Source organism: Coptis chinensis, chromosome 4, assembly GCF_015680905.1.
Source record: "Coptis chinensis isolate HL-2020 chromosome 4, ASM1568090v1, whole genome shotgun sequence".
NCBI classification, from domain to species: Eukaryota; Viridiplantae; Streptophyta; class Magnoliopsida; order Ranunculales; family Ranunculaceae; genus Coptis; species Coptis chinensis.
The window spans coordinates 7,875,047-7,947,135 of NC_141459.1; the positions used below are offsets into that span (position 1 = coordinate 7,875,047).

A 72,089-nucleotide genomic window follows, 5' to 3' on the forward strand; every position below is an offset into this window, starting at 1 on the left:
CTTGAATAATGGATAACGAACTATACACGAAATCAAACATTGGTGTATAGTATAAACTTTTTTTTGAGCAAATTTGGGTAACCAAGTGTACCACACTTTGCAACGTTGGCTTCTGTTTCACTTCTGGCCATTATTTTCATACGTGGCACGCTTTTTTTCTTTTTCTCTAATTATGTGTCCCTTATTTTTCCTATGTGGCTATCTAAACTTAACACGTGGTAATCCAACACAAAACTAACTCTTTGATTGTTATACGACTGATTATCCTGCTAGTTTATACCAAAATGTTGAATTTTTTACTATACACTTTGCACATCCTCTGGATTTTGTTTTGCAAAACATTGTAAACGAGGATGCAAATGGTACTATGTATGTAAGGAAAAGTTGATTTAATATAGGTGGAGGTCTGCCTAACCCTAACTTATTTGGGGAAAAAAAATCTTTTAAACCATTGTCGCTGCTCCCACCTCCATCATGGCCGCCACCATCAAAACTCTTTTAAACCTATTGCCTAATTAAACCACCACTTTAATCCATATATATTCTTGTAAAATGCAAAAATCAATTTCGCCTCAAAATCATTTTTTCGAACTCTAAATTTCTAGTTATGCTGAAGTCAAATTCATATAACCTTTTCCTATAATTCCATATTCCCATTGAGAGATGGTACAGTTTAACATTTATTCAAATAGGTTAGGTATGTTTAATTTTCTTTTGTTATTTGCAACAATTGACTCTTCAAGTGAGAGGGACCGTTCAAACTAGTCGACGATTTCCAAATTCATCAAATTTACATCGTGTTGTCGAAGAACAACTATATGCATACTCCATGTAATTTTCAATAAAAATTAGTGTCGGTTCCGATGATTGCCCATGATGAAGTCACCCTCAAATTTAAGTTGATAATGAGTTTGAATTGTGTTGGGTTTCCAACTATTATATTTCACCATGATCCACCATCTCACTGTTGTTGTGTGGTATATATTTTTTTATCTTTTTTTCGAATTTATTTATTATTTTTAACTCAAATTTGTTCAAAAAAAATTTATACACCAATGTTTGATTTCGTGTATAATTCGTTACTCATCCATGCATTTTTTTTTTCCCCTTTAAAAGTTCCTAAATTTGATCCTCTTGTTTGTTTGTTTTTTTTTTTTTTTTTTTTTAAGACCTGCTTCAGAAATCAACATGACCAAGCAAGGCAACAACTTATTCTATGTTGAAGTCAGTTCTGACATCTCCGCTTTATAAGATCTATCGTCCATGATGTTTCTTGAAGCAGATCAAAGTTACCATCTTTTTCTTTTGGGTTGACTTTGTTCAGACATTTCGGTATGGTGTCTAAACCTGTTGAAAAATTGCAAGAAGGGTGTGAATTGTGATAGCTCACTCAGGGATTCCTCCCATTACCTACATTGGGTCTGTGAGATGTTGGAAAACAATGAGCTTTCAGAAATTCCCATCACATACCATTGCAAAGTTAAATCGTTGCATTTAGGAATGAAGTCAAGACAAACAAGTTTCCTAGAGTTTGTAGAACTGCATAGTTCTTAAAGTAGATCTAGGATTTTAATCCATATATATGTGAATAGTGTTGGTGTTCATATTTAGCTATTAGGCTAAGTCTAATGGTGCGGCAAAACACCAAATGTCACGGAAATTGTGATCTAATGGTGCGTCAAAACGCTAACCCACCAACGCTATCGCTATTGATCTACCTATACATAGCGCGAGTTTAAGCGGAATGGCATATGGTCTACACGCCATTTGGAAAGACAAATAGAATATATTTCATTGCACGCCATTGCAAATGGCGGCTAGAATTTAAAGAGAGGTGGGAGAAAGGGTAAAATGGGGAGGTGAAGAAAAGGAAATTTGGCATGCATACGCCATTGGAAGTGGTGGCTAGCAATTTGTTTTTTGTTTTATTGCCTTTGTCAATTGTCAATGGCGGCAAACAAGAAGTTGTGAAATTTAGTTTTTTGTACGCCTATAGTATTGGCGGGTAGGAGACAAACCATTGGACCCTGAAACACGAACTCGCTAAGTCCATACACTATTCTATTGCGGTTTGGTCATAACAGTTAGCAGGTCATAACAGTTGTGATATAGATCAGTGTCTACTGAACGGTGCAAGTGTGACTCACTTGGAGCAATGTAGGAATGAAATGAATCAACGACTGTTATGTTCTCAAAGTGTCCTAGCCTCTTGTAATCTTCAAGAAGAAGATTGGCAATTCCAGTGCCCATTGGTGGACTTGGTGCTCCAGGGCGCGCTTTTGCTAATCCTCCCCAGGCAACATATGAAGCACCATTCTTCAACTCGTTAAAGAACACTGTCGGCCAATAACCAATTAAAACTTGATCGTTGATCGCTAGCCACCAATCAAAAGTAACATTGTCCTGCAGCCATCAAAAAATGTTCTGAAGCTTAATTAGAGCAGCAAATACAATATGGTTTAACTTAACAATATAGAAAAAATGCGTACCCTAAAAATAGTGAGTGTCAATGCAAATTGGTCTCCACCAATTACAGATATTGGCCCCAAAGCAGCAGCATCAACTGGATGTTGGTTGTCCTTTTGGACGAAATAATCTAGATCGCATATGGTGTTAAAGCAACTCGTTTTATAACCATCCGTCTTACAATAAATGCACAAAATAAATAAAATTGTTTAAAACACATTTAGATTCCTAAATTATCCTTTCTTTTATTAAGTATATCAAAGACAAAACAAAACAAAACAAATGTTTATCTTTCCAGCAAACACAAACCCTTCGCACTTATTTTCCTTTTTTTTCTGTCATTATTTTTTCGCCTTTACCGAAAGGAATTAAAAAAGTAAAATTGTAGAATTTGGAAAAACAAATAAGTCTTACTCCTCCTCTCCCTCATTAGTCATTAATATATTTTTTTCCTTATTGCAGCTCCTTGATGTCTTTCTCATTTTTAATTTTCAGTTGGATATATTTCTACTAAACTCCTTTAACCCTTCTACAATGATGAAGAAGAAGTAATTGCAATAAGAAAAAGAAAATCAAATTTAAATCAACTTTAAGAAGAGGAAAAAGACAATTTGTTTTTTTGGACATTCTTTTACTTTTATTAGAAGTTCTCTTATTGTACAGTGTGCTACATTAACACATAGATTCTTCAAAATCCAGTATTACTTTCAATTTTTTTTTTTGTTGTTTCCTTTTAGAATGAGTCTCTTGTTTTTTTGTTTTCTCTTTTTTTACCCCTATTGAAAATATCTCAAATTAATTTGGGAGATATTATTGGATTAAAACGATTATAGGGTACGGGAGCATTTTTATAGGTGTGTCCAAGATCACCCAAAAAAAAAATGTTTGTACTTACTGTTGATAATACAAATAATCGAGTTAAGTTATCACCATTCAGCTCTGGCGAAACCTATCAATTAAGATCAAATGTGAGTTAATAGAAATCAACCCATGTAAGATATACAAATTTCAAATTAAACATTTATGTGATCCAATACGGACGAAAAATACAACGTCATCCAAGTGAAACTATAACATACTTAAGGAACTTTATTGCAATAGAAGCAAGACTTATTGATCATATACTAAGCAAAGCAAGGAAATAAAAGTTGTTTATCTGTGAGAGCTATAAACGTGTAAAGGGAATGGAGAAGTTGCCCTGAGACTCTGCAAATTTACTTGCCTCTATTGTTACAGTTGCAAGATTTATTAAGAGGATCAGTTATTTTCATAGTTACAGGGAGAGTAATTAAATATACTAGCAAAATGCACGTGCTCTGCACATGGATGGCAAATAGATAATGTTGACATGTGTTTGTATTTGAATATAATATCGGTGTCTATATTTCATTTTTATGAAATTATGTTAGCATACTCAGTTCATTAGCTACCGAAACTGGCATGCTAAAAGAATATGGAACCACTAAATACCGTCATACCATATATATGCATGTACATACAAAACAAATTCAAATATGATCGTGTGTTCAGAGTGGCGACATATATAATCTTAGAAAAAATGTTACGTGGTTTTAGAGGTGGAACTTGGAAGCGTGGAACACAATTAGGTAATGCTGTGTAAGTTCATAAAAAGTAAAAAAGTGCAATTGTCCATCATAAGTTCTAAGTTGAATTGAGGTCCTGACGGCATGGTAAACATATGCACGAAGAATAATTGTTTCCTCTAAATTTGACGAAGAAAGATAATAAATGCCCCTTCCATTCCATAGGCATAAAATAATAATAATAATAATAATAATAATAAATAAATAAATAAAAGCTTCTACTAAATAAGCAATCTGTAAGGGGTGGACTTTCCTTAACTACAACAGACACCTTAAAGGGTCATTGACCATAATTATAATTAAAATACAAATGATGTAAATACTAATCATTAATGTTTTCCTAATGTCCACAATTTGACCAGTATTACAAAGATTTTTTTTTCCCACCTTCTAAATATACATGCTAAAATGGTAATATGCATATGCAAGGTACATCCTTGAATGACACACAAATCTTATAGAGCAACTTTAGATACGGGAAGAACACCCAAATTAGGTACATCGATTGAGCATACGAACCCGATAAGCCCCCCCATCATCACTCCCGGCATGCCCATCCAGTACGTCCTGTGAGACTTGAACACTACAATTACTATATTGGTAAAGACCGACTTACTGCATACTATCACTTGTAAAGGCTCCAGTCAACTGCTTTTCCTTGATGAAGTTTTAAGTAGCATTAATGCCTAAGAACCTCATGCAATTCATTATACGCCCTGAAAGCTATAAACAACAGTATAGCTCCTTGATGAGAAATAAAAGATATGTAATTATATAGTAAGAACTATTTTGACATATTTTAGCTCGAGAGGGTATAACTTATTCTCTATGTTACATGGACACTTATTCGATCTCTATGTTACATGGACATGCCATATTTTGAAGAAGAAAAAACCGTGTTGGATACGTATCCACGTGTCCGTGTCGGACACATATTGCATGTGATTTACCTTAGTTTTTTATATTTCGCCATGTTGATAAGCACCCAAAATTGTAATATTAAACCCCGAGAGACATAGCATTTTGGTCGATTATGTGTTTAATAATCATGTAATAATTATATTTTCGTACTTTTGCAGGTTTCCGCGATTAAAATGAATATAGTGATAAAACATGCATCAAAGTACAGGAATACGGGAATATTTGGAGTTTCCCACTCGACCCCGTGAAGCCGAAGTTTCCAAAAGAACAGAACCAGTGCGGGACGGGCCCACATATGAAGAAGCAGGAAACTTCCGAAGCTCAAATCGGATAAATCTAGGTGCCGACGTTGGCTAGTGAAGCTGCCAAGTACAAGAATCTGGGAATATTTGGAATTCCCGCTCAATCCCGTAAAGCCCAACAAAAGCGACTAGAGCCGAAGTTTCCAAAAAAGTAACGAGAACCGGTCGCGGGGCCGGGCCCACATATAAAGAGGCAGGAAACTTCCGAAGCTCAAATCGGATAAATCTAGGTGCCGACGTTGGCTAGTGAAGCTGCTATAGCGACCCGGGCGACGAACTCTGCGCAAAGACAAAAAGTCGTAAAAACGCCAAAATCAGCGCCGCCACTGGACACACTAAGTGGACACCCTCTGCGGGCCCAGAAGGCATGATGAGTCAGCATAGGTAGGTGGCAAAGGATGGTTTAAATTTGATACCACCTGGCAAGAGAGAAGACACGTACCAATTCAAACCAGGTGGTTTGAATTGAAATAAACTTCTCTGAAACAAAATCTTAAGCGGCTAAAGGACAAAACTTTAAATCTGGTGAAACAAAACTTTGATTCTCAAAGTTTTGAGCGTTCAAATAAGAAACAAACAAACCTGATTTAATGGTTAGGAATTCACGTGAAGGGACATCCGCTATATATATATATGAGGGGTTCGCCTTCATTATAAGGTCTTGACATATTAATGCTTTAGCTACGTTTAAATTTCTTTCTTGATACTTACCTTCCGCTATTTTTTTTTTTTGACTTAATCTGATAAGTTATTTTACCTTAATAGCAGTTATTTCTTTCCTTATTTAATTTACGTCCCGCAATTATTTACTTAATGTATACAAACAAGTTTTATTATTCCTCTATGATGATGAGCTAATCCCCCCGGGGAGGGTTATCTTTGCTTCGTGTAAAATCGGATTGACTTCGTTAATATTCTAGAATCACTACTTAGGAATTAGACATAGAATTAACATCCGTCCCCAAAATGGCCGAGACTGTACAAAGTTAGATCTTCGATGCTCGGGGCAGTCTCTGTAGCGACCAAAATGTCTGTAGCGACTCTGCCAGTGTCGAACGACTCTCCAATTCGTCCGGTGATGTGAACTGCGCGGGAGCGAGAAATAATATACCGAGATGAGGTATTATCGAAACTCCTTATGCTAGTGAAATCGACCTAGAGATGTGGGCATGCACTAGGGATCAATACTCGGCGTCGTCTCGAAGCAGAGGCGAACTAGAGATGTAGTGATTTAGTAATAAAAGCTGTTGAAAAATGATTCTTGCATGAGCATGATTAACTCTCTCCCTGTTTCTCTACTTTTATTTACCTACATATAATCATTTGTAGTAATTTATATTATTTGCATTACCGTTATTTTAATTAAAACCAACTAAAAGAAACCTAAAATCCTACTCACCTAAAGTTGTAACTCGGTTGTGAACCTATCCGTGCCCTAAGGTTTGGGCGATCCCTTACTTTCGACCTATCCTACCAATCCCACGTGAGTAAAGGTAACTTGACTAAAGCGTCGACAATACGGACGTTGGACTTTGGACTTTGGACTTGGGTGTGGACCTCGGACTTTGAATTTGTGGACCTCGGACTTAAGAAAATAAATGGCGAAAACCAAATAGCGTGTGTAAAAGCGTTTTATCAAATGGCCATTTGCCGCCGAAGGACTCACGGACATAACGTAATAAGCTGGAATACATCCATAAAACCCCCTCCCTTACCTCATCATCTTTTTAATTTTCATTTTACATTTACAATACTAACTCTTTTACCGTAATTTTTTTTTTCTACTAACAAATAGCGTGGAGCCAAGTTTTGTTTATCTTCATTAGCCGCGATCTAAGTACTCCGTAGGAATTTGAAGTACTAAGCGGACAAAAGAGTCTCGGGACGAGGACTGAATTAGTAAAACCTTGAAACTAACTTTTGGAGTATCAACACTCCGGTTTTCAGTCTGAGCCACTTTCCTTTTCGATTACTCTTTTGGGCTCTTTGGTCTGTTTTTTTCTAGTAAGCATAAGCTTGGGAGTAGTCGATCGCTATCGAGGAATCGCGGGGGCCTTGGGTTTCAAACTCTTAAACTCCTCAAACTTTGTCGAGGGATATTATTTGCTATAACCTGTTTTACCTCGTATATTTGTATGTTGGAATGAGAACTCTGTGCATGTAAAGATGGTTCGTCATCACATATTCACGTAACACAATTAATATGATTAAGTATATATTTTTGATATATCGTAGCACCAAACCACTTGCTTAGAATATTTTTGTATGTGTATGTTACATCAATTCACATGCGGTATTCAATTGCATGAGTTAGTTCTTGACATCCCCTAACTCACACATAGTTGCATTATAGGTAATATAGATTTGCATGGGTAGACTTTTGCGTAAACTAGTATATGTTAGTTAGTTCTATTTTGGCATCTATCGTTTTTAATTGCATATTTAAGTAATCAAGTCTCCATAATACACTAATCCGTAAATTAAAAAAAAAAAAAAAAAAATTAAAAATTAAAAAAATTAAAAATTAAAAAAAAAATCATAGTAATTAAAAATTTCATCTAAATCATCTTAATAACACCCCATAATACACCATCATAAATCATCATCCTATTCCATCGATTGCCTAGGAAACTTGAAAAAATTGAGGTTGCCTAATTAAGGAAGCGTGCTAGCACGAACAACCTCCCTCGATTCTCTCGGGGTAACGCCGGCTCTTTGGAATATTCACCGCGATTATCCTAGCTTCCCTGCTTTCGAGTTAGCAGCATTTCGAGGAAGGCGTGATTCAACTTCCTCCTTCCTAACTTCTAAAAACTCCCGTCATTATTTGGTTCCTTATGAGCACTAAATTAAAATTCATATTTGTATGAGACTACGGTCTGGTAAACATAAGGAATTAGCTAGAACTTACATATCATCGTCGAAAATACAAGAAACAACTGTTTATGTTATCTCCTAGGCATAGTTCCTCCTCGTAAATCAACCTCGTCAAACATCTCCGTTTCCATTATCCCCTTTAATTATGGTTGAAGAAAATCTCACAGTCGAGAAACCCCTTTCGGATTTCTATACTGCCTTACAGGAAGGACCTGCTTCCTGCATTAAACTCGATGCGATTGTAGGTGATTTTCGTATTCCGCCAAACATTTTCGGTTTGTTACCTGTTTACCATGGTTTAGACCATGAAAAACCATACAATCATCTTCGTCGGATGCAACAAGTAGTCACCACTTTTCGCCATCCGACCGTTACCAACGAACAAGTCTTGCTTAGGTTGTTTCCCTTCACCTTAGGCGATAAAGCTTCGGTTTGGCTCGCCGGACAAAGCGCCCGCAATCCATTGACACATGGGCCAAACTTGTTCAAGCATTCATGATAAAGTTTTATACTCGAAGAAAACTACGAAATGCTTCAAAAGATTCAATTCTTCGCCCGGCACCCCGGGAATCCTTTTGGGCGTGGAGGCGATTTCTTGATCTACTTCTCGAATGTCCCCATCATCAACTTCGACACGCTGTATTAGTCCGTTCATTCTTTAATGGTCTCTCGACCATCAAAAGGAAACATTAGATATCATGAGCGGCGGTTGTTTCATGGACAAAATCTTGAAGCATACACTTTTCTTGAGAAAGCGAGGCCTCACGAAGCACCCATTGGGGAAACAGCGATTCTTCTAGATCTTCTAAAGACACTCCTACCAAAGTTACGTCTATGTTCGAGGTCAAACCCGATCCGAATTAAAAACTCTAATCGAGTCCTTAAACAAAAGGTCGATGCTCTTTTCGGTACAAGTAAATGAACAAAACCCAAGCAGGTCATGGCATGGCGCTTCCCCATGCCCTCTTTGCTTAAGTCCCGAAGCACGCCGATTCTTATTGTCCTTTGGTATCGAGTGTCCTCCCCAACCTGCTGAAGAGGTTTGTGCTTTCAACATCCCTAACGCACCTTGGCGACAACATCCGAATTTAGCTTGGGCACCTTTGTCAACAACAAGCTACTTCGGTGGCAACAAGCGTTCTGTCGACCACCCGCGAACTACAATTCCTATCGTCAAGGAAATCCTCCACAATTTCAGCAAGGGCAAAGTAATTTTCCCAACAACGCAAATATGGGATACCAAAACAACCGCAACCTTGTTCCGCTAACCAAGGATATGGCTACCAAAATCAACCCGTGAATAATAACCGTGAACTAGTTCTGCTACTCCTTTGGTACAATCCCACCGGCCGATAAAGCGGTGAAACTTTCTGACATATATGAATCATGAGAATCAAATCCACAAGCTTCTATCCAGCGGTCTCTCTTGGTTTGTTAGCTTTCGGGATAAAAGTCAAAAGGCGTGTTCCCTGGCCAAGCGGTTCAAAACCTAAGCCTCCCAACACTGCCTTTGAACTCAACAATGCACGGGACCTAGTAATCCAAGCCGGGGTGAGGTAAATGCCATTACCACTCTTCGTTACGGCGAACCATCGACAATAATATCATTATGCGGACGAGGAATCGGCGGAAGTCCACGGACCGGCGTCCTTCCAACTCTACCTCGCAACCTATAATGGGCCGAAGTTGTACCTTCAAAATCTACACCTACGTCCCTAGGGAAAGACACCATTGAGCCTTATATAGCGATTCCGTCAAAAGCTCCGTTCCTGCCGGTTGTTAAAGAGCAAACATGATGAACATTTTGATGAGATCCGTGAAACCTTCAAAAATTTGACCATAAACTTACCTTTCCTAGATGCGCTAAAGCATTTACCCAAGCATGCCAAGTTTTTGAAGGACATGTGCACCACCAAACGGCGTACAAATGTACCTCAACAAAGCGTTCCTCAGCGGCGGTTTCCTCCATTACCACTACCAATGGTGTGGTGAAAGTACAAGGACCAGTCGACCAAGCGGTACCATGCGTTAGGCGACAAAGTATACCGCCTTCTTGCACTTTTTAGACCTAGGTGCCGGTGTTAACCTACTTTCCTACTACTTATTTAAGCGGTTAGGTCTTCATGAATTGAAACCTACCAATATGACTCTGCAACTTCGCGGATCGCTCCATCAAGTACCCAAAAGGCATAGTAGAGAGCGTTATAGTAAAGGTCCAAGATTTTTACTATCTAGTTGATTTTGTCATTCTAGATCTTGAAGTAGCTTGTGACTCCATCCCTATCATCTTGGGGCGTCCTTTCCTTGCTGGCGCTAACGCTCTCATAAATTGTCGGGATGGTTCAATGACATTGTCTTTTCGGAAACCTTTACGTCCGAACTTCAGCGTATTCAAAATAATGAAACAATTTCCGATCCTATAATGGGGCGAGATTAGCTGGTTGATAGTGCGGAACATGATTATTTGAAACTCTTTTCCCCGGACGAGATACACGGTTTCTTTCTTTTGATAATCCGGAGTTTGGCGATGACTTCGTACATAAAGGGATGTCCATGCATTATTAGAGTCGGTACCACTATTGACCCTAATCGTCGGTGCAAACTAATTGAGGAAGAACGGATTAAGCTCTTTTCCATTGAAGAGATGATCCCTCCGCGAATCCTTGATCCCCAATCCTCCAACTCGGATTTAAAACCTCTACCCCTGATTTGAAATCACGTACATCTCGATCCGATGGTAGTCACCCTATAATAATTTCTGCTCACTTGACTACAGGCGAAGAGACGCGTTTGATTCATGTCATTCGTGAACACCGCTCCATTATCGGATGGTCCTTAGATGATATCAAAGGGAATAGACCCTAGCATATGCACGCATCATTATACATCTTGATGGCGGCACAAAGACATCCACGAGAACCCAACGCCGCCTTAATCCGCTATGAAGGAAGTAGTGAGAGGAAGTTCTACGTTTACTTGATCGCGGGTATCATATACCCTATCTCGGATAGTGGCCGGGTTAGTCTGTCCACGTTGTTCCCAAAAAGTCCGGCATTCGGGTTGTGCAAAATGAAAATGGTGAATGCATCTCCACTCGCATTCCTTTGAAATGGAGAATTTGCATTGACTATCGCCAAACTTAATGCGAACCCGTAAAGATCATTTTCCTCTCCCATTCATTGACCCGGATGCTAGAGCGTTTAGCGGTCATGCTTTTACTCTTTTTCTTGATGGCTATTCGGATACTTCCAAATTGTCATCGATCCGCCCGATCAAGAAAAGACAACTTTCGCGTGTCCCTTTGGAACCTTTGCTTCACGGGCGAATGCCTTTTTGGTCTTTGTAATGCCCCGGGCACTTTCAATGCTGCATGCTTCACATTTTTAGTGATATGGTGGAGCGTTATATGGAAGTCTTCATGGGCGACTTTTCCATTTCACGGAAATTCCTTTAACATTTGTTTATCAACCTTTCCAAAGTCTGCTTGGCGTTGCGAGGAAAAATCTGGTACTCAATTGGGAGAAGTGTCATTTCATGGTTACCAAAGGACTTGTTCTAGGTCATATTGTTTCAAAAGGCGGGATAGAGGTTGATAAAGCTAAAATTGTTAAAATTTCTTCGCTACCCTTCCCCACGGTTCGGGATATCCGTGCCTTTTTAGGCCCATTTGGGTTTTCTGAGGAGATTCATTCAGGATTTCTCTAAAGTTGCTCGACCCTTAACCAATCTCTGCTTAAGGATGCAGTATTCGACTTCAATTTCAATTGCAAACAAGCTTTTGATACACTAAAAACCGCTCTGACTACCGCTCCCATTATTCAACCCCCTGATTGGTCTCAACCATTGGCCCGATGTGTGACGCTAGCGACTTTGCTATTGGTGCGTGCTAGGCCAGCGGCGACGACGACAAACCCGTTGTCATTTATTACGCTAGTAAAACTCTTAACGACGCTCAACGTAATTATACCACAACTGAGAAAGAGTTCTTAGCTGTTGTCTATGCTTTGGATAAGTTTCGCCCCTACCTAGTTGGAACATCGACCATAGTATATCTTGACCATGCCATGATTCGGTACTTACTTTCGCGAAAAGGGCCGCAAAACAACGATTGTTCATTTGGATCCTTCTCTTACAAGAATTCACCACGGAAATCAAAGACAAAGAAAGGAACCGAAAATGTAAGTAGCCGACCATTTATCAAAGGCTGGTTGGTGACATCGATAGTGATTACGAAGCTATCGGTGATTCCTTCCTAGGCGAATACTTGTACTCTATTTTCTCATCTCCATGGTGCAGCGGATATCGTTAACTACCTGGATTCTTGAGGAAGTCCCCTCCTTTTGGTCGCGTCGATCATAAAAGTTCTTATCCCTTTGTAAACTATTATTTCGGGATGAACCCTACCTCTTTAAGTATTGTTCCGACCAACTCATTCGTATTTGCATTCGGTTGGGAACACACCGGCGTATTATCCTTTCGCCATGAACAATCTTGCGGAGGGCATTTTGGTGGAAAGAAAACTGCGGCCAAAGTGTTACAATGTGGTTTTCTTGGCCTACCCTTTTTCGCGATGCACATGAACATTTGCGTAGCTTGCATTCGTTGTCAACACCTAGGTCGAATTACCAAAGCGAAATATGATGCCCCTAAGTCCTATCTTGATTGTGGAAATTTTTGATGTTTGGGGCATTGATTTTATGGGACCCTTTCCTATTTCTCAAGGTTTTCTATACATTTTAGTCATTTGTAGACTATGTGTCCAAATGGATTGAGGCACTTTCGCATGTAAGCTCAAATGACCATAAGGCTGTCGTGAGATTTGTAAAGAAAACATTTTCTCTCGTTTTGGTGTTCCCAAAGCTATCATCAGCGATGGGGGTACACATTTTTGTAACAAAATTTTTGGGTTTTTAATGAAGAAATATGGAGTTACTCACAAGGTTGCTACTCCATACCACCCACAAACGAGTGGCCAAGTGGAAGTCTCCAATGAGAGATAAAGTCTATTCGGAGAAAGCTGTCAACCCATCAAGAAATTTGGTCTCTCGGCTTATCGGATGCCTTGTGGGCATACCGAGAACGACATTTAAGACACCTATAGGGATGTCTCCTTACCGCATTGTTTTTGGAAAACCTTGTCATCTGCCAGTTGAACTTGAGCACCGTGCCTTTTGGGCCATCAAAAGCCTCAATTACAATATCATCGAGGCAGGTGAGAAGCGAAAACTGCAATTAAATGAGCTGGAGGAGATTCGGAGTGATGCTTATGATCTCTCGAAATCCTACAAGGCTAATATGAAAAGAGTGCACGACAAGCACATTTTGCGTAAGGATTTCAATATTGGCCAAAAAGTTTTACTATACAACTCCAGATTACACATCTTTCCTGGTAAATTGAAAACACGATGGTCTGGTCCTTTCATTTGTCAGGTTTGTGAAACATTATGGGGCAATCTCTTTGCTTAATCAAAAGATAACGGTGAATTTCAAGTCAATGGACAGCGCCTAAAACATTACCCGCAATTCGCTCACCGGATGTTGAGCGGACTCTTCTTCGAATCCGATTATACTGCGACTAGATGTTTCATTTGGCGTACTCAATCTTGTTCTATAGAAGGTGCGCCATTTTGGTAGCGGGCCATCTTCTATCTTATGATCTCCAAAGTTCTTTGAAGTGTGTGGTTGCAAAGCGCCCGGAACCTTAGTCCACGAAAACTCTTTTACGAGCGGAGTATAAATGTATACGCAACCACGAGCAAGCGTGCTTTTCGATTAAGCGATGGGTACCTAAAATTTCACCTCCTTCCTTTTCTTCCCTTTTCTACTCTCTACCTCGCGAACTTCATAATCATTTGGTGTAAGTCTCACTCATCATCCGAATAGGGAATGGTCGTAGTTCTTTTGCTTTCGTAAGCGGCGCGCTTCGCGAAGGATGGGCTGGTGTATGCATTGCCAAACACCCATACGTCTAGGCTCGACTTCCTATCCGATACTAGCCGGTTTAAGGTATACTTTTGTCTAACACCAGCTGCGCGGGATAATCTTAAAATAAGCCGGCGCCGTTTCTCCCTGAGTTGGGATTCGTCTTGAGAATCTTCGATTTGTCGATAAAAGACTTCGATTCGTCTTGAGAATCGGCGTTAAAAGACTCACCTTGTAAATATGTTTATTTTGTTACCTTTTTCCCTTTGCATTAAGTTTTGCACAAAGGGATGCGTAATCAAACCTCGGATGTTGCATACTTGGAACACAAGCGGGCAATGGATTCCACCGGACCAACCCTAGAATTGGTTACTTTGAGTCCCTTGGGGCGGTTTGAGGATAGCCATTATGTAAAAGGGCAATTTTAATAGATCAGTAAGCGCCGCGGTCCGAGGATGGTACATCCCTGCCCCTAACCCCATAATACATAGAGGTGAAAGCCGATCCGGCTGGATTGGGTTAAGCTCGAGCCGACATATGACAGTTGTCTATGATTTAAGATGGTGACTCCCACGGACATTCGGTGTTTTTCACGTATATCTCCCTTGTATGTAAATAAAACCCTTACACTTTCCTTCTCAAAAAAAAAAAAAAAAAAAAAAAATGTGACTTTCAAGAATGACTCATACAATTGGATAGAATTTTTTTCGTGCCGATCATTTTCGATATCTCATTCGTCCAATTAGAGTCCAAACGAAGTCGGGTGCGCATTTAGATTTTTTAGGGTTAAATCGGGCTTTAGGCTTGATTTGGGCTTCGAAAAATTTTGGCCCAACCCAAAAATCGATTTCTCGGTCCATTTAAACCGAAATACCCGATAACGCAGCGTCACAAATCCACGATTCGTCTTCCTAAAAAACCGGATCTTGCCCCTCGAATCGATCTCGCATACGAGATAGGGCCAGATTACTAAAACCGGGTCTCGGCGAGACCCCTTTTCAGCTCGATCAAAATTTCCTTCCGTCGGATCATCACAATTCTCCCCTCATCAATAATCCATAGCCATCCTCCCTCTTAGATCAACAATGGCTGGAAGCGAGACGGATTTTGTGTGGAAAAATTTTGGAAATTTGTTTGAAAGCGGGATGTTTGCTCCGTTCTTTGATCCACGAAATTCAATCTAGAGGATGGGAGAGTTTGTTATATGCCAATGGAGGGCTTTATTCTAAGGATTTGGTGATGAAATTCTCACGACAATGGAAGCTTTAATGGCGACCATTTTTGGATCACCGTCGAGGGTGTCGCGACGAAGTCACACCGGTGTTGCTCTCCGGGATCACGGGCATTCCACTCGGTCGACCCGGCTGACTTCTCGTAGCCGATCCGTGTACCCACGGACTTCGACCTAATGCTTTCGACGCGGCTTATCGAGGGAGAGTACAACATCGGCGGAAAATCGCGGCGATCGGTATTTCGGTGAGACGAAACCCAGCTAGATAACTTCAATGGTGGGAATTTGAGCGTCATTGGCACCTCGAAGCCTTCCGACATCAACAAGACCTTCCTCCACCTTCTTTGGATCCTCCAGAGCGAAAAGGGTAACTTCCGCATCGTTACCTTTCTTTTTGATATTATCACACATGCCACTCTTAGGTACGCCCCCTTGCCCGTTCTAGTGCGCAAGTCATGATTAATCTGGGATTTTTATGCGCCACCCCACTACTCCCTATACCACAATATGAGAATATCTTTGGTGTTTAAGAAATGCATACAAGACCCTTGGGAACCCACGGCACCTAGGGCAGCCCGAACGCTTAAGCGTAGGATCCTCTCACCCACCATACTTTGATGAGACTGCCATGAGTAAGATCACCCAACCCATAGAGGCCCCACTGCGTGCGGTGAGCGATTGGTCGAGAGACATGTACACTCGCCCGGTATCGATGAGGCGTACCTTAGGCGAGTTAAAGGACGAGATATGACCACTCGCCCGAAAGTCGATGGGCGGACGGCATGGGTGAATTCAGTGAGGAGATGAGAGCCTCCATGACTACATTTCAGGGCCGGTATGCTTTTCGCCGGAACCGGTTTCATTGAATGTTCATGGCGAGCGGCATCGATTCGATTTCGGTGATGGATACTCTTGGTGATATCCGGAGCGGTTAGCCTCCGCGGGGCTTCGTCTTGCCGCGGCGTCGTCGGCGGGACTCCTCGCTTCTTCTTCTGCGGCCCGAGGATTACGCTACTGACACCGGAGGATCATCGGTAGCTAGTTTTATTTATTCGGTCTTGTATAATATTATATCGGACATTTTATTTACGTGTTTGTACTTTCTAGCTTAATAGAGATAGTTCCTAAAATATTTTTATTTTGATATATTAGCTATATCTAATATTATAGTATATAGGTAGGAACATATATTAGTAGTAATAAATTATATATATATATATATAAATATATTTCATATGTCATACTTAAACAACAAATTTTAAGCGTAACTAACACGTTCGTTGAAACCAATAATGAAAACGCATCTATAAAAGCGATCGGTCATGAACCACATCTAAAAACGGTCATGAACCACATCTAGAATCTAGAAAGCGGTCTAAAAAGCGGCAATTTTCTTTCTATAAATAAGTTCAACTCTTCCTCCATATTCACTTATATTCTTCCCTCTACACTTCTTATTCTACAAACCCGTTTTGGATCACTCCAAGCTCAAGATTCATGGATGCACTAGAAAAGTTTGAGCGACAGCGGCTTGAATATGCTACTCAAGTTTTTTCATGCTCGGTTGTTTTATTATAGTCATGTTGTTAATGTGGCATATAGTTCTATCTAATATTTAGGTTTGTAGTTAAGTCATCGTATCATTATGTTGTGTTTCCATACCATTGTACGTTCTTACATCCTATTGTGATAATATATCTACGTTTTCCTTGTCCTTCTACTACGTTTAAAAAAAAAAAAATAAAATAAAATAAAATAAAAAAGGGGGCACTCCTTGTCATATGCCCCATTCTTCTTATCCACACTTCATCCACTTTTGCGCATATCTTAGAAGATACACGTGGTCTAACTACCCTGTGACACCTCGATACGTATCTTTTACATTTTCGGATGGGTGCCTATTTATACCAAGGATAGACACCTCAAAAATTTAACTTCCCTGTTTCCAAAATAATTTTTCACCACTCCATCTTTAATGGCCCTCACTCGAATTTTCGTGCCTGAGCAAAATTTTATGGAAAATTTTCAAAATGGTCTTTTTCATCCTTTCTTTGACACTGAAATATTACGTCGAGGATGGTACCCTCTTTTACACCATAAGCAAACATTTTATTCCAGAGAATTAGTCTTGTTATTTTATAAAAGCGGTTATTTCCAAAACGGACAATTCTTTGTCCGTGCGGATGATCTTGGCGTGAATTGACTATGGAAATCATCTCGAGGTACTTCAAATTCCTATTACAAACCAAAGGAGTACACCGGGGATTCACCTTTTCGATAATATCCGATCATCGATGTTTGCAACTATCCTTCGGCCGAATACAACCGGAAGAACCGTATTGTTTATCGGCGATCTTTACAAAAGAACCAATTATCTGTGATCAATGGATAGCTCATAATGTCCTAGGCACATCTAAGACTTCGAAATAACAAAACCACTCCTCCATTTTACTCACGGGTGTTGCGGACTAACTGCAATGAATTTTGCATTATTAAATTTCTACGGAATGCGATCGCGTGCTAGGAAAAAAGGCAGCTCCTTTACCAACCATTGTAACACTTATCATGATAAATTGGGGTTTTCTAGCGGTTCTCCTCATACACCTCTTGAGCGGCTAACATTCTTACCATTCTTTCGGTATGTAGGAATGGATTACGGAACCCCGGCGTTGCAAAGAACCATGCCGATGCGGGGACCAAAGCGGCGATTGTTCCACCGATAACATTTTACTGAAAATGCATTATGCAGCGTATTTAATCCAATGGAAGGGCCGGCTTAATTCAACAAGGACTGATGACATTATTCAAGCGTCGAACATTATTATCCACCCTTCTTGAATTTTCGGGGACTGCGGACAATAAAGCGAAGAGGAACAAAGCACAATTTTTGCGACCACAACCCGGTTCTTGGCAAATCACACTCTCATAATGGAGAACCACGCCAAGATTTACCAAGCGAGAAAGCAAAATGTTGCAACCAGAAAACATTTTTGCGGATTAACGGCATAGAAAATCTTATAAAGCGGATCCCTTCCACAACGGGATCCTCGCCGTTACTTGGGGCCAATGAAACCATTTAAATTTTGCAATTTTATATTATTTATCATTTTCTTTTTAGTTTTTAATTTTAGGTATGGTAAATTGTTTTCGTAATTATTCTCATCATGCTCTAATATTTGTTTATCCTTGTCTAAACAGGTCACATTTTTTTTCACACAATGGAAGCTCAAAGATGATTCGAACAATCCTTCCATTCATTGTTGAATTCTCAGGCATATGGACATCTTTTTAGGAGACTACATCACTCAAGTTGGGTGGAACTCTCTCATTCTACACCGGGCGGACATACTCCCCAGGTTTGGCGGTTTATTTTTATAATAACATGGAAGATCTACCACTGTCCGGGGTTTCCCTTTGAATGGGTTTTTACATTGATTGGAAACACCCGACGGCGCTTTTTATGAGCGGCGGTGGCTATGGCTCTAGACCTTCCTCCTCTTCAGCCGGACCTCCCCATCCAATACATGATAGAGAATGACCTTAATGACTACTCTAGGGAGGATTTTTTGCCCGCTATGGCGATGGCCTTGCCAGCGTCAAAGAGCGTGCGAAGGCTGGCGGATGGCGGCGAATTCACTATTCCACTAGCCGATATGACCATGAATGTGGGAGCTGCCATGTTATTTATTCGCCCGAACATCATGGGAGATTGGCATTTTTCCACGGCATCAAAGGAAGCGTGTAAGACATTCCATGCATTGGCCCGAAAGCGTACCACCCGACATTCTGAGAACTAGTAATTGAGAATCTTAAGAAGGCTCGGTCTTTTTCGGCAAGACTATATCACCCGCCCGATTCGGCAAACGGGATAGTGAGGACATACTTCCACTGAGTTTGCAGCCACCTTTCAAAAGGCGGGTAAAGGTCGACTCTATGTGCCAACAAACAAGATAATTAGTTCCTTGCGATTTTGGACATGGACCGCCGCAAGGTATCTCAAAAAGTTCGTTCATTCCCTAATGATGATAAAATGATAGCTCATCTAGATAATGCAAAGAAAAGGAAGTGGAGTGAAGTCCGGAAAGCTATGATAGATTGGCGGGATCGAAGGAATGGCATTTTCTGAGGGACGAGGCAAGGAAGGACTATCCCCGGTTCAAGGTGGGGCAATGTGAGTTGATGCATGTACATATTTGTTTTATGTTTTGATGTGAAATAAATAAGTGACCTAATAGTGTGCTACTCTAACGATGTGCTTCTACTTTTATGATGTATAATATATAGTGTGTTACAATAAATTTATGTGGGCGATGTCGACTTTATTTTTGCTCAAAGCCTACCGGGTATACTCTTTCTTCCTCTTAAACACTTTGAGGACCACGAGGTGTCCGATTTGTTTGGGGTGGTGGTGAGAACCTTTTGCAAAAATTAGGCATGCATAGTTGTATATAGTTTACTTAATATCTAAATAAAGCGTATTTAGTGACAAATTCTCGTTTCTCTTTCTATGATGAAAAATATTTAGAAATCTCACCCTAGCATCGAATTAGGACTTGTTCTTAGAAACTTAATTTATCATTATGCAATAGTTTTTACATCTTTTCATGAGCATTCATGCACCGACTATCATTAAATGTATCTGGTGATAAGTTTACGGGACCCAAGGTTAGACAACTTAGTTTCCATATATCTGTAAGAATCTAACCAAAAGCACCAAATGTATGATATATGAGTAATGACACGAGGAGTAGTTCTTCGAATAGAGAAGTTCACCGCGTCTACTTACTTGATCACTACCCAAATCCCTGAGAATTTAGGCCTCCTTTGGATCGATATAGCCAAAAATTCGCAGACTGTAAATTTTTTTACCGCTAGTAAGCCCCATTTGAACCTTTCATTAATCCTTTCTACTTCACCAATAAAATCATTACCCATCTAGTAACCACAAATAAATAAGCCTACCTAGATGATGAGTATGAGAAATAGGATGAAGTGCAGAAAAATGAAGAGAAAAACCTTGTCACAAATCAAAATCAGTTACCTGTTTCAGAAGAGAAGAAAAAGAAAATAGAAATATGTTTCCAAAAATCAAAAGAAATATCAAGGTTAGAATTTCCCCCAAAGATCAAATCAAAAGGGAATACAAAAGCTTGAAAAATCCAAGTATGGAAACCATGTTAGAAAAAAAAAAAAAAAAAAAATGATTTCTCTAGTATAAATATCTCGAAGACCTTATTCTCTCATACTTATCATTTTTTGAACTTTCCATTCCATTTTCTTCTACACTACCACCTAAGCCCCATAACACCTAATAAAGACCTCTAGCTCAATTAGGAATAGGATAGTGTGATAATAAGTAGTAGTTGTGACTTCCGACCCTCGGCTCCTCATTTGTCATTGAGTATGTGAAGAAGCGTGTGCCCATTTACTGCTTGGAGATAACAAAGCTTGAGTGGAAAAATAAGAGAGAAATTGTGTTTCGACACATACTGTGAGAACCTACTTAAGGGGCTTATCCAAAGGATCGAAGCGCCCCGCTTTCGTACTTTTCATTATTAGATCTTTGCATGCATGCTCAATACGTAGATGTTTCGATTATTGTATGTATATTAACTTGAATTTTGAAAGAATTAAATCCTTGTTTCCCTTACTAGTGAGATGTCTAGATACCTGAGATTAATTAAAGAAACAAGCCTTTGTTACTGAGTCGTTGTAGTATAAATGAAGTTTGTGAGTATCTTCTCTGGAAAACTCTCACGAGGCTATAACTCGTCCACTAGGGAATTCCTAGCGGTTCAAGGCCTTGTTGCATACGGTCAATGCAACCGCACTCTGCGAAATGAGATTTAGCTTAGGACAACACATTTTTGATCACTTATCGTTTTAATGTCTCTTCTTTGCGAGGACAAGCAAAGTCTTTGTTTTTGGGGGTAGTGTGATAAGCACCCAAAATTGTAATATTAAACCCGAGAGACATAGCATTTTGGTCGATTATGTGTTTAATAATAATCATGTAATAATTATATTTTTCGTACTTTTGCGGGTTTCGCGATTAAAATGAATATAGTGATAAAACATGCATCAAAGTACGAGGAATCACGGGAATATTTGGAGTTTCCCTCGACTCGACCCGTGAAGTGAAGAAGTTTCCAAAGAAACGAGAACCCGGTGTGGGGACGGGCCCACATATGAAGAAGAGGAAACTTCGAAGCTCAAATCGGATAAATCTAGGTGCCGAGGTTGGCTAGTGAAGGCTGCCAAGTACAAGAATCTGGGAATATTTGGAATTCCCGCTCAATCCCCGTAAAGCCCAACAAAAGCGACTAGGCGAAGTTTCCAAAAGAAACGAGAACCGGTCGCGGGGCGGGCCCACATATAAAGAGGCGAGGAAACTTCCGAAGCTCAAATCGGATAAATCTAGGTGCCGGCGTTGGCTAGTGAAGGCTGCTATAAGCGACCGCGATTTAACTTCTCAAGAAAGACAAAAAGTCGTAAAATGCCAAAATCGGCGCCATGCCACTGGACACACTAAGTGGACACCTCTGCGGCCCGAAGGCATGATGAGTCAAAGATAGGTAGGTGGCAAAGGATGGTTTAAATTTGATACCACCGGCAGAGAGAGAACGCGTACCAATTCAAACCGGTGGTTTGAATTGAAATAAGCTCTGAAACAAAAAATCTTAAGCGGCTAAAGGACAAAACTTTAAATCTGAGGTGAAACAAAACTTTGATTCTCAAAGTTTTGAACGTTTCAAATAAGAAACAAACAAACCTGATTTAATGGTTAGGAATTCGCGTGAAGGGACATCCGCTATATATATGAGGGGTTCGCCTTCATTATAAGGTCTTCAACATATTAATGCTTTAGCTACGTTTAAATTTCTTTCTTCAAGATACTTACCTTCCGCTATTTTGTTTTATTGACTTATCTGATGGTAAGTTATTTTACCTTAATAACGGTTATTTCTTTCCTTGTTTAATTTACGTCCCCGCAATTATTTACTTAATGTATCAAACAAGTTTTATTATTCTCCTATGATGATGAGCTAATCCCCACCGGGGAGGGTTATCTTTGCTTCGTGTAAAATCGGATTGACTTCGTTAATATTCTAGAATCACTACTTAGGAATTAGACATAGAATTAACATCCGGTCCCAAAATGACCGAGGCTGTACAAAGTTAGATCGCGATGCTCGGGAGCCGGATCTCGTAGCGACAAAAAATGTCTCGCTAGCGACTCTGCAGTGTCGACGACTCTCCAATTCGTCCGGTGATGTGAACTGTGCGGGGGAGCAGAAATAATATACCGAGAGATGAGGTATTATCGAAACTCCTTATGCTAGTGAAATGCGACCTAGAGATGTGGGCATGCACTAGGGATCAATCTTTCGGCGTCGTCTCAAAAGCGAGGCGAACTAGAGATGTAGTGATTTAGTAATAAAAGCTGTTGAAAAATGATTCTTGCATGAGCATGATTAACTCTCTCCCTGTTTCTCTACTTTTATTTACCTACATATAATCGCTGTAGTAATTTATATTATTTGCATTACCGTTATTTTAATTAAAACCAACTAAAAGAAACCTAAAAATCCTACTCACCTAAAGTTGTAACTCCAGTTGTGAACCTATCCGTGCCCTAAGGTTTGGACGATCCCTTACTCGACCTATCCTACCAATCCAACGTGAGTAAGGTAACTTGACTAAAACGTACGACAATACGGACGTTGGACTTTGGACTTTGGACTTAGACTGTGGACCTCGGACTTAAGAAAATAAGTAACTGAAAACCAAATAACGTGTGTAAAAAGCGTTTTATCACATGTCAAACACTTCGCATCCACGTCCGATACGGACACACCTATCTGTGTCAATGTAACTTAGCTTATTCTGATGTTTGAACTCCAAAAAGAGCCTAAACGCCTAGTCATGCACCGGGCAGGGTTTATATGTCTTTGTTCTAATATCTAAATGCAATTACCGCGATCGCTAAAAATTAAGAGGCCCGACCGAGTATATCATTTGCTCAAATATTTTTCCATAGGTCAGGAATGAAACAGAGACTAACCAATGTAATTAATAAAACTTGGAATTGCATTCGTCAAGCACAAAACTTCAAGATCAAGAAAAAGGCATCAACAAAACAACAAAATCAATACACATTGAAACGCAAGAGCCTCAGTAACATGTGATAAAGAGAAATTAATGAAATTGGTCTTTACACTTCTAAAGTATTATTTTATAGAGTTATTTGATTACGTTGACAGATAGTTTAAATTATGGATTTGGTAACTCTCATAGAGTTATTACAAACAGGTGAAGGCCGCCCATGCTGTTAAAACTGGTCTGATTCATGTATGCGTCCAAAATTCAGGGTAGTTTATAATCAAATGCCATTTTCATTCACTAATCTCAAGAAATTAGATTTCTTATAGAGGTACAATAACCTGCATATGCTCATAGCACATAGTTACTTTCTATTATTTAATGCATTTTCATTCACTAACGTAGTAGGTCGTTGACTGAATCACATGCTCATAAATATCATTGTCAACCCCTTGTGTATGCAGTGTAATTATTACAATGAGATAATCGAGGTGATAGAATACCGTATTAGATTCGGTGCCAGGGAAATATTGTAAAGTTTTCATATAATGTGATTATTACACCATTGTAAAATGATATAATACATCTTTCTAGAAATTCAAGGACATGCAGGTTTCAAGCTCCGGTCATATAGGTATTTGCAACTGAATTATATGGTGGCCAAAAAAACACACACAAATCGATAAATAAATGCAAACACCATTAAAATTATAATAACCAAACTCATAAATAAGTAAAAAAATAATAATAATAAAAATAAATCGTAAATCATATTGTTTCCTTAAATATATAACCTAAGGCTGGGAGTTGGTCTATAGAAAACAAACGATTCTTAAGATATGCTGGAAACTCGTGTATAATGGAATAGCTAGGTTACATCGACACATGTCCATTATCCGACATGGATAATGGAGTGTCCGATACAATGAAAATATAAAAAAATAAGGTATATCACACAGAATATGTGTCCATGTGTGTCTGACACGGACACGTATCCAACACATTATTTTTGAAATATGGTGTGTCCATGTAACATAGTGGAATAGTAGTGCTCTATCTATTTGTTGGGATAACAATTACATAGAAGAAACAAACAGAGAGAGAAAGCAGCGAGAAATTGTGAACCATGGAGATTGCAAATATTTTATTTCCTCCAAAATACAAATGAAATTGCTGCGACGCGGAAACCTCTCTCACCAAGTTCAATGATATGTGACAGTAGTGGTCGGAGATTGAAGATGGAGTGAAAGCGGGCAATGAAAAAGGTGAACTTGCACACATGGAGAAAGGAATATTCGAGAACTGTAGAGATAGTACCTCTACATAGTAAAAAGACTAAAATACAAAAACAATCAAGTGTGATTGAGCCATTTAATTATGCTTAAGAAAAAAAATGAGACTGAAAAACCAGCTACAAAGTACTGTGAGATAAAAAAAAAACACAAAAGTGTTTGTCCTTGATATGAACAGTTAACTAACAACATCACCGTAGCTCACTTTGGTATTTTCATACTTGTATTGGTCTTGCTTAACACTCAAACTCCTTATATTCTATTTGTGCGTGGCATATTGGCATTAACATTCCATGCTGGGCATTCTTCTTTTTGGCGCTTTGAGCATTTTGTGTGGCAATTTATGTGAACATATTTAAAGATTTATAACACAAATAACACACCTGAGTCTGTAAAATCCATGTCGAGGTGGTATGAAGAAGTTCCCATTTCCCATTCAGTAAATCAGACTTGAGTGTCTTTCACTTGACTCAATGCTTCCAGTTCATTTGCCATCTATATATTCATATTAACAAACACAAATTATTAATTATTAATACCCAAAGCCAAATCTCTACATCATTGTAACTGGAAAAGACAAAACAAAACAACTTATTAACCAATTTACCTAATCAATTCGTGTCTTCAGTAGAAGCTAAGCATCAGCACCACCATCAAATAACAAAATTGCTTCAAACAATTTTACTTTTAAGGCTTTAATATCTTTTAGTGAAAGATCAATCATCCTAATCTCATGTTGTATGTAGACTTTGTACCTGTGAAAACAACAAAACTCAAACCCCGCCCATGCTAAATAAAAAAAAAAAATAAACAATATTTACCTCAAGAGCAAGCTTGAATCTTCGAAAAATCCTTAACTCTTTAACAACACGACAAAGCTCCCACCTTGAAAGACTCTTCCCTTCTTTATCAACTTGCTTCAAACCAAAAGAAGACCCAACATCAGGATTCTCTATTTATGAAATCCTCTAATAAACCAGATCCATTTTCTGTAATGGTTTTCTTTCATATTTTGGGCATCCAACAACTTATTGAGCGGTTATTGTTATGTGGGTTTTGAATGGAAGTTGGGTTAAAATAAAGATGAAGGTAAAGATACGTGCATTTTAAGTTGTAAAGAGAAGGGGAGAATCAATTTGATAACACTTGCACAGAATCAAAACCATTACACGTATAAAATAACCGGAATGAGAACTGAAAAGTCGGGGAGAGAGACCGGAAGGGGAACCAAAGGTCAAAGGTTTTCACAAAAGAGGAGGTCATTTTGTCTCTCGGAGAGGCTGAAGAGAGAGCCGTGAGAAGCTGAAGAGAGAAAGTTTTGAAGAATTGGATTTTTTGTGGGTTGTTGGGAGAGAGAAGAAGAAGAGAAGAAGAAAAGAGACTGTTGGTTTCTTTGAATTTAATTTCGGTATAAAAGGTAATTATTTGGCAATTAATGAAGGGTAAGTGGCGAACAATTGAATAGGGGCGTATAGTTGATTTTCTACCTGAATTTACACATACATCCTTAAGTTACTATATAATCTTAAGGGTATAGATGGTAGTAAATTTTGAAATTACTAAATAGTCATTCTTAAAGGTATTGAATAATTGATTTAAATATTTTATTAAGGGTATTTCATGGTAGAAAAAAGGCTGGTCCAATTTAAATGTCCATGTTAATTATGGTATACTCTACTAATTGAGATTACAGTATATAACCGCAATCCGCCTTTATGGAGTATTGTTGAAATCCTAACATTATTTACTATCATCTCAAAACTCAAATCTCTTACTTACGTACCTGACCTTAATCCAGGCCATCTCATCCCTGTTACATCTTTGTGGTTCAGACAGATGACACAAATGAGAACAAGTATAAAACATGTGGCAAGAATGACTGCTACACGTAGTGGAGGACGTTGTTTATACATTTTTAACCATTTAAAATCTAGAATATTATAAGTTTTGATCCATATGTATGTCTTTGAACAAAATCTACATATTTTAAACACTCCTGATGAGGTTGATATATATGAGAATGGCCGGGTCTCACCATGGATTTGGTAAGCTGTATAGTGCACAAGACCCTTTGATAAGTTCTTTAGTTGTTTGGTTCCGTCCATTTTCAGAATATGAGCCATAACTTATGAATATAACGAACAGACAAGGCCAAAAACCGGTTAAATCTCTCACTATGATAAAACTCCTCCATTCCTATCTATCGAAAAGTGGTTGAACGCGAATGTTAAATGGTTTGGGCTGGACTTCTAAAGTATGGGCGGGCCCATATAATATTTTGCCGCCAAACCTAGGGCTCTTCACTCTTCACTCACTAGTAATTTGAAGTTTTGATGAGAGAAGTAGTAACAATCCAAGTTGGAGATTTCGCCAATTTCATTGGCTCTCACTTTTGGAACTTCCAGGTAAACTCCCCAAACACGCCCTCTTTTTCAATACATATTTACTGTTAGTTTTACTTATTATTGAGTTTTTAAAAGGATGAGTTACTGGGTTTGGCTCAAGACCCTAATGCTGATCCAGTATTCAAGAATCATTCTCTCGATTCAGATGTTTTCTATCGTTCCGGTGAAACGCAACAGGGTAGTCTTACATATACACCGCGCTTGCTATCCATTGGCTTGCAAGGTACAATTTCATATATTTTTTTTTAATAATAATGCTTGTTTAGTTGATGCTACTGGATTCATTTTATATCTCGTTGCAGCTTCCCTTGGCTCTCTGAGTTCACTTGGTTCATTGTATAGTGATTCGTCATCATATGATCCTTCATGTGTCGCCACGTGGTGAGCCTTTCAACTTAAGTGTAACGTCTAGTTTGCTACTCTAAAATGAAGATATTATGAATTTATAAAAAAAATGTGCAGGACTGGGAATGTTGACACACTGGTATCTAGACCTTATAAGAAGAATCTGTTTTTGCAAAGTTTGTACAAGGAAGGATCAGATCAGTCTACTACAACCAGTGATGTCAATGAGATTAAGGATGAAGACCTGGTTGGGAGTCTAGAAAATGATGTCCAATATTGGACAGATTTCTCAAAAGTGCATTATCATCCACAAAGTCTGTATCAAGTAAAAGGACAGTTCACTGATGTTCAAGAGTTCGACAATTATGGGATTGGAAAAGATGTCTTCTCTGAAGGTCAGTGTGGTGAAGAAATGAATGACAGGCTTCGGTTTTTTGTAGAGGAATGTGACCATGTCCAGGTATTCCTTTTTATTCTATTTGCCAAAAGAGGAACCACAGTGAATTTTCAGTTAGACCAAAAATGGGAAGACTGATTCATTCATGTCTTGCTCCTGAGGTATCCGACTTGAACCTAAAATCAATTTGTCTCACCAGCAAGGCTCATCAGTGTCATTGAACTTTTTGATAATCTATGGTCTGCTTAATAAAAAAACATATAGTAAGAATACAAAAACGGAAACTTTAGGGTGGTGTTTGTAATCTTATTATTTAGCTAGTTTTTACCTGGAAGAGATTGTAGAGAAAAAGAATGGATTACAAAATGCACTATCACTGAGTTCTTTAATCTCTTGTTGAGAAGTATGAGCAGTAGTATACTATAGCTCATACTTCTCAACACTGACATCATAAAAAGTTCCCTTTTCGTTCAAGCTTCCCAAGAAGCAAATGCTGAGCTGAATGGTGTATTCGTCATTTAATTCCGTGTTGCTTCTACAGGGTATCCAATTCGTTCTTGATGACTCGGGAGGTTTTTCCAGTGTAGCTGCAGACTTCTTGGAGAATATAGCAGATGAATATGCAAACACTCCTGTGTTGCTTTATTCTGCACGAAGTCCTGGGACATTCATGAATCCCTTAAACCAGAAGAGGTCTGTCTCGAGATATCTTCATGACGCAGTCTCATTTTCTAGACTATCATCTCTCTGTAAATTGATCGTTCCCATTGGCTTGCCCTCCTTGAGTAGAAGTAAGTTTTCTTTTGTGAAATAGAGATGTCCCGAGTCGTGAAGTAGTGTTTTCTACAAGTATTTTGCTGCAAAAATGCTAGTGTTTCCTATTCAGTGGTTCAAACTTAAGTAAAACCTGCTTGTAATATGGAGGAAAAAAATATTTATTGGAAGTCCAGTTCAAACTGATCCCACAAAAGAAAGAAAAAAAGTAATCTGGATCCATATAACAGGAACTGGTTCTAACAAAAAGGAACAAAGAAGAAAGAGCACAAAATGAGTTTGAAAGGCTTGTCTTGATTGATAGTTTTCACGCACTGTTAGCTTATTTGAATATTTGTAATTCTAAGATGTGGAGGCTATACTACAGTATCGGTTGAAGTACTCCATTTCATTAATTCTAGATTAATATCTATCAGATAAGAAGTTAATTACCATTTGTCCCTCTTAACTTAAAGGCGTATTTAAATCTCTTAAGGATTGCATCTGATGTGTGGGAGGCCAAGGTTATACTTTTGGTTGAGGAACTCTAATTAATTCTGGATTAATATAAACCAATTAAGAAGTTGATTCTTAAATTATTTACTAGTTCACCTAATCATAATCTTTTTGCTAACTCATACCTTTCACTAATTGAATTCCTTTTGTCACTGTTAAGGCATGGCATCTTCTTTTCTTTGCATCAAAGAAGAAAAGGCTTTTCATTGCAGTGCGGTTTATGCTGCTGCGTTGCATTCACTAAGTATCCCATTCCGAATGGGACAGCCTGGACCTACTGTGGATTCAGAGTTCGCTACTGGAGCTGTGGATATTAATGAGCTGGTAAGAATGCTAACTGGTCAAGGTAGGCAAAATATGGTGGCCATTCTAGATGTAGCAATGCCAGCTCCTCCTTTGACAGGTATCCTATTCGATTAATTGCTATTCTGGAGGTAACAACTTTTCACAGAATTCTAAAATTTTCTGAATTCAGGTGTACAAAACCAGCACCGTTTTCTAGAGGGTTTGCATTCTTTAACGCCAGAGATTGCAGCGAATGTGGAGGATTTGCAGGCAATAGAGCTCATGGCTGTTCTTGGTGCCCTTCATTCAGGTAGTTTAGTATCTTTCTTGTGACATTGTCAGCACTAATACTTATTTTCCAAAAGACCTTTAGTATAGCGTTTCCCCTTTCTCACTAATTTTCTTAGTTATCTGTATAATTAAAGAGAGGCTATAACCTACACATCCCCTCATGAGAAAGGAACCTTCATATTCATCAAAATTTTTCCCTAGGCATCCTCTATTCCTCTCTAGAACTTATCAAGTGAGATCAGCTTCTAAGATGTATTTCCAATTGGTCTTGTCTCACTCCCATATACATGGTTGTCTAACTCACGGACACACTGACACACCCCAGCTCACATGTTAAATGTAAGCTATTGCCACACTTTATACCAGTCCATTGTTTCGAGGATGGATACTGAAAGAGGATGGTGTAATCCATTGTCTATACATGATTTATTAAGCAGCTAAAGCTCAGTAAGATTTGATATTTATTCTTAACTATATGGGTATCTTGTAGAGTATACTCTGTTTTATATGCTTCTTTTCTTTTCAAATGGATGTTTGTACCATATGTTGATCACTGAAAAGATATTGTACCATCATTTGATTGTACATCTCACAAGGATTTGTTAACATGTTGAAGTTTTTAAAGGCACTGTGTAATACTCATATCCAAGTTGGAGATAATACATAGCCAAAGTTCCTGATGTAGTAGACTAATGAAAAAAACTACATGAGTGAAGTGACAATGAAATAATATTAGTGAGAACGAGGTAAACAAGACGGTGTTCACATGTCCGTTTCTCTGGTGTCAACTCGACTAGCGTTCTAAATCCTCAAAAAATGTGATTTTACCTAGTTTTTTATTTTTTGCACAGGAGGTACGCTGGCATCGATTTCTGAAGTGAAGGATTCGATAGTGGCAAATTATGAAGACAGTGTTAGAAGCCCAAGGTTCCACCATCTTTCAGCATCGTTATGCCCTCTTCCAGTACCCCTACCTTTTCCTTCAATTTTCGGGAATCGGGTTGGCCAGAAAGGAGAGTTATTGGATGGGACAACTTCTGGGTCCAAACCAAGGGGTTCTCTTGATGTTCATTCTGTCCCCATGGCAGCAAGACTTCGTTCTAGCAATGCTGTTTTACCTTTCATTGAGAAACGGCTGGGTCACCTTCGGAAATTTGGGATCGAGAGAGGAGCTGCAGGGAGTCAACTACTTCGAAGCTGGGGATTTGAAAAGGATGAAGTGGAGGACATGGGGGAGACTTTATCTAAGATGGTTATGGAGTTGAACCCTCATTCTGCTGTATCATCTGATTCAGATTAGGGTACACTTGTCTGATGAAAAAAAATTGTAAAATGATAGTAATCTTACTGAGTGTACAAATTCTCCTTCTATATCTTTTACCCGAAGAGGCAAAGAAAAACGTGTGAAGAAACTATTTCAAATTTCCAAAGCCAAAGGAAGTATAAATGTTCCCACTTCCCCCATCCCGACGACATGGAGCCAACCTAGTTGTAGTGTTTGCTTCTAAAGTGATGCAATTAGCCCTATCAATGAATGGGTTTGTAACGGATTAGAAGTGATTTATTCTAGTGAGATTCGACGCAATCCACTGAGAATGTATTCTTGATCAACCGTAGTTATTTAGGTTTGACTGAGGTTTATCCAAATCTGGTACAGTAATTTATCAGATAAAAAATCTACTGATCCAATGTAATTTCTCCATCTATTAGTAGCTTCCATCTTTGGGATGAAAGAAGTAGTTCACGCTTCCCATAAGCAAACAGCAAGAGAAAAATACAGCAGGCATACAGCAGTTTCAGACTTTCAGTTCGAAGATACATGAGATACCTTCCATTAATTGATGGTGTAAGATTTACTTCTGTAAAATCATATTTGACAATATTTCTAGTTCTTTTTACAATAGCGTGCGAGCTAACAACTACAAGTTTAGCAATTCATATGGAGCACCTTTATAAGCAGCTTACTATATCCTTAACCTCAAATCAGCAAGCAATATAATGGTTGTACCGTGCACGAGTTTTGGAGCTGTAATAACTCTTTGTTCAGAACGTCATATGGGTTGTTGGAGACCAGTCATGTTCCTATTCATCAATCATACTTCCACATGGATACACAAGATCGTGAATTTTTGAGATCCTGATAGGGGTTCGGCCACATTCTGGAATCATGCACTCGGAGTTGCCTTCTTACCCAAGGAGGATCATCTGGACTCAACCATAAGATGTTCCTATTCATCATACTTCCACATGGATACATGAGATCATGGGAGATGTTCCTATTCATCATACTTCCACATGGATACATGAGATCGTGAATTTTAGAGATCCTGATAACCACCTTCGGCCATTCTGGAATCGTGCACTCAGAGTTGCCTTCTTACCCAAGGAGGATCATCTGGACTCAACCATAAGATGTTCCTATTCATCATACTTCCACATGGATACACGAGATCGTGAATTTTTGAGATCCTGATAACCACCTTCGGCCATTCTGGAATCGTGCACTCGGAGTTGCCTTCTTATCCAAGGAGGATCATCTGGACTCAACCATAAGCTTTCACCGGTATCTCTGTGCTTAAAATCTGGACTTTTAGGACTTCTCTTACATTTCCTATTGTCCCACCATTCATGTGGATTTGCAAAGAACACCTGCCACAAATACAGGATATCTGTCTTCTTTTCCAAATCTAGAACACCTGAGAGTGATACAAGAAATATCAAATATGACTTTCAGAATATGATAAAAATTATATACCAATTTTTTTTTTTTTTTTAAAAAAAAACACTAATATCACCCACCACCTAATAATAACTACAGAATGCATAATCCCATTATATTTATAAAGACAAATATATGTGAATTCACTGAATTGTGTAGCACCAATTAACACTGAACCAAATCAAAACAAGCAAACTGCGAGAGTTTGGTAGAAAGACAAGCTTTATTCAATGAAAAGTGATTGAATGCAAGTTGATTTACATAACACAGGTAATTCAACAAGTGGCGTGCTTGCAGAATGCACACTAAGAAAGATTCTCAAATAGAATGCTCAAGTTATAGAGGTTATATGGTCCAGGTAATGTATTAAAGTGGACAGAACTGATGGACAAATGGGTTGTGAATGGCGAGGATGCGGTACTGGGGAATTGCCCAAGCCAAAAGACAGTCATACAGTTATTCTCAGTCACATGAGAGAGAATGTGACAAAGGCTTCAGTTGCTTATGAACTCAAGAGTAAAAGAAAACCGTTAATACTGCCTTCAAATATCTATGATGACATGTCAGATGAGCTAAAAAACTTTCAAAACATTGGGGTAGATGAGCTAAATCCCTATTCAAATATGTCTAGTAAAGTTGACAATCCAAGGCTAATTAACATGTCACAAGCTAGGCCACTTAATAGCTAAGTTACATTGACACGGATACGTGTGTCGAAGTCTGTGTTACGGCAAAATATAAAAAATTGAGGTATATCAATACAATATGTGCCCGTGGTGTGTTCGACACAGACACGTGGATACGTATCCGACACAGATTATTTTTAAAATATGGTGTGTCCATGTAACATAGCTTAATAGATTACATATTTTAGCCATGTTAGTTGTCGCTCATAATCTATTATCGATATAAGGCATGTACACTAATGTTTTTAATCAGATACAGTATTTGGATGAGTTTTTATCTGTTCTGGAAACACTATGTTTAAACTGGCAAAAAAAAAAAAAAAAACCATATGTAAGTCGTAATAAATATTAACAATGTCTTAATTTGATTATATAGTTTATGACAGCAACCACACGAGGATTCAAAACAATATTATCAACTTAATCTTCTATTTTCCTTCCTTTAGATCAGAGGTTGAAATGGATTGATAACTTACCAGAGGTAGAAATGGCTCCTTCTTTGGGCTCTGATTTCTGGATACTTTGGGATCTACCAGTGCATGTTACAAAATTTAATTCATCTACGTATACCTAGCAAGAATATATGAAAAGAAAAGTCAGGATATATATTATAACTTTTTAAGGCATGAATTGAGAATGTACTCCAAGTTTAGATATACAGTTTTTAAGTTGAAATATTACAGTCTTCATGTGAATAATATGTCTCACCTAAATCAATGCGGCTACTACAAAAGCAAACCGCGCATAAAGCAATGGACAAAAATCAAATCGTATCAATAACCATGGCAGCTCAAAAGGAAGATTTTATCACTACAAAAAGAATAGCATAAAAATACATTTCCGACTATGTTACATGGACACACCATATTTTGAAAATAACCCGTGTCATATACATATCCACGTGTCCGTGTCGGACACATATTGTATGTGATATACGTTACTTTTTTTAATATTTTTCCGAGTTAGACACTTAGTATCCGTATCGGATATGGACACACTTTTATGTGTCAATGTAACTAATTATGTTTGTTTTATAAATCGTTTTACTTTTTATTCTAGTTAAAAAGAATAACCCCCTATTAATCATTTATATAAAAACAAGATACCAATAAAAGAGTGTTACCAACCTTGTAAAACATTTCCGACCGTCCACTTAAATCGAGTTTTGTATATGAACGTAATTTACCCGAAACATAAATATAATCATTTCTTTTCAGATGCTTTAACGCTATTTCCGCTATCTCATCCCACATCACCAATACAATCCTATTAAACACAAAACCAAGATTATTTTAAAACATAAAACAAACAAATAAATAAAATAAAATAAAAATTACCCACGCTACTTACTGAAATGGGACATGTGAAGATTTCACTTCTAGCCACGTGTAAACTTTAAACTCCTCCGTTCTCATAATTCTAATACGAGAAACAACAGTACCAATAAAACTAACGGAATTAAATAAGTTCCATTGTACTCCAAATGGTTTGTTGGGCTCAATCTTGTGCCAATTTTCCCACTTTATTGTAGTTGGTTTTTGGGTTTGGAGTTTATGTCGGTAAATTAAGCTTTCTTTAGCTTTGGAATTTTCGATATTTGAAATTTTAGGGATTGGTTTATAAGAAGAGAAGTGACGGATGAGATTTTGGAGAGAAATAGGAGATGGGTTTTTGAATATGGAGGAGATACGAGATACCGCCATTGGTTTTGAGTTTTGAAATGAAGTTACGGAGTTTTTTGTTTTGAGTTTGGCGGCATTTTCTTCTTCTTCGTTTTTGTGAATTTGAGTTGAATATATTTGAAGGTTTAATGGGCTTGGGCTTTAAATATGGATAAAGCCCAACTAGATAACTGCATGCATTGGGGGCGTGAGCTGAGGTGGAGAAAAGAGAGAGATGGATTTGTGGTGGAGAGAGAGAGAGAGGGAGTTGGATTTGGTTGAGAAGGAAGGAGGGAGAGAAATTGAGAGTGCTTAGAGAGGGAGAACGAGGAAGAGAATAGAAAAAGATAAAGACAGACAGAAACCAACCAAATACTCTGCCAAGAACGTTCCCTCCTCTCACTTGATTAAAATCAGTTACAAACTCTTGGATTGGGAGTAAACCAGAAGGTTAAAAAATGCATGGAAGGATGATTGTGGTGGTGTAATGAATGGATGCTTTTGTACTTCAAGTTGAATTCAACTAAGTTGCGTTGACCTCGTTCCATACAGTCTTGGAAATAAACTGAATTTGCATGGCATTCTGGAACATCAGGAGCATTTAGACACAGTGAATTTAGCTTCAAGAACAACACCCGATTACCCAAGCTGTCTATCTGATTCCACTTCAGAACGTTGTCATCTAATTTAAAGATCTCAAGTTTGATAGTTTTGTAACAAATCCATTTCCCTATATACTGCACATATCTAATGATCATCAATACTTCATCTGGTGTCCTTACCAAGTAGTACTTACGATATATTCCGAGTCTGTTATCATAAGCTACTGGCCTACCTTCTTCTCCAACTGGTGTATCATCGTTTTTTGAGAGTTTAAAACTGGTACAAAGCTGTGTGGTGGTACCAATGATTTGAATTGGAACATTATTAGGACATTCAAGATCGTAAACTTCAAAAGTCCCCCAATGTAAAAGAGCATAAATCTTGTTTTTATAGCAAGTCGCTTGTACTATTATATTAGAACAAGTTTCAAACATAGTCCATTCACTCCATTCCTCATCACTCAATTTGCTGAAATATAAAGCATTCACTCCCACAAAAGTTACGAAAACCACATAATCATCACTACAATTCGAACTTGAGGATACCATAACCTTGTTTACACATGTTGCAATATCATCTGAAAGTGATGGTAATGAAATTTGGCCTCCTGTCAGCGGATTCCATAGATAAATATCGCCCGAAATACTATCCAATAATATCACTAGTCCATTAAAAGATCCAAAACACATTGTTGGTCGAATATATGGCAGATGAAATTTGTATGAATTATCGGTAGGAGAGAAACTGTATAAATTACCTATATCACTGAATACAGTATACTCATTGAAAGCCAGTAGCATTATGCGCGGACAAAAGTAACGACCTTTCTCAATAGCAAGTGATCTCCATCCCGAGCAAACTGCACTAAAACTAAGACAGTCCATAAGATTATCCTCCAATCCCTCAAAAATCAACTCCAGCAACTCCTTTGGAAGTCCTACCCAGTTACCCATGTCTTCCATCAACTATTGTATTGGTTTGTTGCTTAGGACTAGTCATATTTATAGCCATGTTCCCTAGTTGTGTTTTGTTTAGGACTTGGGATGTTTACTAAATTCGGATTTCCTTTTCAAGTTAAACGGTTGGGCTTTGATGCAAATGTTTTAGCCCCAACCACATCTGCCATTATTCGGAAGATATAATATTTCATCCAAAGGCCAGGGCCCAAGCCCAAGCCCAAGACCAAGCCCAGTTCTTTATCGTTCCAAATCAAGTGACCTACTAGTAGTAGAAACGAGACACACACTCAAAACCAGAAAAACTCCCAACATAGAAAAAATGGAGAGACTGTTTAGCGCAGGATTAAAAAGAGTAGTGTTGAATCACATAGGAAAAACATCGGCATCCTCATTTTTATCATACCATACAATCCAAGCAGTGCCAAGAGAATACACTGGACCAAGAATATCCGGTAGAGAAAGATCACAAGGAAAAATACCAACAGTAGTATTTACACAAGACCAACAAGACCCAAACAAACCCATTTCAAGAAAACAGCTCTTGACTACTGAGAGAAAACAAATTAATGCAATACTTAAATCTGTTGAATTGCCATATTTTTGTTCAACTACTTTTCAGTTGCAAATTCGTGCTGGGGCAGGTTCTAGTTGTCTTATTGACTCGGGCACTGTTCTTCCTATAAAGGTAATGGGAATAGAGGTTGAGATAATTGGTTGGGGTTGTTGTTGTTGTTTTTTTTGATAGTTTGGTGTTTTTATTGTGCAGATTCATAGGGATCCGGAGACGGGGAGTGTTTTGAATTTGGTGCTTGTTTGGGCAAATGAAGGTTCGGAGTTGAATGTTAATGTACCTGTTGTTTTTAAAGGGGTGGAGAAGTCACCTGGTATTCAGAAAGGTTAGTTAGTTTATGTTTTTAATGTGTTTGATGAAATGCATGATTAGTGTTGGTAACGAAATGAAATAATGTAACTAGTTATTGCAAATCTAGACTCAGATGCATACACCAAATAGGTTAGTCTTCTCTGCTCGACTTAAAGAAAATTGGTAGGTAAAGTTCAAATGTGTGACCGAGCAAAAAAAAAAAAAGTTCAAATGTGTGGTGCGAGTGTGCGACTATAGGAACTTACAAAACATTTTAAAACTTGACACTAGAGCAGTCAAGAATCAAGATGGGAATGTATATGGTGGGGGTATGGTTTGATACTTTTGGATGTTTATATCTTCCTATTGGTACAAAAGTTTGTTTTTCTTGTTTGGTTTTTAGTGGTGCATTTCATTAACTGTTAAAATGTTAACCGCATGGCCAAAACCTAAGCAGTAGCTACGACTATAAACCTTGGTAGAACAAAAAAATAAATAAGCTGTGTCAAATAAATCATACTTCGTCTTATTGCAAAAATGTTGAATTGCCATCATTATGCATTGCGTGGAGTTTGTGTGAGCTCTTGATTTCCGCTTTCATAATCAGAATCTAATGTACCTACCTTTGCTTCGATCTCTGCTTCTACTTTGACACAATCTTCATTGAGGAATGGTTGGTTTTAGTCCCATATTGAACCAATTTTTTAGGGTAAGTATTCATAACCCAATCAAACAACTGATTAGTGTGTTTTCATGCCTTCGAAGCTAGATGTCTCGAATTCGAGTATTACCTCCTGCCTACTACTGACTAAAAAAACTGTAAATAAATAAATGATGTTTGAATTAATTGAAGAGTTTTTTGAGTTTGTTATATAAACAACTCGAGTCATAGCTTATAGGTTATTATAGCTTATTTGACTCTATATAATGATGTTGATATTTTCTCTATGCTTTTAACATCTCCAAAGAAAACTGTGTTCCTTGGTTGTCAGGATGACAGATCTACATTGAGGCATATTCTACTCAATGCTGATAGAAAGACCTATAATATATTTCAGTTTGAAAACGCTATAGAAGTTGATGTATTGGGATAAAAAGATGTATTAATGCCTCTTATGACATGATGAATATTAATAAATTCCAAAGTAGGATGTAAGGTATAAAATTTGTTTTTGCAAACCCTTAAGCATATTAGTATTAGTGTCTGTTACTATCATTATCATAATAGAAACTGTCGTTTTGGGCCTCAGCGTTGGTATTTTCAAACTGAAATTTTGGAAAAGTTTAACAATGGCTGAAATACTGAAGTTTGTAAAAAATACGCTTACCAACTTCTTGAAATTCTATCAGATACCCAAAAGCTTTGCATACTTTTGTGGTCGTAACTGTGCTATGTAAATTGAACAAAAAACCTTTTGGTATATAAAGCATATCATGTAACTGCTCTCAAATATGACAAACATTTATACTCAATTTTAAGGGCGGGCGCAAAATGACACCAGTAAAGCACAGTCAATTTGCAAGACTCTTAAATAACGGTCTAATTTACGTATTATAAAGTTTGTGTGACAGTCATCTTGATGTAATTAGTGACAATCCTAGCAAAGAATTTGAAGGTGTACACTGTGCCCTTTTCCCCTTTGTTTGTTGGTAACATTTATACATGTTAAAAGAGGTTGGTTAGCCATTGTTCATGTGGAAAGATACTAAGATAGACAGCTAACAAAAAATTAATTTACTGTCCTCAGTTTAAGCTTTTGGTTTCTTTTCTTATTTTTTTCTTACTGTTTTGTTGACAAACTTATTTTCATTTTCTTCATTATAATGATTTTCTCAGGAAAATCTTCATCAGATTCCAGGAGAAAATTTATAGTGAAAAATGTCCCAACAGTCAAACAGGACCTTAGGGTGTGTTTGATAGGAATTGTGGCAAAAACAAATTTTGTTACCATTTGCCCGTGGCAAATTTCTCATGGCTAATAAAGTGGGCAAATGCAAATAATTCATGGCAAATCTGGATTTGCCATTGTTTGACTACTCCATGGCAAATGACATTTACCACCATTTGCAACCACTTGTCACTGTTTGATTGTCAAAAATTTGTCACGGAAAATTATTTTTAACAATTTTTTCACAATTTCAACCAAAATTAAAATTTCAAAATTAAACCTATATAAAATTACGTTTTCAATTTCCTGAACCGCCCAAAGATCTAACTATCACCTAGCCTTTGCATGCATGGAACAACCTACCCCAAGATTCTCTCCACAAAACCTTGGCGTTAACCAATTGGCAATAACTCATATTGGACGCTCAAAGCAAGTTTTCCAGCTAAGAAGACTTCACACTTTCACAGCATCAGTTGCAACAGAGCTTGCCAAAATTTGATGGGGAAAGTCATATTTATGTCACATGGTTAAGTATCCAACATCTTGCTAGCCTAAACAATTAAAAAACTGGTGAAGCTGCTAGCTCTTTGGTTCTGGTTTATGGATGAACCAACAATTTTCGTAACTTATTAATCACGTATCCCACTTATTAACTTTGTTTTATCCGTCTCTTTTGACAAAACTGATTTTATAACTAAACTGTGGTGCGCCCGGTAGTATCTACATACCTATCAACCTATCAACGTATTTTGTGTCTCACCTAATTTTATTTGCAAAAAAAACTTCAAAGAAACTTTGAAAACATATTTGGGCGTTATTTTTTAGAAATTGACACTAGGAGGATTTTGTAGAGGAATTCTTCGTGATGTCCCTTCAAAAATGGTGAATCCTATATATTGCTAAGTACGATTGAAGTAAGGAGTAGAGGAAAGTACTACACAATGTTGGAAAGTAAGGACTAGGAGCTCTGCTTGTGCTCTTAGCTCTGCTATGTTTGGAAAGTAAGGACTATCACTTTTTGTATTCCAGAATTGGTTACTGCATTTGCAATCTGATCCGGAGTCTCCTTCTTGGAAACATTAGAATTTTGAGAACCCCTCCCTATACTAGACATAATATCATATAAAGTTCCAACAAGAATGTTGTCCATTCCATCATTCCAACGAATTTGGTGCTTTCCTTTGAGAACTTCCCACATCAGTAATTGGAATTGGTGGAGGGCATGATGCGGCCTTTGTTTTTGCATTATGTTCTTGTATGGGTCTTTCAGAGTCCATATTCTAAAACGGGGTGCAACATTACATGAAAAAGTAGAAAACATATATACATAGCGTAACATATTTCATAAGCAAGCTTAATAGAAACAACCAATGAGAATAACAATCTTTCATTCTCTCTATAAGCATAACCAAGTTTGATTCAATAAACTCATGAGAGCAACAAACCCTTCATTTCAAACATCAAAATAAGCAAGTTTAATACAACCAACCCACCAAAATAACAAAACTAAACAGCAAACTAGAACAATAATGCACAACAATAACTAGACTTGTTCATCTCTATGTTCCCACATATCCTCCATGAACTCATCTCTCCATGTTGTCCAACCCACATTTGGAGTAAGGGTTATCCCCACATCAACACTTACTTCTCCATTAGCTTCCTCTATATCAACTTAACTTTCCTCTAGCACATCATTTATATCATCTCGTAAAAAATTATGCAAACAACAACATGCACATATTATTTTTGCATGCATCTCAACATCATGGTATGGCATAGCCCTAAGGTAAGCAAATCTTTTCTTCAACACACCAATGGTTCTTTCAACAACATTACGCAAAGATGAATGCTGGAAGTTGTACCTTTCTTTTGCAGTTTTGGACATCCCAATTTACATCGAGGCCCTAGGGATAAATCTTCTTCTTCTTCGCTTATATCTTCTATACCATTGATACCACATCATGGCTTGCACAATCATTAGGATCATGATAACCACAGCTAACCTATGCTCTCTCTCAGTTGGCATTCTACAAAAGCTTATACAACAATAATCGAATCAGCATAAAATAACATTGAGAGAAATTAATAAACAAACACAAACATAGCCTAAAAAAAAATATGAGAACATAATCAATTATATGACCGAATCAATTAAACTATATCAAATACTTCACTTGTATCACATTAATGATAATACAAAATACTATGTTGTCCTCATTAATAGTACGTTACTCATAACACTCGAGACATACTAATAGCAACACCAAATAATCAAGAAAGTACCACTTGTATATATTCAATATAAAAAAAAAAAAAGGCATTAGCACTATAGTACATATACTCATGGTTTTGATAAGTTCCATAGCACTCTAAGGACCAAAATTGAACCATGTGTATATGGTGGAGCTTACTAGTCGTATGTCACTTAAACTTACTTAAAATTGAACTATAGAAAGTCTTTTACATGTGAGAATGTGAGATATGCTATTTAGTTCTACATATAAAGTCCTAGTTCATTCTCATTTCTACCATATAGTGTTTGAGAAAAACTCCCTATATTGTTTAAGCATTTGATCCAATAGTGTTTCTCTTCTTTTTCCCGAGCTTTTATAATGCATGACAGATTGACAGATTGACAGATTGTGTTCCAAACTTCTAAATCTCAAACAACAATTGGAAGTAAAATTATGCATGAACTAACATAAAAGACAACAAACAATCTGGCCTCATGACTTATTAATGTGTCAAGACCTAATTAATAAGACTATATGCCAACCGTAGGAACAAGAATATAACACATGAATTTATATCCGTGGCTAGCTTATGTTTGCAAACAACAATTTACACAATAAAATCCACTATTTAACATAACATTATATGAATAAACTAAGATTTTAACAAACAAGTTTACAAGAACCATGATTATAAATCACAATTATAGTCATATGTCGCATGATATGTACCTTGTCACAAGAGTGACATAATAGTTAACCACAAGAGGGAAAAGTATACAATGTCTGTTTCAAAGCATCAAACTAGTTTTTAAACATCAATAATATTTATTTTACACAAAAAGTGAACCCAAATTTCCACAAATTGGACAAACCCTAGCCCTAAACAAACTATTTAAAATAACAATAATAGCAAATATTGAGAGAAGAATAGATATAAAAAACACAGAAGTGGAGTAGAGAACAAAATAGAAAAGTGGAGAACAAAAGTTAATGAAATTAAAATGAGAGAAGAAGAGTAGAGATATTGAGAGCATAAGAGATGATAAGTGATTGAGAACAAAAGAAGAGAGATAGTAAGATTTACCTATGATTTAAGAGCTCAAACTCTCTTGGTTGGTCTTCTTCTTCAACCTTTATTTTGTTTTTGGTAGTAGAGAACGAGAAGAAAAGTTGGGAGGAACTCTCGGTCCCCCCTCCTTTTTTGTGGCAAATAAAAATCGGTTTGGTGGCAAATATCAGTGTTATTTTCTCATGGCAAATTCGCTTACCCCCCCCCCCCAAAGAAAATTTCGCCAAAATATCATGGCAAATCACCACTTATGGCAAATACGGAGAAAAAATGCTATCAAACACTGGCAAATAGCACTGTAGCAGGTGAACGGTGTCATTTTCCATCATTTGCCATGGCAAAAGGGCCTATCAAACACACCCTTAGTTTAATTCCCACTCCCTTTTTCTCTACATTTATAATTTATAGGTGAACTTCCCATGCAACAATTTGTTAAGTGAAACTTGGTGGTGTCAGTTATTGCAAGCTGGGTTTGCATACTTCCTATAATGCAATGCCAAAATGTCAGTTTTGTTGTCTTCATTTGGTTCCACACTAACAACCCATCTCATTCAACTTATAAATGCTTAGCAATACTTGGTAACGACCTTTGTTTGGATTGACACCTCCCATTTATATTCTGATACTGAAGTTTAAATTTTCTTGATGCTAATCCTGGTAAGAGATCTATATAATTGGTTGATGTTATTCTGTTTCTTTTTATGGAGCAGGGGGATATCTTCACAAGATAAGAGAACAATTACTCTACCAGTGTCCAGCTGAGCACATTCCTCCTAAAGTTGAGGTGGATGTGAGCAATTTGGATATTGAAGATGGCGTATACGTGGATGATTTAAAAGTCCATCCATCGTTGCAGCTCTTGAGTAAGAATGAGAAGAAACCAATATGTAAGGTTATGGGAACAAAGCCAAAAGTCGTGAAACCTAAGAAAAAGGTAGTTGCAAAAGCAGTAATTGCTGCTTAGATTCGGTAACAGAGCTAAACTCTTGGCACCTATGACAATGGAGTTTGTAGAATTAGTAATTGCGTCCGGAGAAGACTTGAGTGAAGTTTGTTGCGATCTTATTTGCTTTGGTGGTGTTAGTCCCATTTTACTTCTTGGCCTCTCTTGCTCTCTCTTATTTTACTTCAGACATGGTTTGGTCATACTAATCTATACTGCCAGTGACGATAGTGTAAAGAAGAAGCATGTATGTTTCCGAGTGATGTTTTCTTGGTCATTTTGAGCAGTAGCACATCAAGAAAAGTAACACTTACCGCTTAATTATGTTATTGAAAGTTCTTTGGATATCTCTTTTGCCCATTTTGTCAACACATCTATTTAGTGCGTGTTTCAACCCAGACACCCAGTGTATTATCATTGTGGAATATTTCTAATATCTCCAGACGAAATTTGATAATAATGAGATGACGTATTGTTGCTACTAAATACTACTAAGTAGTTTTGTTGCCAATGCTCTACTGTTATAACTACTAAAAAATTCCATCTTTTTACTAGGCTGTAGCCTCATTCAGGATGTGCTATTGTGCTAAGAGCAAGTTCAATGGGGGGTTATATGGGCTGCTAAAGGCAAATATAGCACCCAAACTACAAAAATGTTATTCTAATAGGACTGCTAAAAGGGTCTTAAATTTGGAAGGAGTCAAAAATCCAGCCAAAGTTAAGACATTTGCTAACAACTGCTATAATAAGTTCGGGAGACGGACGACATAGTTTCTACCGTCCGTGTGTTAAATTTCGACGGACGGCAGAAATTGTGTCGTCTGTCCAAAAAAATTTTACGTAAATTACAAAATAATAGACTGATGGCAGAAACTATGTCATCCGTATTATTTAGCGCTTCAAAACAGAAAACGTGATTGGATTGATTTTTTGATTTTGGAGTGCCAAATTTAACTGGGCAAGCTAAAAACCTATGTAGCACCTTTTAGCAGCTCTCCATTGGACTTGCTCTAAGATCTTAAATTTCCCATTTTACAAACTGAGATATCAGATATTAAAGCAATATCATTGTTGAAGTAAATCTGGAGGCCTATCTTACTCGCTTGCTGCAGTCCCTAGTCCATTTTCTGTAAGGGGGTCGTTGCCATGTTTTTCCTCGCAAAACTGAAAGCACTACTACGTGAAAACATGCCAAAAGTAGAAGTTAAAAGGTCAATTGTTCTTAGCAGTCAAGGAGCAATGGGTCAGACTTTTCCTCACCTAACCACATAGTCCAAACTCCAAACCCTTGACATTGCTATGCGTAATTTATACGGGATAGTGTGATTCTTTGATACTACATTGTACATTCCTCCTTTTTTTCCATATCACATTGGACATTTTTGGCTTCAACATTTCGTCAAAACTTTCAACTATCAGACGCTCTTAAAAGTCATATATAGGACCAGATTTACTTTCTATAAAACTATTATTTTCCAACGAAACTTTTAGTCGTAATTCTTAATTTGTAATAATCTCTTTAAACATTTGGTGACCATTCTTTTGTACAGTTCTACAATCCTTGCTATTTTAAAATAGAATTTGCAAGCCATTCTACAAGCTTGACTTAGCACTGCAGTTTTCTTAAATGACTTCATAAATAAATTCAATTTTGTCAGTCTTGCTGTGGAGATTGCCTTGAGTATCTTTTGAATGGGTAATAAAAGAAAGGGAGGAGTTCTAGAGACATATTTTATCTTGATACGTAGACAAATTCAAAATCGTTAGGACATTTATAAGTTTCGGATTAGACTAATTTTTTGTAGATATGATTTCCTAACTATTTTAAACATTGTCACAAATAATCAAAAAAATAAAAAAATTCTAAACTTGTCAAATGTAATTAACAATTTATAAAATTTGGCTAATTGTAGACCGTTCATTTTCACCATTTTTTATAATATATTTGACAAGTTTAGAAATTTTTTTTTTTTTTTATTATTTGTAACAATATTTAGAATAGTTAAAAGATCATATCTACAAAATATTAGTCTAATCCAAAACTTATAAATATCCAAATGATTTTAAATTTGTTTCTAGAATCCCTCCCTTAAACAAAATACTTAATCCAATAGATGGTTTAAAGTATAACATTTAGAAATTTTGTTCCATTAAAAGTTGAGTTTATTCCTAATTTCCTAATATATACAAATGAATGGAGACAGTGAGACACACAATCAAGACACTAATAACTCAGATAAGTTGACATTACAAAGTCACGAGTTTTAGATTCAAGGTTACTTGTTCACATACGACTGCTTACACGGACTTCAGTGTCTTGTTTTATTTTTATTTTTTCCTGGACACGGACTTCAGTGTCAATCATTATAATTTCTTCTTTCCCAATCCATAATCAAGTATTCAAGCGTTATGAAAAAAGTTGCAATTAAACGATGTTCATGAATTTATAGGAACTTTTTATATTCATACCTTTAAAAGGCTTTTCTCTGCAGTTATAGCTGTAATTTTGTCAAGGATTTACAGTACTTTAGCATATTACAAAATTTCAGTTTCAGGCAATATATTCTTCATCTACTATGAAAAAACAAACATTTACTTTCCCGATAATATAAAACAAATTAAACAAACATTATGCCAATCACTCAGAAATGACACCACGACCATAAACTGACAAAATAACCAAACACCAATCTTCCCGGCCTTCTCGTGCAATTGACTTTCTTGAACAAAAGTACAAACCCGTGCTTGCCTTGATGTGGAAAACACGTTGTTGCACTAGCACACCACAGCGACCCAACACCATCATCAACTTTTCAGCTCAATCTGTTGGGTTTGTGGAACCGTCCAGTTTTACTCCGGTGTCTGCTGCCCATGTTGCCTTCAATACACTTCTGAATTTGGAGAAGAGAGTGCGCCCGCGCTCTACTACAATCAAACTATGGTGCACCACGCGCTGAAGCTATTGGAGGTTGGCCATGACCAAGGCGCACCCTGCGCTCATGTCTTCCAAAATTTTGACAGATTACAAAATTTCGGCCCAAAGCCCATTTTCTCACCTTTTTTCTATGTGTATCTATATAAATAAAATGGATTAGGATTTTGAGATAACTTTGAGAGATTTATTTCTTGGGTATTGTGGGAGCTCTATTGAGCTAGGGTTTAAGTGAGGCATCTTGTTCTTGATTTCATTTCTCTTGTAAACTCCAATATTTATATATGTTAAACTCGGCTCTTATGTGGATGTAGGTAATATTTACCGAACCACCTTAAATTTTGTGTCTCTTTGCATTATTTACTTCCATATTTATTGTTGTTATGAATTGTGATGATAAATTAGTGGTTTTGCTATGTTGAGTTTGTTGTAATAACTACCAAAGTCTTGGGTGGGTGATTTTCTTAGTGTGAGCTCCAAATTGAAATCATTTGGGATAGAAAGTAGCTAGATTGATGTGTGACTTTCTAGTGAAATCTCCCAACAAGTGGTATCAGAGCCACGGTTTGAATTATTGGAACAAAGTGTGTGAGAAAAGACTCCACCTTTAGCAGAGAGGCTAGGTGTTTGTAGAAATTCCTCTAAGAAGTTCTCCACCGTTGTTTTGGTTCAGTGGGAGTCATGACGACCGACAAAAGGAAGCTACAAAATAGAGAAGTTTGATAGTACAAACTTCAGCTATTGGAGGATGCAAATTGAGGACATACTCTATCAAAAAGATTTGTATGAACCTTTGATGGGAGAGAAGCTAGCGAGTTACGAGCAAAGTGAATAGGATTTGTTAGATAGAAAAGCATTGGCGACAATTCGATTGAGTCTCTCAAAGTCGGTGGCCTTCATTTATATTAAAATGAGAAGACGACGGCGTCTGTTAGTATGATACTAGCTGAGGAAGGCACTAACGCATTTCCAATTTTTTGCATGTATGAGCAACCTTTGGATCTCGATTTGATATAATTTTTGCGAACAAGGTCTATTTGATTACCAAGCTCTTTCATCCATGAGAATGTCGGAGAATGATTCTTTCAAGGACCACTTAAATGAATTCAACCAAACGAAAGACCAATTGAGTCGGTTGAGATTACATTTAGTGATAAAGTGAGAGCATTGACGTTAATAGGACAAATGACTCCAAGTTGGAATGCTCAACAAAATGCAATGCTTGGCTATTAGTGGCTTTTTCTTGGGAATGAATAAGTTGAAATTGGTACGATGTTGTTAGTATGATATTAGCGGAGGAAATTCAAAGGAGTTTGGATTGGATTTGGGGCATATTAGTTCAAAAACATTGGGTTCCAAAGGCCGATCCGATGAGTCACCCCTAGGCCTAGACATTGGGATGCATGTGCACAAGGGTCATGGTAAAGGGTCATGGTAATAGAGAAATAGAAAGGGGAGAATGAACTGTCATGCCCCTAGTGATGAACCTAGATATGATAGTATCATTATATGTTACAATTGTGGTTTACTTGACCACTATAGTAACCGATGTCAAGCACCAAGGAATGACAACTACAAGAATAATCAAGAAGCTAATGTAGTTGAAATGGAAGATGATGCCTTGATATGTTTGATGGAGAACAATAAGGAATCTTGAGTTTTAGATTCCGGCGCATCATTCCATGTGACCTCAAATCGAGAGTTCTTTGAGAAATATACCAAAGGTGAACATGTAAAAGTCTTTCTTGGTGATGACCAATCTTGTGCCATTGTAGGCAAATGTGATGTCCGTGTCAAGTTGAAAGACAGGACATGGTTATTAAGGGATATTCGACACGTTCCGGATTTGAAGAAGAATTTGATTTCGATGGGTCAATTGGCTAGTAAAGGATTTGTTACAATCTTCACGAGGGATACTTGGAAAATCTCTAAGGGTTCTCTAATAGTCGCTAAAGGCGACAAGGATGGTACTCTCTACATGACCGCACACGGGTGTAGGTCGAATGCCGTGGCAAATGGCAAAAAGGATCCAAATGTTTGGCACCGTAGACTTGGTCACATGAGTGAGAAAAGAATGCAAGTCCTTCACTCCACTGGTAAACTCCCATTAGAGTCGACGGACTTTGACTTCTACAAGAATTGCATGTTTGAAAAGCAGAGAAGGGTGAGTTTTCAAGAGATGGGTCAAACTCTGAAAGCTAGAAAGCTTGAGTTGATTCATACAGATGTCTGGGGGCCAGCTAATGTCTCTTCACTTGGCGAAAAGTTATATTTTGTGACTTTCATTAATGACCATACTAGGAAGGTGTGAGTCTATTTCTTGAGACATAAGTCTGAGGTATTGGAAGTGTTCAAGACGTGAAAGGCCATGGTTGAGAATGAGACATGCTTCAAGGTGAAGAAGCTGAGATCCGATAATAGTGGAGAGTATGTTGATTCAGGTTTTGAGAAGTATTGTGCTAACAGTGGCATCAAGATAGAAAAGACTTTGCGAGGGACACTTCAGGAGAATGGGGTTGCAAATTTAAAGCGGATGATTAGAACACTGACAGATAGGGCTAGGTGTATGCGACACCAGCAGCGCTTTGCCCGAGCAATTTCGGGCGCAGAGTGTTAAGACATGCCTTACCCGATCAACCGAGGACCGTCAGTACCTTTGGGTTTCAGGATTCCAGAGGAAGTGTGGAGTGGGAAGGATGTGAACCTTTCCCATTTGAAAGTGTTTGGGTGTGAGTCCTATGTGCACACTAGTGACCAAGCTAGAAGTAAGCTTGATGTCAAGTGTACCTTCATTGGATATGGCGATGATAATCTTGGTTATCGTTTTTAGGATGACCAAAACCGGAAAATTATTTGAAGCAGAGATGCCTTGTTCAGTGAGACGGTTTTGTACAAGGACAGAAAATAAGCACAGCTTGTGGAGCCAGTTACAAACACTAACACTGAGTATGTTGAGTTGGAAGGCTCTTATATGAGTCGTGGTGTTGTGGAAGTTCCACAGTCAGATGATGATAGTAGTGACTCGGGTGAAGAGACTACACCACCAAGTCCATCTCCACCTCGTGCACTAAGGAGGTTATCCAGGCAAACTGTACCGAGCATGAAGTATCCTCCCTCCACCTATTTATTTACTGATGATGGTGAATCTCATTGCTATGATGCGGCATTGGAGGTTGGTGATGCTAGCAAGTGGGAGCTTGTTATGCATGATGAGACGAAGTCCCTCGTCTTTAGTGTCACTTGGGAGTTAGCCAAAATACCCAAGGACATGACTCTACAGAGCAAATGGGTGTATCGAGTCAAGGAGAAACATGATGGTTCCAAGAAATATTTGGCAATGATATTCTCCCCAAATACTTTTCAATCAGTGTTTAGTATTGTTGTAGCGGAAGGTTTAAATCTTAAGCAGTTAGATATGAAAACTGCTTACCTCCATTGTGACCATGTTGAGGAGATTTACACGCGACAACTATTCTTACGGAAGGATAGAGAGAATATGGTGCGCAAACTAAGAAAGAGCTTGCATGGTTTCCAACAAGCCCCTAGGCGATGGTACATGGTTTGCACGCACTCGGATATATCCCATGCAGTGGAAGTTGCTTGGAGGTTTATAGCTAATCTTGGCAAACATCATTGGGAAGCGGTGAAACGGATATTGTGTTATTTATGGAGTACCACGGAGACATGTCTATGTCATGGTAGGGGTGTTGTGAAGATGAAGTTGAAGTACGTGTTCAACTTCGTCGGGTCTTCTTGCTAGAAGACCCATCTTGGATGAGCCGAGTATTTTCATTAGTAAATTGGATTTGGATTGAGTTGTTACAATTGAGATGCAATGTGCATATAGAATCTCGAAGGTTCCAAGTGGGAGATTGTTGGGTTTGTGGAACCGTCGAGCTTTGCTCCGGTGTCCACCCATGTTGCCTTCAGTACACTTCTGAATTTGGAGAAGAGAGCGTTCCCCACGCTCTACTATAACCAAACTAAGGTGCACCACGCGCTGAAGCTATTGGAGGTTGGCCATGACCAAGGCGCACCCTACGCTCATGTCTTCTGGAATTTTGACAGATTACGAAATTTTGGCCCAAAGCCCATTTTCTCACCTTTTTTCTATGTGTACCTATATAAAGAAAATAGATTATGGTTTTGAGATAACTTTGAGAGATTCATTTCTTGGGTATTGTGGGAGCTCTATTGAACTAGAGTTTGAGTGAACCTCTTGTTCTTAATTCTTATTATCTCTTGTAAACTCTCCAATCTTTACTATAAAGGAAACTCGGCTTTTGTGTGGATATAGGTAATATTTACCGAACCACCTTAAATCTTTGTGTCTCTTTGCATTATTTACTTCTATATTTATTGTTGCTATGAATTGTGATGATAAACTAGTTGTTTTGCTATGTTGAGTTTGTTGTGATATCTACTAAAGTCTTGGGATGAGTGATTTCATTGTGAGTTCGAAGTTAAAATCATTTGGGATATAAAATAGCTAGATAGAAGTGTGACTTTATAGTGAAATCTCCAAACACAATCATCATTTCCAACAAATTCAATATTCAAATAACATTTTTCACGTCACCTTTTCATCGTAGTCCATAGTTTACAAACCATAAAACAAAAAAAAAAAAAAAAAATTTTACGTACCATGTTTTCGATCCAAAAGACATGCAGTGGTTGCAAAGTGCATTTTCTTCATTGTCCTCACCAAAGTCATCTTCATCATCTCCATCTTCATCTTCACCAACAAAACGAGACATATCCTTGTTTTTCAAAAAAACAAACCACCATCATCGTGATCCTCAACCAAGATTAACACGTGCAAAGAAAGTTAGACATATACGTGATATTGATGTAGGTAGATTACCATTAACAAATTTTTTACGGTTATCTGATAATAATAATATTTGTGCATCCTCTAGTGAAGTTGAGTTTTCTTCTTCAAGATCATCACCTGCACAGCCTCAACCTTTGCCTTTACCTGAATCATCTGTGCTTTTCCGAGACACTGCTTGGAATGCTTCGCATTTGAGACGGTTTCCTTTGCCTTCTCCCAAAGAAGTGTGTAGTAGTAGACCGCCGTCCGAGGAGAGGGGGGATGAGATTGGAGGCGATGCCGGGTCTTGTCTTGGAATTGGAAGGTATGTGTTTTTAGATTACATGGTGTAATTGCATTTTTGTAATTGAGATTATATGTTTTAGGAGAATTTTGAGCTTGTAAGTTTTAGGTTTAAGAGAAATTCCAACTGAAAGACTATGCAATTAATCAAGATGAAGAGATTATAATAAGTAATTGAAGACAACAGTAATAATTTGGGATTGTTGAATTTTGTTAGACAAGGCCACAAAGGTTGTTTGAGAGATTTTTGTGTTCTAGCTACAACCTATATAGAAGATTTGCTGCTTCTTTTATTTTTAATAAAAGTTATTGCCAATTACCAAAACAAGTTTTCGTCTAATTAATTGGGCTTTTGATGTGATGGCATAAGTATTATTGCTAGCTCAGAGTAGTAGTATTAATAAATCTAAAACAAGACAAACCCGTAATTCATTCCTTCCGGCCTCAATTCTTATTTGGCTTTACACACGAAATAGATTTAGCTTTGAGTATGCAGGGAATAATTAAATTGTTGAGAATAAGGACCTAGAGGAGCAGTATCAATAAAGCAACTTCTTTTGAAGAAATTGTTATATCCAGAAACAGAAGCATCTGAAAAACTTTGAGCAGGAAAGTGTAGAGAAATCAATCATTTTGATATGCTCCTTTGTGTTATTTTTTGCAATAATTTTCAGTACATCATGCACATTGTGTTAAATTAATCTTTTCTTCCATCATCTGGAACTTACATGTGTATACTCTTGCATTGAAGGAATTTCACTTACCAGACCATTCACAAGATTACAGAACAGGTTGACACATTGTCAACAAAATCTCCAAGTGATCGAGGTAAGAAGGTGTGTCGAGATCGAACTGGGTTCAGAAATGATGAGAGCTGTTTCAGGATTAATGCTTCTGCTATGAGCGCTCCAGGGAGTGGCTTATCCAGTCCCACACTTAGCCCTCGAAGATTGAGTATTGGGGAATTTTCCCCTTCTCCTCATGGGGCTCATCGAGGATATGTTTGGTCTGCCCCAGAGATGGCAGCCACAGACATGTTTACAAGTCCACTGTGGCCTAGCCCTGATGGTCCTGTCTTGAATCCCAAAAATCCAAGTGGATCTCCCATGCATCCTAACATGTCTCCAGAAAGTTCTGCTTCACGGCATGAGAGTAATGGTCCTGGCCTCACTCCCAAAAATCCAAGTGGATCACCCATGCATCCTAAGAATTCCCCAGAGAGCTCTGCTTCACAGCATCAGAATAATGGTCCTGGCCTGAATCCCAAAAGTCCAAGTGGGTCTCCCTTGCATCCTAAGATGTCTCCAGAGACCTGTGCTCCACGGCATGAGAGTAATGGTCCTAGTCTGAATCCCAAAAATTCAAGTGGATCTCCCTTGCATCCTAAGATGTCTCCAGGAGGCTCTGCTTCACGGCACGAAAGTGAAGGTCAGGCCAGTGTTCACCCATTACCCCGTCCTCCGGGATCTTCTGTATCTTCTCAGATGGTGTTGGCACATCAAACTTTAATTAAAGCTGAGGTATCACCGATGACAAGTCAATGGAAAAAAGGAAAGCTTATTGGACGTGGTACTTTTGGAAGTGTTTATGTTGCCACCAATCGGTAGTTATCGAACTTTTATTATCTTTTTGAAGAGTTATTTGTCTCTTCCACTGTGAAGACTAACCAATGTTCTGCCTACAGGGAAACTGGGGCTTTATGTGCAATGAAAGAAGTTGATTTGATTCCTGATGATCCCAAGTCTTCCGAGTGTATACAGCAATTAGAGCAGGTTATTTGGCTGATCACTTACATTCTTTTATTTTATGTACAATGCTTTTATCTGCAAAAGGAAAAAATGAAAAAGAAAAAACAGAAAAACTCACAATGTGTGTTAGGTACCAGATTATCTGTTGATTATTTTAATTATTGCTAGGTGAGCTGTTCTGTTTTTACAATTTCTGAAACCCGTCTTTCATTTGCATTATGTTTAGTCTTATTATAGGTTCTATTCTGATGATTATTTTATTACAGAGATTGCCTGAATGTCGATTATTATATTTTCCTTCCTAGTAACTATTGGAAAGAGAAATAATCAGTTCTATTCTGATGATTACTGGCTTGCTGCTAAAATCCAATACGTATAAGTATTGATTACAAAACCAAAACTATTGGCTACGTGGTGAAGCAGAAATCATGTCACTCACCATATTAGTTCTTTGATATATGACCAAAAAATTGTCAGTCAAAGTAAGCTGTATCTAAAGTTAATGATGGGCTTATAGTGAAAAGATTTTGATCTGTTTAATAATAATTCTTTGATTTTGAACCAACCACCCACTCTCCCCCATGCCCACACACACACACTCACACACCTCCTCCTCTTTCCCTGCGCGTGGAAATCTTGAAGAATATTGTGTTTTATGGGTTATGGACATCGAATATCTTTGTCTATACTAATTGAGCCATGGTCAGGATATGTGGTGCTTATTCCCAAATACCTGGGTAGGCCTGTTTTTTTCCGGATGATAAAACTTTAATTTGTGCAATTTAAGAACTGCCGAATCTTTACATTGTGACAGGAAATCAAAGTTCTAAGCCAGTTAAAGCATCCAAACATTGTGCAGTACTATGGCAGTGAAATAGTGAGTTTTACCTTGGTTGCCTACGTATCCTGTTGATTTTCAGGTTTGACTGATGAAGATATTTTGAGCTGAGTTTTAGTAACTGCTGCTTTATGTTAAGCAGGTGGGTGATCGCTTCTACATATATTTGGAGTATGTTCATCCTGGATCAATAAATAAATATGTGCGCGACCATTGTGGCGCTATTACAGAATCTGTAGTTCGAAGTTTCACACGTCATATTCTCAGTGGTTTGGCATACTTGCATAGCACAAAGACAATCCACAGGTGAGAAATCTTTTCTTGATACTGTATATTGTGAGAAACCACTAGTTACAGAAAGACTATAGTATTAGCAAGTCCTGTTCTGTTTGTGTCAAACTGCAGCTGGCTCTTTCGGCTGGAGTTAATAGTGATTTGGATTTTATTGATACGATGGTATATAGTTAGCATTATTGCGTAGTTCCACGAAAAGTTGTATGACCAAAAGGGAGATTTGATACGCCATTGGGGTTTAATGCCACATTGGATAAGAAGCCCTCTTGTATCCTGGTTATATTGTAATGGACCACTTGTGTCGACTGTTGATATATGTTACTGCCTCTATGCCGGATGAGAGGGGAAACACATAACTTAGCAAGGGGGATCTTGTTTTTCTTTGTGGAGCAGATTTGGCCCTTTCTCATAGGAGCTTATCAGTTTCCTTATGTCATTTGTTTCGACTATCAGTATTGGTAATGATTATACTAATTTGATGATCATCTTTTAGGGATATCAAGGGAGCAAATTTGCTTGTTAATGCATCTGGAGTTGTTAAGCTTGCTGACTTTGGAATGGCAAAACACGTGAGTTTGAATACTTTGCTGATCTACTGATCCACCAATCACAGTTTAGATAGCACTCAATGTTTGGATTTTTTTTTCTGGTTCCATATCTTTAAATTAGTCTAATTAAGGTTTGTTTGTTATGCAACTCCGACTTCCTGCTATCAGCATCTTATTCGCGTCTATCTGCACTGTCCTCTTTTCTGGCAACTTCAGCTATGCCCTTCGTTTGTGTCCATCTGACAGGATTATCATTCCATGTCTCACAGTGGCCTAAATTGTTTGCCAGTATGAACCAACATTCTGCATTCCCTGTTATTGAAATTGTCATATACTAAATGTTAAGGACACCCCAAAGTTGGTTAGCGTTAAAAATGTTTAAAGATATTGCAACAATAAAAAGAAAAAGTTCAGGCGAATCAATGATACTTCTCTTATCTGACTTTTATCTAGCATTTCCTAGCTAGTAGCCTTATTCGAGTTAGGTTCAGCAACAAAAGTTAGGAGAATTTCTTTCACCTGAAACTATCATTTTGATAGAGTTATAGTGAACTAGTCAAAATTAGCTCACTATTTGAGATTTTAGAAGAGATGTTTCTCCCATTGTAGTTCTTCTCTAGTCTTCTTTGCGAGTAAGACAAACTACTTAAAATTCTTCCCAAACTTGGTAAACCCAGTCTCATGGAAAAAAAGTTAAAAAACCAATCATTTTGCTATTGAAAATATTTGCACAACTAATGCATTATGAAAAAATGAGGAGCACTTGCTTGACCTATAAAAATGTTTCTCTACTGACAATAAAAGCATGTCAGAAATACCAAAACATACAACGTGCTATCAGAAAACTGCACATTGATACAACGTACTATTTTTTGTACCAATTGATGCAATGTACTAATTGAAATTGATACAACGAGCATGATTCAAACCAAATTAGAATGCTGGAGTGAGGATGAATTGAAGAAAAAGCTCAAGATAGAACAAGATTGAAAATGTGGTTGAATTGAAGAAGAAGTTGGATGTTGCTGTCAAACAGAAGACGTGGGTCATTTTGTGTGTTATAAGTTACATTATGTATCGTGTGTTTTTGGCCTGAATCATGCTTGTTGTATCAATTGGCCAATTTCAATCAGTACATTGCATCAATCGGTACATAAAATAGTACATTGTATCAAAGTGCAGTTTTGGGATAGTACGTTGTACCCCCTAGTATTTTTGTCTAAAAGCACAAATGTTCTGTAGGTCTGTCAAATGTAGCAGTCCTGTTTTCTTAATCTTGTCACCCACAACTTGTTACATATTGAGCTTATTGCTTTCTTTGCATAAAATCCAAGCATTGTTCTATGTATTTGTGCATCTGTTAATGGCAGCTTCTGTACAGTTACATGTTTATGGGATATACAGGGACGGAGCCAGGATTTCGGGTTAGGGGGGGCAAGGTATATGAGGGGGCAATAGTACACTGTACTCTAAATTTTTGAAGGGGCGAAGCCTTATATATTGAGGAATTTTTGTACTAATTGTAGTGTAATTTCTTGGGTTTTCAAAAAATTTAGGGGGGCGACTACCCCCCGTCTCCATCCTTGGGAATATATATGTTCATTGCCTGTCTATTTCTCATCAAGTTTAAGTAATGAGTCATGTCCTTAGGACAAGATGTAAACGTTTTTTTTTTCTGTAAGTATTGAATTTCAGATATTACTGAGTCATTTTGGTACTTCCTCCTCTTCAAAATTTGGAAATCTGATTTCTGTTCAGCTTTCTGGACAAGCAGCTGAGCTTTCAATGAAGGGAAGTCCATATTGGATGGCTCCAGAGGTATCTCTTGTTCTTCCCCTCTAGTTGTTTGTTCTTCAGTTATACATTGTTGTCATTGCTTTGCACGGTTTAACCCATTAGATCATCCAGAGTTGGATCATTCATCAACTCCTTATTGTGTAGGACTCGATCCATAAATCAATTAACTGACTTGCATTCGTGTCAACTGACGCCTGTTACTCAAAATTGACTTGCATTTGAATTTTTTTTACATGCATGGAACTTTGGTGTAGAATGTGGCCTTGGAGTGTCATGCATTTAGCTCAATCTGGATAGTCCAGATACTGGAGGCTGGCTCAGTCCCTGAGTCTGACATTTCATTTTTACACTGCTTTGACACCAATTCCTTTTATGCAGCTCATACATGCTGTGAATCAGAAGGATACAAATGGTGATTTTGCTTTTGCGGTTGACATTTGGAGTTTGGGTTGTACTATTATTGAGATTGTGAATGGGAAACCACCATGGAGTGAGTTTGAAGGGGTAAGCACATGAACTATATTATCACGCCTTATTCAGTATGGAATCTAAAAAGTTGTCCTGCAAACTCTATTATGGTTCCCTGATGCATTCTATTTCCCAGTATTGAATCCATATGAACTGGTTGAGATTAGTTCTTACTTTTATTTGAAAAAGTAGACTTTTGAAAACAAAACTGTTAACATTTACTGTGTTCAAACTCGAAGACTTATTAGCTATAGATTGCACACATGCTAACCCGAAATTTATTCACCTTTGGCTATTCAAAACTCAATAAGAGTATGCCATTCAGTCTTCTAGTTTGAAACCATTAATATATGGTTCATTATTGGATCACCACTCTTTTTGAAACTGTGTCTGAATCTTATTTTCATCCTAATTTTGGTCGTAAGCACAATCTCACTCTTTCCACTGTTACTTCTCTTGCACATCTTTGCTACTTGAAGTAATTCTTTTTCACTTTATGTGCAGGCTGCAGCTATGTTCAAGGTTTGGAAAGAAACTCCTCCCATTCCGGAAATATTATCACCTTCGGGCAAGGCTTTCCTGCAATGTTGTTTTACAAGAAATCCTGCAGAGAGGCCATCAGCAAGCATGTTACTAGAGCATCCTTTTCTGAAAAACTCCAACCATACAGAAGTTCAGGTTTGCGCTCACACATTTTCTGTGATGAAACGCGGGGTAAGTTTTAATTTTACATTTTGATTTCTCACCCATCTATATGCCACATAATGACGGTACGGTAGAATAACCTAACATGTTACTTATACAGGATGCGCCACATAGTCCAAGAGAGTGGATTGCTTATAAAGTTGATTCAATGCCAATCTCATCAAGGACACACACCACTAAAAGAAATATGTTTGTCAATGGGTAGGTTTTTTGCAATATACCTTCTGGTCTAGAAAAAGAAACGATACCACAAGATTGAAAAAGTTAACCCCTCATCATGAGATTGATCTTGTGATATCTGCACTCTTATAGAAATTGGACACAAATACAATTGAAAAGGATGAATGAAAAAGAAAGAATATGTAGCTTGTGTCTCAATTTGCAATTTCATCAGGCATGATTCCAGATCCGGCTTCATACAAGATTATTGTTTTCTTTCCAGTGAAAGTGCTCAACAATCTCATCCTACAACTTGCGACTCTGCAGCAGCATGCCTCCACTCTCCTCGTTCTACCCTTGAGGCCCTTCCTGGTTTATCTCCACCACATTATAACCGCGCACGAACTTCCAAGACATCTTCAGAAGGTATCAACGATACACATGTGGGCATGTGGGGCAGTAACGCTTGCACCGTCCAAGCACTAACACAAAAAGGGGCACATTATAAGGTGGTTCATGAGTTGCAGAGGCTCAGAATGTGACTTGCACATACTTTCTGACATGAGTTAGCAAAATCAGAACGGGAGACAATGAAGTCTTCAACCGTTCCGTGGAAGAGAAGAGTATTTGGAAACCTGTATTTGGTGATACCTCCTTCTGACGTTTGTATATTCCTCTAGAGTTGTATCCCAAGTGACACTGCTAAATCTGTAAATGGTTCTTCCATGTATCTCCATCTCCTTTGGACATGACTTCTCTCAGGAAGGAATGTTTGAAAATAGTTAGATGTCTAGGATTTATTTAGTTTCAGAGGTTTTTGTATTTGTTAGAACACAAATGATGTAATCATACTGAACTGTACTATAAAAATGCTCCTTTCAGCGCACTTTGCTTTCATTTTGTTCATCAATAATCTTTTGTGGGAAATTAAAATGAAAAATCTTCTGAGCATCCAGGGGCGGAGCCAGGAATTCTATCGAGGGGGTGCCAAAAATCCCAATAGGTTGTAACATAAAGTAAACAAAATATGTCAACATAGCCAAGCCCAAAATCTGTTATAAGCCCAACAGTTTAGATATTACTTACTACTAGTATACTGCATAGCAGTGGGGGCGTGAGCGGAGAATTAAAGTGCGTGGAGAGTGGAGAGGGAGAGATGGAAAAGGCGTGGAGAGTGGAGAGGGAGACAAAAAGAAGAGATAAGGACAGAAACCAACCAAAAATATTTTGGCCACATACCCCGAACGTTCACTCTAAATAAAAATAAACCGGTTAAACATTGAATAAAACTAAGAATAGGGAATTAATCTCACTTAATGCCATCGCATTTCATCTTTGTGACTAAAAAGGAAGTGACAGTGTGATAACGCTAGGGATATCCTCAATGAGTTGAGATATGCAACTCCACTTGACCGAGCTTCGAAGCGAAGTGATCATGGAATCAAGTATTGTCTAATGAGATACTTGATGATCATCGAGTGAGGAAAGTGATAAGAAGGTTTCTTGATTGGCTGAAACTTCCTAGCATGCTTTTCATTTTACATTTCACAAGGGTTCATCCACATTCAAGACCTTATCCTGTTTGGTGTTGTTTGTACTTTCAGTGGCACTCTACTTATCTTGAAACTCTCGTGGAGTACGACCTACCTCCCCATGCAACTTCCTTTTCTCACGCTTCCCCATAAAAGATGAGCCCGATAAACGAAATTTCTATTCTATAATTAAATGCGAGAAGAGAGTTTACAATTTCAAGTTACAAGTTCAAATACGTCATAACAATGATTTTTGTTGGAAATAAATTATCGATTACAAAAGCAACTGTTGTGTTTTCACTCATTGAACACATCCATCCATTACTCTAGATGTCTTGGAGTGATAGCTAGACTTGTCGCTGACTTCGTAGCCACTTCGAATAAGTTGAAACACTGTTTTATCATGTAACAAGCCCCCGATGGCAAAGACAAACTCCTACCCTCATTTGTCGCGGGTAAGCCATCAGCCTGAATATATAAAAACATGGATTTGAAAGAAAGCATAGATAATCTACTTTGGAAGAAACATAATTCAAACCGTAAGCTAAAATAATATCGGTTTGACACTCAAAAGTGATTTGAATGATGAAGCTTCCTTGATTGATAAATATATTAACTCGTGCCCCCACAAAGGAAAGTTGCGTTAGAAGCTTTTGTTTTACGTCAATAATATTTCAAAGCCAAATTTGTTTAATATCCCAAAACCAATTTTCGTGATTTGAAATAGATCTGTGGTAACAGCTCCCACTAACTTTACCAACTGAGCCAGTTGGCATGCGTTTTAACTCAGTGTCACTATATTTTATCTTCTCACTTTCGGATTTGCCCAATCCCGAGATTTACAATAGGCCATCCCAAACAGTTTTTTTCCCCCAACTAATAAACAACAATGAGAAGTGAAGTGAACTTTCCTGGGTTGCGCACATAATAATGTTCATTTCGACACATCATGCAAAACTGAATAAAGTAATAAGATCTCTAAATAACAAACAACAAATCTTCACGTAAAAGAAATGAGCTTAGAAAATATACATTAGCTGATTTGGCAGAGAACAATTACCATCTCTATCCACATAAGTATATTCAGCTGGAAATACCATAAAGAGTAGAAGACCACATTAGCAAATATAAACACTGACGGCGACATATATCTAAGTAATCCCGGATAAACAACCAACTCAGTGATTAAACCTTTAATTACATCTCTTTGCTGTTTGGTTTCTTTACATGCAAAAGTCATGAAATGTGGAGAGCTAAAAAAATTTCCCTCTGTCAAATTTCACAATCTTCTAGTCAATAACCGGTTTATTCCAAAAGCTCTTTGGATGACATAACCTTAAATACTTGAAGGGTTGCAGGTCTTAGACGGGCAGGCATAAGACCAACAATACCCCTCCAAGATTGCCCCATCAACACGATCCAACTCGGTGCAGATCTTTGGACCTCTCACGACCACTTTACCTCAAAAGTTAAGCATCTAGAAAGTGAGGTAACAATGTATATCAAAGGGGTAATAGGTCCAACACCTACTTGATAGGCAAACACATGCCCAACACATCCCCCAACTAAAGCTGATTGATGCCTGAGTCCTGATTTGTGAAGCTTCTTAATAATAATAATCCGAGAGCGAGAAATATAAGAAAAACTCACTTGTCATCATGAACAGGAACTCCCCATTCTTCATCATGGTAAGCAACATAGAGAGGATCTGCACATCAAATCCAACATACCGCAAGGCTAAGTGCAAGAGTGTGATAACATACTCCAATATTGAATTAAAGATTACATTTGAAAGCTCTATATATTACCAATGAAGAAAAGAAACAACAAACATGTTGATTTGCACCAGCTGATAATTATCAAATAATCCTTACAATGAAAGACGGTCTCAAAGCGTGAACATACATGCCTTTTGGAAAAAATCAGCATGTACTTAACCGAAATGATAAATGATAAATGATATATATAAGATAAGCTTGACGATCTGAGTCGGTACTGACCGACCACGATTGGCAGAGAAGAAGACCGAATTGATGGGGAATGCACTATCGATATGAGATTTTAGCTTGATACCCAGAAGGTTCCCCTATTTCAAATTCCGGGAAGAAAGCAGTCAAAACAGCTCATAGACAAAAAGTTTCGCCAAAGCCAACCCAACTACCACCCATTCGATTACCGGGAGTCAGAACATTCGGGCAAGGCTAACTGGCACAAACATAAAGAGACAAAGCCCTCACTCTGGCAGCCCTTTTCCTAGCATAGACAGAGGGAATGGAATCGGGAGAATAGCCGAGTGTACAGGCTACGGTACAGGTCGAAGAGCAAGCTTCAAGGGCAGAGAGAGGAGTAGCTTGACCGGACGAGGCGGGGGATCTCCGCTGCTCCAACATCGAGGAAGTCCTACGGTAAAGTCATCAATCGCACCGACCGAGTTTCGGACACATCGCGACCGAGCTCGGGTCGAGGCTGCCACTTGGCCCTAAGACGGATCAAAGAAGAGTGGGGAACCTCTCACTGATTTTTGGAATTCGACATCAGGAAGTGTTGGAATCTCTAATGAGTATTTCAAAATACTTGTGTGTTGTTTAGTCCCACATTGGTGAACCACCACTAGCAAGTGAGGTATATGAGGTGATCCTCTAGCATAAGGGCGTGCCCTTAGGGTACAAAGACTTTTGTGTTAGGAGGGAGGACTCACCCAAAGCCACACACGCGCGCACCCGCCCGCCCCGCACCGAGCCGAGTCGCGTCGTGTCGGGCTTGGGCTGATTGTCTAGTGGGTAGTGGATTACCAGTGTGTGTCTATAGAGTATCATCCATTACAGAGAGTAAGAGACGGGAGTCGTGCTGCTGCTGCCTCCATACACCAGAAAAACAGAACTCGTGGATACTGTCCCTTCATCTCACCCTACACGAATCAGAGAAACAGATAAGTCTTTAATTGCTTTATTCTTCTTCCTGTCAGCCGCCAGAGAGAGTTATATTGATGTTCTAGAGGGTAGTCTGTTCTAGTGCAAAGTCAGGCTGCTGTTAACTATTGAATCCTGTGAGGAAGACGCCACTGTTGCCTTTCTGCACCATTGGAAAGGGCAAAATCTTTCCTTAAGGACAACCTAATCCGCGCCTTGGTTATTACCAGTGTAGTAAAGGCGTTAAAGCGCACCTAAGGTATAACACCTTCTCGTGCCTTTAGGCTGAAAGTGAATGGCCCGATACCGATCGAAGTGAGGCGCATAGTAATAAAAAAATAGATATATCAAATAAAAAATAAAATAAATATTAAATATGACATGAATTATTACTGATTTGCTTAGCCAAACTTTAAAATTAATTTTATGTGATTGTAAACATAAAACCATTGTAGTCATTTAAAAGAAAAATCTTAAGCAATAAGTAAAGAGCAAAATAAAACTCGTATCTCTCAATACAATTTAGCTCAACTTCAATAAACTAAAATAATGAACCGATAGAATTGAGTCAAATGAGTTTTTCATAAAATAGAACACGTGATTCAATTTTAGAATCCCGTAAAACTTCATTTAAAATTTAATCCATCTTTGTGTTTTCTCTCAATCCATACAACTTAACATAAACTAGTCAAAATTAAGTTTAAAGTGTACTCCACAATGAAACTTACTAAATTTGTACAATTTCTTATATCATACAACAATTGGATCGAGTGTAAATGTGTCACGTATAGCAAAAATTGTAAAAAAAAACGAAAAAACTGTAAAAATTGATAAGGCGCGCGCCTTGACAAAAAGCGCAAAAAAAGCAAAAAGCGCACGCCTTATATTACCTCTCGCGCCTTGGTCAAGGCGAGGCACTAAAAAGTGCGCCTTGCGCTTTAAGCTTGCCCTTGACTACATTGGTTATTACCTGTTATTATGTCCTTGTCTTCTATTGTTTTCTTTTATCTGCAAACAACAATCTTAAGGAAAGAAACAAGATGTCTACACCTGTTGACACCACGCCGATCAAAGAAACCAATTCTGGAGTCATGGAAGTTACTTCGTCTATGAGAGATGCTGCACCTCTACTGAATGCTTGCAACTTACCCAATGTGTCTAAGATTGAATCCTTCAACCGTTCACACTTCAAGCGCTGGAAAGAAAGGGTGTTCACAACCTTAGATGTACTCAACTATGCAAGGTATCTCACTGATACAGCACCCATGGAGGGTTCTAATGATTTCGAAAGAAATCAAGCTGCTTGGCTCAATGGGAATAAGGTATGTCGTCATGCTATTTTGAGTACCTTGTCCAATGAAATTTTTGATATTTATTGTTCAAATAAGAATGCACATGATATATGGGAGAGTTTGAACAAGAAATACATAATAGAGGATGCTGGGACTCAGAAATATGCTATTGGGACTTTTCTAAAGTTTCATATGAGAGAGGATAGAGATGTAACGTCTCAAATCCATGATTTTCATGTCTTTGATTAATGATTTGAAAACCGAGGGGTATTAATTTACCCGAAACCTTTGTTCTTTGGATGTTTGATTGAGAAACTCCCCGAAGTCTTGGAAACACTATAAGAATAGTATGAAGCATAAAGCGCAAAAGCGGATGACTCTTGAGGATGTGATCATTCACATTCACATAGAGGAAAAGAACAAGACTTCGGGATGAGGTGTTGTCTAAGGAATTCCATTCTAAAGCCAATATCATTGAAGGTAATCCCAAAGAAATCTAACAAAACCTCTAAGAAGCGAAGTCCAACAAAAATAAGAATTTCAAGGTCAAAGGCACTTCTTTAAAAAAGGAGTGGTACCGGCAAAGGAAATTGTTATGTTCAGGGTAAACCCGACATAGGGCTTTTCGGTCTGGATACAAGAAAGATTAACGATGATCCTCCCAATGCTAATCTAGTTGAGGGAGATGATATTGTTCTTCTTTGTTGTGTCACAAGTGTTCATAGCCTTTGGGAAGAAGAACTGGGTACTAGATTCGGTGCCACCCGCCGCCACGCCCTGTGGTGATGTTGAAGCCTTCTCGGACTACATACTAGTGAAAGATGAAAAGGTCTATATGGGTGACTCTAGGTCCGTTCTCGCTGAGGGAACAGGCAAGGTCTCAAGTTAACTTCGGGGAAAACCCTTTCACTTAGTAATGTTCTTCATGTTCCCCGAGATTCGTGAGAATCTGATTTCGTGTCCCATCGAACGGGAAAAGTTGGCCAAGGTGACTTTTGAGAGTGACAAGTTTGTTCCGACAAAGAATGAGGGTTTTGTTGGTAAAGGTTATTGTAATAACAATTGGTCTTTTCATGTAGAATGTACTTGACAACATTATTATTAATAAGAATGAATCTGCTTCTGCTTACTTGCTTGACTCTTTTAATATATGGCATGGTAGACTAGGACATGTGAATGTTCAGTATATGAAAAGGATGAAAGCATGTGGTTTATTGTCTGATATTTCTGATTTTTCTAATGATAAATGTGAGATATGTCCTTGAGACTAAAGCCACGAAGAAACCCTGCAGAACTGTGTCTAGAGATAAAACTGGATTACTAACTCTTATTCATACGGATTTGGGTGAATTTAGAAGTACCATGTCTAGAGGGGGGAAGTTTTATTATATTACATTCATAGATGACTTCTCTAGGTACACCATGGTATATTTACTTAGACACAAGCATGAGGCAGGTGAGATGTTTCTCAAGTACAAAGCTGAAGTTGAAAACTAGCTTAACTGTAAGATTAAGAGACTTCGATCTGATAGGGGTGGAGAATATGAGTTTAACCCCTTCCAGGACTTTTGTGACAAGAGTGGCATTATTCATGAGACTACTCCACCATACTCTCCTGAGTCTAATGGAGTAGCCGAAAGGAAAAACAGAACACTAAAAGAGATGATGAATACTATGCTTGTAAGTTCTGGAGCTTCCCTGAACTTGTGGGGGGAAGCAATCCTATCTGCTTGCCATATACAGAATAGGATACCCAACAAGAAAACAGGGAATAAGACACCATATGAGTTATGGAAAGGTCATGTACCTAACCTGACATACTTAAAAATGTGGGGGTGTCTTGCAAAGGTTCTAGTGAATGAACCTAAAAAGAGAAAATTGGGACCTAGAACTGTTGATTGTATGTTCATTGGTTATGCTCATAATAGTGCTGCATATAGATTTTTAGTAGTAAAATCTGATAATAACCTTGTCGATGCTAACACTATTATAGAGAGTAAAAATGTTGATTTCTTTGAGAATTTGTTTCCTTTGAAAATTGGCATTGAGAAGCAATCAACAGATCCTGAAATTTCTGAACAAGAAATTCGGAAGAGTAAAAGAGACAGAAAATCCACCAATTTTGGTGATGACTTTTACACGTTTCTTCTTGATGATGATCCTGTGACGTATAATGAGGCAATCAGTTCTTGAGATGCACCTTTCTGGAAGGATGCTATACACTCAGAACTAGATTCGATTATAGCTAATCACACATGGGAGATAGTGGATCTACCTCCTGGGGTGAAACCTATACGTTACAAGTGGATCTTCAAAAAGAAATTGAAACTAGATGGTTCCATTGAGAAATACAAGGCTAGACTTGTAGTCAAGGGATTCTCCCAGAAAAAAGGCATTGACTATTTTGATACTTATGCTCCTGTAACTAGGATTTCTTCTATAAGAGTTCTAATGGCTCTAGCTGCTATTCATAATTTATTTATTCATCAAATGGATGTAAAAACTGCATTTTTGAATGGTGATCTTGATGAAGAAATATATATGATGCAGCCTGAGGGTACGATAGTACCAGGGAATGAGCATAAGGTATGCAAGTTAGTTAAGTCTTTATATGGGTTGAAACAAGCGCCAAAACAATGGCATGAAAAGTTTGACAGTGTCATGATGTCTAATGGATATCACATAAATGATATTGATAAATGTATTTACTTTAAATCTTTTAATGTGAATACATATGTGATTATCTGTCTATATGTGGATGACATGTTAATCATGAGTCCTAGCCTTGATGTTGTGAGAAACACCAAGATGTTTTTATCCTCCCAATTTGAAATGAAGGATTTGGGAGAAGGCGTGATGTGATTCTTGGAATCAAAATCATCGTAAAGCTTGATGATGGCTATACGCTTTCACAAGAGCATTATGTTGAGAAGTTTTTGAAGAAGTTTAACTTTTATGATAGTAAGCCTGTGTCGACACCTTATGAGGCAAATAGTGAACTTCAGAAAAATGCTCAACATGGTGTACTTCAGTCTAGATATGCCCAAATTATTGGTAGTATCATGTACTTGATGAATTGCACTAGACCTGACATTGCTTATGCAGTTAGCAGGCTAAGCAGATACACTCATTGTCCTAGCCAGGAACATTGGAGTGCTTTAGAGAGACTAGCCAAGTACTTGAGAGGAACAATGAATTACGGCATAAGGTTTAGACAAACTCCACCTGTGGTAGAGGGTTATTGTGATGCAAACTGGATATCTGATTCTCATGATATCAAGTCCACTAGTGGTTATATTTTCACCCTAGGTGGAGGTGCAGTCGCTTGGAAATCTTCTAAGCAGACCTTAATAGCTCGTTTAACCATGGAGTCCGAGCTTATTGCTTTAGATAAAGCGAGTGCTGAGGCTGAGTGGCTTAGAAACCTCTTGGCAGATCTTCCTATTGGTACAAAACCGCCTCCAGCTATACCTATGCATCGGGATCGGGGGCGGCAATAGCAAAAAGCAAAAGAGCAAATTGTATAATGGAAAAGCGGGCATATTAAATGCGAGACTATATCTATAAAGCGGATCTTTGGAATATGGAGTTGTGGCTCTAGATTATGTGAGGTCAGAGTTAAATTTGGCCGATCCTCTGACAAAACCACTTAACAGGAGACAAGTGGTTGATACGTCGAGGGGGATGGGACTTTTGCCTTAGATAGAGGGCGACACTGACGGCAACCCCACCTATGTGATTGGAGATCCCATGAAGTAGGTTCAAAGGGAAAAACAAGTCACCTCGTCACTCTGGAATGCTATTGTCTTTATTTGAGACGTCCCACCCTATGACTAGATAGCATTATTGTATACTTTGTATAACTTGAATAGCAATGAGAAAATGATGAGTTATTTTACTCTTAATGGAATCCATAGTCCATTTTTTTTATGAGATAGTGTATTCTAACTGCTATGTACACTTGATGGATATCCACCTACGTGAATGTAGAACTGGGTCGGTTCTTATGAGTTTACAGGCAAGTACTCTAGAGCATTCACATAACACAAAGGTCGCAAGGGGCCAAAAAGCAACAACCGCGAGTAACAAGCATATAATGAAAGAGCAATGTGGGTGCATGTCCTCTATTTTACTACAAGGGAATGTTGGTTCAAAGATTTTTTAATCCACCACTTTCACGTATTATAAGACATGTTGGTTCAAGTTCAAGCCGAAAAGCACCGATTATCTTATGCATTGTTTTTCGATTCTCTCGGCATTTTCGTTAACCCATTTCTTTTGTAATATCCTATTCCAAAATAGTGGGGGACTATTAGTATTTTGAAATAGTGGGGGATTGTTGGAATCTCTAATGAGTATTTTAAAATACTTGTGTGTTGTTTAGTCCCACATTGGTGAACCACCACTAGCAAGTGAGGTATATGAGGTGATCCTCTAGCATAAGGGCGTGCCCTTAGGGTACAAAGACTTTTGTGTTAGGAGGGAGGACTCACCCAAAGCCACACACGCGCGCGCCCGCACGCCCCGCACTGAACCGAGCCGAGTCGCGTCGTGTCGGGCTTGGGCTTATTGTCTAGTGGGTAGTGGATTACCAATTGCCTAAACTTTTTCTTTTTTCAACAAGTTTTGGCTGGAGTCGCAGTGCGAGTTGGACCTCTGTCTCATAGCTGTTTTGGGAGACCGACTTTGAGGAGTCATTCTCAGGTTTGGTTACCGACTGAAACCTCTATATAAACACAGCAGTGTGTGTCTATAGAGTATCATCCATTACAGAGAGTAAGAGACGGGAGTCGTGCTGCTGCTGCCTCCATACACCAGCGAAACAGAACTCGTGGATACTGTCCCTTCATCTCACCCTACACGAATCAGAGAAACAGATAAGTCTTTAATTGCTTTATTCTTTCTCTTTCTTCTTCCCGGCCTTGAGGAGAGAGTTATATTCTTTGTTCTAGAGGGTAGTCTGTTCTAGTGCAAAGTCAGGCTGCTGTTAACCATTGAATCCTGTGAGGAAGACGCCATCTTGTTGCCTTTCGCACCATTGGAAGGGGCTTAAATCTTTTCTGAAGGACTGACTCTTAATCCGCCTTGGTTATTACCGCTATTCTCGCCCTTGTCTTCTATTGTCTTCTTTTATCTGTGATAAGAGCCTAAAACTGTAGTTTTAACCCCTTAATAATCATACTGTTAGACCAATTATGTGAATAATAAGTAAGAGTTATGCATTTCAGGCTTCAAAGTCCATTATGTGCAGAAATGTGCCACTTTAGCGAGATAAAGGAGCAAAAGTCAGCAGAACTTCCGAATGCCATATCTTTGGACTCAGACCTCGGATTGAGGCCTACCTTATGTCAAAACGACCGGCTCGGAAAGAGCTTTGCAATGGTCCAAGCCTTGACCCAATCAGAGGAGCAGAAATGGACAAAAAGTCTGTGGAAGCCAACTGCAGCTGAAGAGGCCTTTTTGGACTGAAAGAATTGGGTTTTGGGCCTGATTCTCTGGCCCAAACCATGGCTCCAAGCCCATGCACGATTTTTGGATCTGAATGTATAAAAACAAAAGCTTAATTCTTTGTTAATGGTAGATTAAATAGTAGAGAATTAGGGTAGATAGCTTAGAATAGAAAGTAGCCATTAAAATAGCTTCTAGATCTAGATTTAATTGTTTTCTTTAATTAGTTTCAAATCCCTTATTAGATTAAACCTTTGGATCTTGTTCTTCAAATTAATTAGATCAATAAAGTAGTATTTCTTATCAATTTCGATTTTGTCAAATCCAATTCTAGATCTAATTTCAATTCATGTCCTTATTTCAATTTAGTCATTAAATTAGATTTCATTATTGTTAAATTAAGTAAATTTCAATGCTTTATATTATGTTTAGTTTTAATCTAAATGGAAATGATTATGGAATGATTCAAGGCTAAACCTCCATTAGAGGGGGTTGTGAAGCCTTGATGAAAGCTTGAGTCCGATTATCGTAGTTAGTCGCCGATTTTCTATTCCACTCTAGAAATGATTAGTTCACCATGAGAATGGGTTTAATTGTTCACATGCTAGTTATGATTGGTAGAAATGCCATGTATAATTAGGGATTAGGAATAACCAATTGTTTCGCCGGGCAGATTCATTCGGATTACTGACGATTAAATGCCGTTAGTGGATTAAGTTGAGTTAAGGTGGAATCAATCCCCCTCTAACTCCTTATCATAGAATCAACGTAGTCTTCCCATAATTATTTAGATAATCGACTAGTTGCATCTTGTGGGTAGTTGCATCGTAGTATAATTCCCTTCGTAAAACTCTCATAGACTTAAAAACGACTAGTTAGATTAGAAAACATCCATGCTAGAGCACTAGGAGTGGAACGAACTTATCTACTCCACTATATCTCATAGGATTGAGAGTAGAAATCTTTGATAACTCAAGCACGTAAAACTATAAAAGTTTAGTTTACTTACGTTGTGAATTCATAGTTCATTTCGTAGGTAAACTATTCATTTTATAGTTATCAAATGGCGCCGCTGCCATCTTAGTTGCACTTTAGCATTGTTTTCATAATAGAATTAGTAGTTTTTAAGTCCCATTTCACCCACCCACCCTTGTTTGATTCATACCGTGGTTGCCGCTTTCAGTTTTGGAAAAATTCAGAAAATATAACCGCGTCGCTTAAAAAGAGAGCGACCCGCTATGTTTGGAATTTGATCAATAATCGAGCGCCAGCGCTTCAAAGAGAGCGCGACCCGCTAAGTTACCATGGACTTTAATTTATTCGAATAGCGCCTATAAGATAAGATAGCGCCAGCTTTAGCTGAAATTTCCGGATTTCCACGGTTTGCTTGAACTTCGAAGTTGTCAAGTTTTTCGGTGTTCTATTCTCTTATATACACCGAACACGCATTACACAAGACGCTATTCATAAGCGGCAAGGACGAATCGGGTATTCCTTTCTTCCACACCTCGCGATCTCTCGTTAGAGGTTTATACTAGTACATCGAATTGTTTGGAGTGTTGCATGTTTAGTTAAGCTCGACTTAGCCTTGCATGAGATTAAGATCCGGCCGAACAAAACACCTAACGTAAATACAAATACACAACAACATCAACAAACAAGTCTATCTAGTATACCACAAACTACACCTCTAGCTACTATATCACACACACCACCCGATATAATGGGGAAGAAAGAGAGACTCCTCTCTCGGACTTCTACAAAGCCTTGAGCGATAGCCCCAAATCTTGCATCGCTCTAGCAGAGACCACCGGGATTTTGAATCCCTCCAAATATTTTTAATTTGTTACCCGTGTTTCATGGTTTAGACCATGAAAAACCTTACCAAAGACACGCGTAGGATTGAACAAGTCCTAACAACATTCCACCATCCTACGGTTGGTTGAACAAATTAAATTAAGGGTATTCCCTTTCACCTTAGCCGATAAAGGCGTCTTGTTAAGCCCAAAGCTTAATTTCGTGGACTCGTGGGCTAAACTTGTTCAATTTTGTTTATGGAACATTTTACCCACCCCTAAAGACGGATGAGATGCTTTCCAAGATTCATTTCTTTTCACAAAATCCTCATGAATCATTTTCAGGAGGCTTGGAATCGTTTCACCGACCGCTTATAGAGTGTCCACACCATAACTTAGCAAAAGACACGTTAGTTCGTGCTTTTTCAAAGGACTTCAACATCACCATAAAGAAGTCCTTGACATAATGAATGGGGTAGTTTCTTAAGTAAAGGAGCCTCGGAGGCTTATAAATTTTAGAGGATCAAACTAAGTTAAATAACAACCGGGGGTAGTGATGATATCCCCGCCCGCTTAGTTCTTCTTCCACGCGATTAAGGCTACAAGATGTTTGAGGTTAAATCAGATCCCGAGCTTAAAACTCTAATTGAATCCTCACTAAAAAGGTAGATGCCATTTCTACAACAACAAAAGCCAATCCCCGTTATGAATGTAAATTCAAATCCATGTAGTTTCTGTTGGAGTCCCGAGCATCCCGATTCCCATCGGTCCCTATAGCCTATGAACAGGCTTGTTCCATTAATAGTGAACCTAACTTGGAGACAAAATCCCAACTTCGGTTGGAGAAATAACCAACAAGTCACACCTCAAGGGTACAATAATCAATATGTTAAAGCTACGCGAAAGCTTTTAACCAAGCCCCACCAAGACAAGGATGTGGTCGTGGTAATTTTAATAATTATAACAACCAAGTGCAACCTCGACAAGGTCAAGCACAAGGTCAAGGTAATTATAATAATTATAATGCTAATAGAGGTATCGTTAGGTAAATAATAACTATCAAAATCCACTAATAAATAATTCACGGAAATAGTTCCAAGAATAACACCCGCGGAACACTACACCCACCCAACCGGATCGTCTTGACACCTTCATACAAGTGAGCCAAA

General features: G+C 38.1%; 5 protein-coding genes across 6 annotated transcripts; 3 read left to right on the forward strand and 2 right to left on the reverse strand.

The window, feature by feature from the left end:
- The first annotated feature begins 26,911 nt into the window (after positions 1-26,911).
- Positions 26,912-31,110, forward strand: LOC147501617 (plasma membrane, autoregulation-binding site, misato segment II, myosin-like, tubulin/FtsZ protein). Its single transcript, XM_086606671.1, has 8 exons — positions 26,912-27,123; positions 27,199-27,346; positions 27,426-27,504; positions 27,586-27,928; positions 28,407-28,656; positions 29,295-29,537; positions 29,610-29,729; positions 30,562-31,110. Exons 1-8 carry the CDS (start codon positions 27,052-27,054, stop codon positions 31,008-31,010), a joined length of 1,704 nt encoding a protein of 567 aa, XP_086462797.1. The 5' UTR covers positions 26,912-27,051; the 3' UTR covers positions 31,011-31,110.
- Positions 31,111-31,526: 416 nt separating this feature from the next.
- On the reverse strand, positions 31,527-34,894 carry LOC147501618 (protein OSB1, mitochondrial-like). The gene is made up of 4 exons (XM_086606672.1): positions 34,466-34,894; positions 34,243-34,381; positions 33,592-33,685; positions 31,527-32,406 (listed from the first exon to the last, which is right to left on the reverse strand). Exons 1-4 carry the CDS (start codon positions 34,816-34,818, stop codon positions 32,129-32,131), a joined length of 864 nt encoding a protein of 287 aa, XP_086462798.1. The 5' UTR covers positions 34,819-34,894; the 3' UTR covers positions 31,527-32,128.
- Positions 34,895-35,189: 295 nt separating this feature from the next.
- On the reverse strand, positions 35,190-36,332 carry LOC147501619 (putative F-box protein At5g55150). Its single transcript, XM_086604350.1, has one exon. The coding sequence runs from the start codon at positions 36,330-36,332 to the stop codon at positions 35,190-35,192; it is 1,143 nt and encodes a 380-aa protein (XP_086460476.1).
- Positions 36,333-36,600: 268 nt separating this feature from the next.
- LOC147501620 (Ribosomal protein L25/Gln-tRNA synthetase, anti-codon-binding domain-containing protein) lies at positions 36,601-43,685 on the forward strand. The gene is made up of 3 exons (XM_086606673.1): positions 36,601-37,023; positions 37,105-37,234; positions 43,106-43,685. Exons 1-3 carry the CDS (start codon positions 36,658-36,660, stop codon positions 43,357-43,359), a joined length of 750 nt encoding a protein of 249 aa, XP_086462799.1. The 5' UTR covers positions 36,601-36,657; the 3' UTR covers positions 43,360-43,685.
- A 7,125-nt stretch (positions 43,686-50,810) lies between these two features.
- Positions 50,811-58,829, forward strand: MAPKKK5 (mitogen-activated protein kinase kinase kinase 5). Of its 2 annotated transcripts, none has more exons than XM_086606675.1 (11): positions 50,811-51,408; positions 52,138-52,989; positions 53,071-53,158; positions 53,949-54,011; positions 54,115-54,278; positions 54,760-54,835; positions 56,573-56,632; positions 56,990-57,115; positions 57,584-57,793; positions 57,885-57,985; positions 58,097-58,327. In XM_086606675.1, the coding sequence occupies exons 1-11, from the start codon at positions 50,936-50,938 to the stop codon at positions 58,182-58,184; spliced, it is 2,301 nt and encodes a 766-aa protein (XP_086462801.1). In that variant the 5' UTR covers positions 50,811-50,935; the 3' UTR covers positions 58,185-58,327. The 2 variants fall into 2 exon arrangements, with proteins under 2 accessions (XP_086462801.1, XP_086462800.1); XM_086606674.1 differs by having other exon boundaries at positions 50,813-51,408; positions 58,227-58,829.
- The last annotated feature ends 13,260 nt before the right edge of the window (positions 58,830-72,089 follow it).

Bases quoted from the DNA above. Each gene is read 5' to 3' on its own strand.
- MAPKKK5 (XM_086606674.1), top strand. From the start codon at position 50,936: ATGCAGTGGTTGCAAAGTGCATTTTCTTCATTGTCCTCACCAAAGTCA. The intron at 51,409-52,137 runs GTATGTGTTTTT...CTTGCATTGAAG, and splicing joins TCTTGTCTTGGAATTGGAAG to GAATTTCACTTACCAGACCA. The intron at 54,836-56,572 runs GTGAGTTTGAAT...ATTTCTGTTCAG, and splicing joins ACTTTGGAATGGCAAAACAC to CTTTCTGGACAAGCAGCTGA.
- LOC147501619 (XM_086604350.1), bottom strand. From the start codon at position 36,332: ATGGGTAACTGGGTAGGACTTCCAAAGGAGTTGCTGGAGTTGATTTTT.
- LOC147501617 (XM_086606671.1), top strand. From the start codon at position 27,052: ATGAGAGAAGTAGTAACAATCCAAGTTGGAGATTTCGCCAATTTCATT. The intron at 29,538-29,609 runs GTATCCTATTCG...TTCTGAATTCAG, and splicing joins GCCAGCTCCTCCTTTGACAG to GTGTACAAAACCAGCACCGT. The intron at 29,730-30,561 runs GTAGTTTAGTAT...TTTTTTGCACAG, and splicing joins TCTTGGTGCCCTTCATTCAG to GAGGTACGCTGGCATCGATT.
- LOC147501618 (XM_086606672.1), bottom strand. From the start codon at position 34,818: ATGGCGGTATCTCGTATCTCCTCCATATTCAAAAACCCATCTCCTATT. The intron at 34,382-34,465 runs GTAAGTAGCGTG...TGTGTTTAATAG, and splicing joins TCTTCACATGTCCCATTTCA to GATTGTATTGGTGATGTGGG. The intron at 32,407-33,591 runs GTAAGTTATCAA...TATCACTCTCAG, and splicing joins AGGAGCCATTTCTACCTCTG to GTGTTCTAGATTTGGAAAAG.
- LOC147501620 (XM_086606673.1), top strand. From the start codon at position 36,658: ATGGAGAGACTGTTTAGCGCAGGATTAAAAAGAGTAGTGTTGAATCAC. The intron at 37,024-37,104 runs GTAATGGGAATA...TTTATTGTGCAG, and splicing joins GCACTGTTCTTCCTATAAAG to ATTCATAGGGATCCGGAGAC. The intron at 37,235-43,105 runs GTTAGTTAGTTT...TTTATGGAGCAG, and splicing joins GTCACCTGGTATTCAGAAAG to GGGGATATCTTCACAAGATA.